General features: G+C 37.3%; 2 long non-coding RNA genes and 1 pseudogene across 3 annotated transcripts; 1 reads left to right on the top strand and 2 right to left on the bottom strand.

Moving 5' to 3' along the window:
• Positions 1-18037: 18037 nt before the first annotated feature.
• LOC111094442 lies at positions 18038-25651 on the bottom strand. 2 transcript variants are annotated; one of them, XR_005385004.1, is made up of 6 exons: positions 25595-25651; positions 24641-24722; positions 22281-22466; positions 19707-19795; positions 19135-19301; positions 18038-18489 (listed from the first exon to the last, which is right to left on the bottom strand). It is a non-coding gene; the product is annotated as an uncharacterized LOC111094442 (long non-coding RNA). The 2 variants fall into 2 exon arrangements; XR_005385005.1 differs by having other exon boundaries at positions 22281-22412.
• Positions 25652-41481: 15830 nt separating this feature from the next.
• On the bottom strand, positions 41482-44527 carry LOC119867909. The gene is made up of 3 exons (XR_005385006.1): positions 44407-44527; positions 43998-44190; positions 41482-41633 (listed from the first exon to the last, which is right to left on the bottom strand). It is a non-coding gene; the product is annotated as an uncharacterized LOC119867909 (long non-coding RNA).
• LOC106558318 lies at positions 42124-42403 on the top strand (annotated as a pseudogene).
• Positions 44528-72089: the final 27562 nt, after the last annotated feature.

Genomic DNA, 72089 nt, shown 5'->3' with positions numbered 1-72089 from the left:
AACGTGGGACTCGATCCAGGGTCTCCAGGATCAGGCCCTGGGCTAAAGGCGGCACTAAACCGCTGAGCCACCCAGGCTGCCCCCATGCTCTTAACCATATACTCTTCTGCCTATAATGGAGTTAAGGGTTATCTGCAGAATGGAGACACATAAAAACATTTTTGTTTTGTAACCAGATTTTTAAGCTCCATAGTTAAACACTATGTTTTACTCATGAGTCTGCTCCACTACTGCTGAAAAGGAAGAAGCTCAGTAATCCTGATGCTGTATGAAGGAGGCAAGAACTCCCCCTCAGATTCCAGAGTTAAGATTTTAATAGGAAAGCACAGTGCAGTATTATTATAGTGTTAGAAAGAAAACCCCAGGTCCCAAATGCCCAGACCAAGTCACCAAACCAGAGCTTACTACCTAACCTAATGGCAGTTTCAACCTCCCCCAGAAATGTAGTCTTACCTGCCAATCAAGAATTTTCTGATAAATACCAGTGAAGTCACTGGTCACAATGGCCCTCTGCATCCCCCAAAGGAAGATGAGGTAATCTACCCAGTAAGGCCCTCTGCCCTTCCACCTAAGAGAAGGTGACCGTGCCTGGCACATCCTTTCTTTTCTTTGCTTATCACTTTCTTGCCCCACTCACCTTCCCGTAAAAACCTTCTGTTTTAGACAACTCCTCAGAGGAACCCTCTAGATGGGTCACTGCCCAATTCATGAATCATTTAAAAGGCCAAGTAGATCTTCAAATTTACTTGGTTGAATTTTGTTTCTTTAGCAATAGATATATAACTAAATAGTCTTCTATCAACTATTGGTTAAATTAAAGTGCTATAGCAGGAGACAAAAATCCATTTATTCTAGTTGGGACAATAGAGATATTGAGCTGCTGATTGTATTGGGGAGTGAATAAATGCAGTCTCCTGTTTTTATCATATAGAAAACTAGTCTCCAAGTCGTGTTTTTCCAGCTACATGGGCTAAGCTGTGTCCTATTCTGGTTCTGCATTCTGGTCAAGATTCCCCAAGTGCTGTGTCTACTAAGCCCTGTATTACTTTAAAACATAAACGCTGAAGATATCAGATCTGCAGATAAACAATTTAAATTCCGCACATCAGGCTGAAAAATTCCTGAAACTTGATGATGATCTTCTTAAATTTTCTTCAGGCTTTCGTTTTCCAGGAGCAGGAAAAATACCAACTCCTTCCTCCTTGACATTCTCACAGCACTTTGTCTTTCATGGGACACTGATTACCTGAAAGCATTATTTGCACTTAACACACCTTAAGTACTTGCCTTATGACGGTGTGGTTGAGTCTACAATCTCCTCGTGTCTTCCAAACCCAGGATATTGGTGTGCGCAGGCTGCTGTAACAGAGTACTCCACACTGGGCAGGTTCATAACAGAAATTCACTTTTTCACAATTCGGGAGATCAGAAGTCTGAGATCAGGGTGTTGGCAGGGTTGGTTTCTTTTGAAGCCTTTCTCCTTGGTTTGTAGATGACCATCTTCTCCCTGTGTCTTCACATGGTTTTTCCCTCTGTCGGTCTGTGTCTTAACTTCCTCTTTCTATAGACACGACTCATATTAGTGACCCCACCCTAATGATCTCATTTTAACTTAATTGGCAATTTAAATACCCCCATCTCCACATATAGTCACATTCTGAGATACTGGGGGTTAGAACTACAACATATAAATTTTGGAGAGACACAGTTCAAACCAAAAAATACAGGAATCACGAGTCTCTGGTTTCCTGCTTGATCCTTCTTCTGAATACAACAGTGGGGACTACTCCACCTCCATCTCCAAGAAGTGGCATCTGTGTTCTGGCTGACCGGGAAGGTGGGACTCATGATATTAGAAATAACAGAAATAAGAACATCTTTACAATTAAGACTTTACAATTACCTGCCAAGATGTGCTTCACTCTGACTACAAGTATTTATGGAGCTTTGTGGCACTAACCTTTAAAGCAGATGGTGTTTGTTTTTTTATTGTTGTTTTAATGTTAAATCTATGTCTTTATTTTTTATTTTTATTTTTTAATTTTAATTCCGTTATAGATGACATGCAGTATTAGATTTCAGGGTACAATGCAGTGATTCAGCCATTCTATACATTGCTCAGTGCTCATCATGATACGTGTCCTCTTAATTCCCTTCAGCTATTTCATCCATTCTCCTACCCACTTCCTCTCTGGTAACCTCAGTTTGCTTGCTATTGTTAAGTGTTTGGTTTTTGGTTTCTCTTTTTCTCTTTGGTCATTTTTGTTGTTGTTGTTCCTTAAATTCTACATATGAGTGAAATCATATGGTATTTGTCTTTCTCTGACTTATTTCACTTAGCATTATACTCCTTAGATCCATCCTTGTTGTTGCAAACGGCAAAATTTATTCTTTTTTATGGCTCAGTATTATTCTACTCCCTCTCTCTTTATATATATATAAATAACTTCTTTATCCATTCATCTAATGAGAGACGCTTGGACTGATTCCATAATTTGACTATTGTAAATAATGCCGCAATAAACAGAGAGGTGCAAGCCTCCCTCTGAATTTATGTTTTCACATTTTGGGGTAAATACCCAGTAGTGGAATTCCTGGATCATCTGGTAATTCTATTTTTAATTTTTGAGGAAACTCCGTACTGCTTTCCACAGTGACAGCACCCGTTTGCGTTCCCACCAAGAGTGCACGACACTTTCCCCCACATCCTCACCAATACTTGTTGTTTCTTGTGTTTTTGATTTTAGCCATTCTGACAGGTGTGAGGGTGATATCTCATTGTCTCATTGTGGTTTGACTTGTATTTCCCTGATGACGGGTGATGCGGAGCATCTGTTCAGGTGCCTGTTGGCCATCTGGATGTCTTCTTTGGAGAAATGTCTGTTCATGTCTTCTGCCCATTTAATAAGGTCTTTACACCTCTTGGATACTAACCCTTTATCAGATATGCCATTTGGAAATATGTTCTCCCATTCAGTAGGTTTTCTCTTAGTTGTGTTGATTATTTCCTTTGCCATGCAGAAGCTTTGTATTTTGATGTAGTCCCAGTGGCTTATTTTTGCTTCTGTTTCCCTTGCCTCAGGGGAGATATCCAGAAAAATGTTTATGGCCAATGTCAGAAATCACTGCCTGGGCTCTCTTTTAAGATTTTTATGGCTTCAGGGCTCTCATTTAGGTCCTTATTCCATTTTGAGTTTGTTTTTGTGTACGGGGTAACAAAGTGGTTCAGTTCCATTCTTTGGCATGTTGCTGTCCTGTTTTCCCAACACCATTTGTTGAAGAGACCTTCTTTTTCCCATTGGATATTCTTTCCTGCTTTGTCAAAGGTTAATTGACCATTTAATTGTGGGTTTATTTCTGGATTTTCTCTTCTGTTCCATTGATCTCTGTGTCCATTTTGTGTCAGTACCCTACTGTTTTGATGACCACAGCTTTGTAGCATATCTTGAAATCTGAGATTGTGATGCCTCCAGTTTTGTTCTTCCTTTTCAGGATTGCTTTGGCTATTCGGGATTGTTTGTGGTTCTGTACAAATTTTAGAATTGTTTGTTCTAGTTCTGTGAAAAATGCTGTTGGTATTTTGATAGGGATTGCGCTGAATATGGAAATTGCATTGGGTAGTATGGACATTTTAAGATTTCTTCTTCCAGTCCATGAGCATAGAGTATCTTTCCATTCATTTGTATTGTTTTCTACTTCTTTCCTCAGCGCTTCATAGTTTTCAGAGTACGCTGAAGTTTCACTTCCTTGGTTAAGTTCATTTCTAGTTATTTTGTTATTTTTGGTGCAACTGTAAATGGGACTGTTTTCTTAATTTCTCTTTCTGCTACCTCATTATTAGTGTATGGAGATGCGACACATTTTTGCATATTGATTTTGTATCCTGTGACCTTACTGAATTCAGGTATCAGTTTTAATAGGTTTTGGTAGAGTCTTTAGGGTTTTCTGCAGATAGTATCATGTCATCTGAAAATGTAACAGTTTTACTTCTTCCATACCAATCTGGCTGCCTTTTATTTCTTGTTCTTGTTTGATTGCTGTGGCTAGGACTTCCAGTACTATGTTGGATAAAAGTGGTGAGAGTGGACATCCTTGTTTTTTTCCTGGTCTTAGAGAAAAAGCAGATGGTGTGTTTTTGATGAGAGAAATCATGATCTGTCTTAGGACACCATTTTACCCTGAATGGGGTTCTGCTACTTTGAAAGCACAGCATTTTCTTTGCTTTTTTGGAAGTGCATAACCATATCATTCACCGGATGCTAAAAGGTAAATGAATAAGAATGTATGGTTCTTTTCATATCTGGTGAAAGCCAGATCATTCGGCATGGTTTTACTTTCTGAAAACCATGATAAAGAAGGTAGCATATATTGCCTTAAAAACTGTTTCCCTGGGGCATCCTGTGTGGCTCAGTGGTTTAGCGCTGAGTCCAGGGTGTGATCCTGGAGACCTGGGATCGAGTCCCACATCAGGCTCCCTGCATGGAGCTTGCTTCTCCCTCTGCCTGTGTCTCTGCCTCTCTCTCTCTCTCTTTCTGTCTCTCATGAATAAATAAATAAAATCTTAAAAAAAAAAACAACTGTTTCCCTGAAAAATCAATTTTAATCCTCCCACCTGAAATTCTCCAAACCATTTTGGAGATTCTTAGAGAATTTTAAGCCAGAGGAAACTGCTAAGAAAAGGACTTCCATATTTTGAATGAAGATGTTATTTGAATGGAATTCGGGGACACCAAATGAATGTAGTGTATTTGTGTTTCAATTTAGGCTCTATTCTTCGATCCAGGAGATTAGAGCTTACATCACAGGTAGGCTCAGAGCTTAGCAAATTAGCTCAAAAACTTTTGAGTCCTAATTCCTGAAATCAGAAATTACCATAATCATTTCTGCCGTTCCTACCTCTTGGACGGTGTGAATCACAAAATAACAGAATTTGTTATTATTTATGAGTTGGCTGGTCAGCAGATCTCATATAAGCTTGCTCACATATCTGTGGTCAGCTGCTGTTACAAGTGTAGGAGAGAATTCGGCTCTGTTCTTTTTTTTTTTTTTTAAGATTTTATTTATTTATTCATAAGAGAATTCGGCTCTGTTCTTTTTTTTTTTTTAAGATTTTATTTATTTATTCATAAGAGACACAGAGAGAGGCAGAGACATAGGCAGAGGGAGAAGCAGACTCCATGCAGAGAGCCCTATGTGGGACTCGATCCCAGGATCCTGGGGTCATGACCTAAGCCGAAAGTAGACACTCAGCCGCTGAGCCACCCAGGTATCCCTAATTCAGCTCTGTTCTACGTGTTATTTCATTCTCTTTTCTCAGACAATTGTAGAGAAGCAAGAGGGAGAGGAGAGAATGTAAGGTCTTTGGAAGCCTTGGCTCAAAACTGACACCTCCTCACTTCTTCCACATTCATTTGATCAAATAAAGTTAAAAGCCAGCCCAGATTCTCCAGCTCTGTTACATTGATGATCTGAACCATAATCATCACTCTAACTCTATCCCTTTCCAGCTATGATCACTTCTGCGTCTGTTTGTATCCTTTGTCACTTCCACCTGCCAAAATTCAAACCCAAATGTGACTCCTTGGGACGCTTGGTGGCTCAGCGGCTAAGCGTCTGCCTTCAGGTCAGCAAGTGATCCTGGAGTCCCAGGATCAAGTCCCACATCGGGCTCCTTGCTGGGAGCCTGCTTCTCCCTCTGCCTGTGTCTCTGCGCCTCTCTGTGTGTCTCTCATGGAAAAATAAATAAAATATTAAAAAACAAACAAACAGCAACAACAACCAAAATGGCTCCTCCCCTCTACTACATTACTTTCTTTTCCTCACCCTTCCCCTGTCTCCACAGTCACCTGCTCTTTCCCGTACCCCTTCCATTCATTCTTCAGTAGAGGAAAAGGAGTGAGCTCTTGATGGAGGAACTTCAGAGTCATCTAGCAATGAGCATGGAAACAGGGAGGACTGAATTGGAGCCATTTTTTTTTTTCCAAACAATCTACTACAGAGAATAATTGAACAGTAAAGTCTATTTTGCCTAATGATTTATGACCAATATTTTTCTTATGATCTCTATGTATTTAGAAAAGACACTTCCCATGATTTGATTCTAATTTTTTGCTCTTTCTACATTTGGAAATCAAGCAGAAAAGACTTTTACTCTATAAAGCTAGTATTTGGTGCTTTCTGGCACTTCTAATTGAAATGATGCTGCATTTTTAAAAATTGTGAAGTGTGAGATGACATGGGAAAATTTTCAAGTTCCATTGGGACTTATATTGGACTTACTTCACAGTTGCAATATAAACACAGTGAAAAGCGTACAATTTATTCTTTTCTTTCTTGGAAAGACCATTATCATTTCCATTTCATTGTTTTCAAAGTAATTGAAAATGGTCAGTTTCATATTCCTTTATAGTAAACATACTGAGTGGAAAATTTCAAACTTAGCCATTTCTCCTGTTTGATAAAATGATTTGTACTGTAAGTCATTGATAGTAAATGAACTGTTGGACTATTAAGTCAGAGGATCACAGAATATATGTATCTGTCACATAAGATTTAAATCCCAACTTTTTCTTTAAAAAAGAGTCTCTAGTTATTTATAATGAAAAAAGTATATATTAAGTCCTTTAAATAACTATAAAAATATAAAGAGGAAACAAAAATGAAAATAGAAAAAATCTGAACCAATGAAATTACTGTTAAGTTAGCATTAAATTAGGTTTTATGTTTCATAATTAGAAAGAAATAATTGAAAGTTCAATTTATTTTCTAGAGCGGTGATCTTATCTAAAGGTTAATAACACAATAGTATCACAAGTAATTTGCTGTTAATAACTGTTAAAGTTGTTGAATTATTTCTTTTTAAAAATATAGATAAAAAGGATTTACTTTTACCTACTTCCTTTTCTGAGTGGAAGAGGAAGGTATGTGTGTACAACCAGGTTGTTGTTTGTAGAAGTTTGGCTATATGCAAAATATAAAAGTCACCTAATGAAATATCAAAATGGTAGAAAGACTGAAAGCCTGCAACTCCAAATGGTGGGGATTCTTTTCCCATGACTAATTAATGCATATTAGATCTTTGCATTAACTTGAGATTTGGGGAGAGCAGGAACTTTCAGAATGTCACAGTTGTGCAGGGATTACCTATAAAGGGATGACATAATGGCCAGTAACAGCAGATAGATGGCTACTAATGATAGCAACACCATCTGGAACAAAATATTTTTAAAAAGAAACTTTATTTTCTAGAGTAGTTTTAGGCTCACAGCAAAATTAAGAAGAAGGTGTAGAGGTTTCTCATATCTCCTGTGCCTCTTCCCCCACATGTATAGCCTAGTTCATTTTCAGGGTACCCGGGCTGAGCAGCACATGGTTAAACTGATAAAACGACATTGACACAAATTACCCATTGTTTACATTAGGGTTCACATTCTGTGTTGTATATACTATGGGTTTGGACAAATTTATAATGGCATGAACTACCATTATAGTGTCATACAGAGTAGTTCCACTGTACTAAAAATCCTCTGTGAGCCATCTATTCATCTCTCTCTACCTCCCAACCTCTGGCAACCCCTGATATTTTTTTTTTCTGTTTCCGTAGTTTTGGCTTTTTCAGATTGTGATATAATTGGGATTATACAGGGTGTGGCCTTTTCAGATTGGCTTCTTTCACTTAGTAATATGCACATAAGTTTCCTCCATTTTTTTAATGATTTGATAGCTCATTTCTTTTTAGCACTGAATAATATTCCATTATCTAGATGTACCACAGTTTATTTATCCGCCACCTACTGAACACTATCATAGTTGCTTCCAAGTTTTCCAATTATGAATAAGAATTCTATAAATATCTATGTGCGTATTTTCGTATGGACATAAGTTTTCTTTACCCAACTCCTTTGGGTAAAGAACAAAGAGCACAATTTTTGGATTGTATGGTAAGAGTATGTTTAGTTTTGTGATAAACCACCCAACTATTGTCCCAAGTGACTACACCATTTTGCATTCTCGCCAGCAGTGAATGAGAGTTCTTGTTGCTCCAAATCCTTGCCGGCGTTTGGGTTATTTGGGATTTTGGCCATTCCAGTAGGTGTGTATTGATATCTCACATTTTCCTGAGGAAATATGATATGGAGCATCTGTTTATAGGCTTGTTTGCTATCCGTGTGTCTTCTTTGGTGAAGTGTCTTTTAAAGTCATTGGCCCATTTTTGAATTGCATTGTTTGTTTTCTTATCATTGAGTTTTAAGAGTTCTTTGTAGATTTTGGATGAGCTCTTATCAAATGTGTCTTTTGCAAATATTTTCTCCTAGCCAATGGCTTGATTTTTCATTCTCGTGACAGTGTCTTTTACAGAGCAGAAATTTTTAATTTTAATGAAGTCCAGTTTCTTAATTCTTACTTCCATGGCTTATGCCTTTGGCATTGTATCCCCAAAAGCTATTGCTAAACCCAAGGTCATCTAGATGTTCTTCCATCTTACCTTCTTGGAGTTCTATACTTTTTGCATTTTACATTTAGGTCTTTTGCCCATTTTGAGTTAATTTTTATGAAGGATGTAAGATTTGTGCCTAAATTTATTTTATTTTATTGCATATAACTGCCCAGTGTTCTAGCACCATTTATGGAAAAAGCTCTTTGTTTCATGGTATTATCTTCACTCTCTGGTCAAAGATCAATTGTCTATCCTTATTGGGCTTATTTCTGGGCTCTCTATTCTATCTTATTAATATCTCTTTTTGATGGATTGACTATTTTTTTGCTAATACCACAATGTCTTGGTTACCATAGCTTTAGAGTAAATCTTGAAGCCATGTAGTGTCAGTCCTCAGACTTTGTTCTCCTCCAGTACTGTGTTGATTATTCTGGGTCTCTGCCTCGCCATATAAACTTTAGAATCAGTTTTATATCTACAAAATAGCTTTCTGAGATTTTGATTAGGACTGCATTGAGTTTATAGATCAAGTTGGGAAACACTAATATTGTGACAATATAGATTTTTCCTACCCATGAACATGGAATATCTATTTATTTACTTCTTTGATTTTTGTCATTATGATTTTACAGTTTTCCTCATATAGATCTCATACATATTTTGTTAGATATGTATCCAAGTACTTCATTTTGGGGGTAATAATGTAAATGGTATTGTGTTTTTAATTTTAAATTCCATTTATTCATATAGGAAAGTGGCTTTTGTATATTAACATTATATTCTCCAACTTTGCTGTACTTGCTTATTAATTCCAGGAAGTTTTTTAAAAATATTTTATTTATTTATTTATTTATTTATTTGAGAGAGAGAGAGAGAGCATGCGAGTGAGAGAGCACAAGTGTGAGTGAAGGAGAGAATCTCAAGCAGACTTGAGATTCAGAGAGTCAGACAGAGGCTGACTCAGGGCTCCACCTGAGAACCCTGAGGTCATTACCTCAGCTGAAACCAAGAGTCAGACACTTAACTGACCAAACCACCTAGGAGCCCGCAGGATGTTTTATTGATGATTCAGGTTTTCTACATAGATGATCATGTCATCTGTGAACAGAGTCCATTTTATTTCTTCCTTCCCAATCTATTACTTGTTATTTCCTTTTCTTGTCTTATTACATTAGCTAGGACTTTCATTACAATGTTGAAAAGCAGTGATTTCTAATGTTAGTGGGAAAGGCTGAGTTTCTCATCAGTAAGTATGATGTTCACCATAGTTTTAAAGATATTCATATGAGAAATTCCTCTCATGAATAGTATTCAAATTTGTTAAATATTTTCTCTGCATCTATTGATATAATCATGTGATTTTTCTTCTCATCACATTGCAACAGGTTAGTTAATATGATGAATTACATTAATTTACTTTTGAATTTTCAACCTGAAATAAATCTTACTTGGTCATGGTTTGTAATTCTTTTACCACATTGCTGGATTTGATTTGCTAAACTTTTGTTGAGGATTTTTGCATCTATGTTAATGAGAAATATTGGCCTGTACATTTTAAATAGTATTTTTATCTGGTTTTGGTATTAGGGTCAGCTAGTAGGGTCAGAAAGTTAGAGGTTTTTCTTTCCTCAAGTCAGTTAGGTTCTGATAAAACCCCAGTTGTTTAGGCTCTGGTTTAATAGTTTCTCCTGAAGGCAGACCTTGTTAGACGAACAGAGTGCTCTAGTATATGTCAAAATTATTCCTTTTCCCCTCTCCTTGCTGGAAGCATAAATGGATTTTTCTCCAGTCTTCACTGTGAGAACATGGTGGAACTCCAGAAAGCAAATTTCACAAAAAGAAGATCCTCCCAATGGCTGGACCCCCCTGGAGTTTTTATCTATTGGACTTATCCACACTGAGCCCCCACAATTCATCATTCACAGTTTAGGTTTTTCTACCCCAGCGCTGATTCCTTTTTTTTTTTTTTTTTCCAGCGCTGGTTCCTGTGGAGGTTTCAGCTAATTGGTTTCTGCTCCAGTAAGTTGGGATCCTTTGTATTTGACTGTGAGTCACTGCAGTTTTGGAGGCAATGTTTTGCCCTGTGAACCAATTCTCTTACAGGTCTAAGAAGAGTTGTTGATTCTTCAGTTTGTTCGGCTTTTTACTTGATGTCAAAGAGAGTGGCTACTTCCAAGCTTTTAATATGTCAGATTAGAAACCAGCATATATAAGACACCTTTCAAAAGAATTTCCTGCTCATTATTTGATCTGAACCTCACAAATCCATAAGCATTTTAGGGAGGTATTTTTTTTGCTAATGAAGAATAAGGACCCAAAGAGATAGAATATCTTGCAGAAGTTAATGCTGTCTTAGGAACCCAAAATTTGGGTTTTTCAGAGCAGTCCAGAAATTTCCTGAGCCATAATAGTCAGACTGGTTTTCTTTCCTAGGACAACATTAACTTCTGCCAGTAGAGATGTCCTGAGGATATGCTAGAACTGGACTGAGAGAGATGAGATCTTTCCCCAGAATCCTCACGTCTTGCCAAAGTAACTGACTCTAAGAGCTGACTAATAATTAAAAGGGACACTTGTGTCACGATGTATCTAGACCTCATTACTGAGATGTCATTAGCCGAAAGAAACTGGAGTACAAAGAATTATGGTTTCTCTATCTTGTTTTTCTAATAATTCACTGGTCAGAAAATTATTGAATTCAATGTATTTTTAAAGTTTAAAATGCAAAACTTCATTTAAAGAGATAGAAAGCAGATGATCATGTACAAGAGAATGAGCTCAGAGTTTCACACACATATATTCCTTTCTGTACAGATTAGAAATTTGATTATGTCTGTGATTTATTTTTAAAATGACACATCCTTAACAGCACAGTGTTAACACCAAGCTTTTGGAGTCAATAAAGCTACTTTCTGTCCTGGAAACAATGCCACCTTCTACTTACTGAGGAAATTAAATGACAAACTAAAATGCAATGTTCTTAACTGACATCAAGATTTTCCTAACTGAAAATAATAAATAAATAAATAAATAAATAAATAAATAAATAAATAAATAAATAAAATGATTTTCCTAACTGGGGAAAAGCAATGAAATTAGTAAGTGTCTGTACAGGTAATCAGTGATGCCACAATGCATTAATTCTAAGATTATATCAATGATCAGATCTGTTTTTGGATAGAGGTATAGTGTACTGGTTTAAAGGATAGCCTCTGGGGCCAGCCACATTTGATTTTAAATTCTTAAGTACTTTGTGAGATCAGAAAACTATTTAACCTTTTCTTTTTCAAATATTTATATTAATGTGTATCTTAAAGGAATGTTGTGGGGATTGAGATTTTATAGAGATTATAGAAGTAAATGTGTCACCACAATACTAGGCATGTAGTAAACTCTTAACAACTTATAGTTAGAAAAATGTAATCAAATGCTGTGAAGAATATAGATATCTTATTGGCCTATTCTGGTTATCACTTGCATAAATTTGAATACGTTAATTGAAGTACAAGATATTCAGGGCTATCATCAAAAAAACAAGACATAAATGTTGGCAAGGATTAGAGAAAAATAAACCCTTATGAACTGCTGCTAGGATTGTAAATTGGTACAACCACTATGGAAAACAGTATGGAGGGTCACTTTAAAAATTAAAAATAGAAGAACCATATGATCCAGCAATTCCACTTCTCCGTGTGAAACTGAAGGAAATTAATACACTATGTTGAGGAGTAATCTGCACTTCCATGTTCATTGCAGCATTATTTACAATAGCTATGACATGGAAACAACGTAAGAATCTATCAACAGATGAATGAATACAGTTGCGATACACACACACACACACACACACAGAAATATTATTTAGCCATAAAAAAGAAGGAAATCCTGCCATTTGTGACAATAGGAAAAGATCTTCAGGGCATTATGTTAAGTGAAATAAGTCAGACAGAGAAAGACAAATACTGTATGATCTCATATATGGGATCTAAAAAAAATTCCTCACCTAAAGCTAATATTACACTGTATGTTAACTAACTGAAATTTAAATAAAAACTTAGAAAAAAAGTTCCCCCAAAACAAAAATCTTAAAAAAAAACAAGAGAATGAGAGAGTTCAAACTCAGAACAAGAGATCAGATTTGTGGCTGGTTATGAAACGTGGGTTAGGGAAAATTGGAGAAAGGTGGTCAAAAGATAGAAAGTTTCAGTTATAAGATAAATAATAGGTATGTGATGTACAACATGATAACTATAGTTAGCATTGCTATATGGGGGACGTGTGGGTGGCTCAGTGGTTTAGCACCTGCCTTCAGCGCAGGGCATGATCCTGGAGTCCCATGATTGAGTCCCACATCAGGCTCCCTAGGTGGAGCCTGCTTCTCCCTCTGCCCATGTCTCTGCCTCTCTCTCTCTCTGTGTCTCTCATGAATAAATAAATAAAATCTTTTTTTAAAAAAACATTGCTATATGGTATATCTGAAAGTTGTAAAGATAATAGATCCTATGAGTTTTCAATACAAGGAAAAAACATTTTCATTTTTTTTGTATCTGTATGAGATGATGCATGTTAACTAAACTTTCTGTGATAATCATTTCATAGTATATGTAAGTGGAATCATTATATATTATACCTTAAACTTATATAAAGCTATATGTCAAATATGTCTCAATAAACTGAAAAAAACAAAATAAAATAAAAATAAGAGTAGCTCCAAACAAACAAAAAGGAAATACAAGATATTCAGAAATATTTTGGTATTTAAATTTAGAAATTATATGACACTCTTAACATCAGTATATGTTTCACTTTTTGGTACCTTCCATGGTGCCTTCTTGATAGGAAATATAAATTAAAAGTTCAGGCATGGCAATTACTTTTCTCTCAATCTCTTTCTCTCTCTCTCAATCTCTACCTGATGACGAATGGCATCCAATCCACTAGGTCTGCTTGAACAAAATGCACTATGTCCATGATTTCAGTAGGTTAAAATCTAAATCTAAGAGGTGATTAAGCAGCTGGGCTTAGAATTTCAAGCATGAACAGGAATTTCTAAAACTTGGCAATTATGCATGCCTCAGTATTATGAGTTTTTTGTTTTGTTTTGTTTTGTTTTGTTTTTGAGCCTGTTTCTTTTATAGGAATGAAAGGCTGGTATTTCAGTCTACTAGTCCATACCAAGATTTTGTCCTTCAGTCCTTCCACTGTGGGAGATTATTCTCCCCTCTGTCCTATGGTGTTTTAAGTGATGACCAGGCAGTTAAGGACAATGCAGGCATCTGATGTCTGCCCGATTTCATGCTCTGTAAGCGGTAAGTGTTCAGAAATGAGAGAGCTAGTAAAATTTTTTGGGAAAAGCAAGCTTAGATATGGATGTCAGGAGTCGAGGTTTATGTACCGACTTTGCCACTCATGATTTCTAGCTTTGTAATTTCCCATCTTTGAATAATAACAACTGGAGTTTTCTTCCTAAAGAACATTTCTTATCACACATTAGCAGCCATGCACGTGTTTACTAGCCATGCATCAGTAAAATTAGGACTCCTGATAGGAAAGCTGGAGTTGAAGAACCCCTGTATCTTGGGTGGGGTAAGATGTCTTCAGATCTCTCTCCATCTTATGACAGACAAAAAAGTCAGGGGGTAGAAATCTCATATCCCAAGACTTCAGGGTTAAGCAGATTTCACTGAGAGATAGGGCCAGTTATGATCCTCTGAGCTGTCCAAGAAAGTCAGGTGGATGGACCAATGGGTGCACCTTCTCCACAGGGCTTCCTCCTTGCACAGCTCTGTCATTCCAAGAGTGTGCTAGCATTTTAAGTCTGGTTGTTGCTTGCTGTTGGATACCATCTAATCGCACTCTTGGATAGTGTTGGCTGTCAAACTAACTTTCTGAAAAATCCCAGAGCAGGTGACAGCTGCACACTAAAGGATTTTTAGGATAGACAAGGTAAGCAATTTGTACTTCATTAACTGTCTATACAGACAAGAGGTAACCATGTAGTACACTGAATCAGCTATTGGCTGGTGGCCTGCAATTGATTGTCATTTTATTTTTTAAAATTCTCCACTCATAACATATGTAAACTCTTGGAAAGTATTAACTAAATCTCACATAGATGAACTGTGTATGTTTCAACTATGTAGATTCACCACAATCTATTCCCCAATGTCTTCATACTTCCTAAAACAACGCAATTCTTCCCATAAGTGTTGAGATGGATTATCAGATCCAATGCTCATGAATCTACTTTGCCAAGATATTACCCTCTTAATCATTTTTTAACACATAAAGAAATCCCCGTGTTGAACATTAGTAGTAAAAAATACCAGTCTTATAAGCCAAATGCAATATATCATAACTTTTCTGTATGCATTTGCTAGGATTCAAGGGATTCAATTTTAGCTGTTATATTTCAAGATACTGGCTATAGCTAATAGAATTATGCATTAGGTTCTAGAATTGTTCCTTTATGTGAATAGAATCAGTGAACCATTCTAAAATTCAAAAGTTACACAGATTTTTAGAAACTAGCCGCATTGAAAAAAAAAAAAAAAAGAAACTAGCCGCATTGACAATATACTCTTGGGATTGAGGTGGGCTGAGATTTAGAGCAAATTTGTAATTACCTATAAGTTATCAAACATTGTGGTTATTTAATACTTTTATAAATTTTCACTTATTTTGTTTTTAATTATGTTGCTTACCATTAATTAGCTGGTATTTGCTAGTGTCTGTTTAAGTCTCACATTTCCAATGAACCCTACAGATAGGATACTTCAGAATAATGAGTCATCATGTGTTATACAGCACTGATGAAATTTTTAGGATAGTCTTTCTGGATTGAACTGAATGAATGAATAGACATCTTCAGCCAAAATGAAGGTGGGATTCCTTCATTCTTAGGTACTCATCCTTTAGCAGATAAGCTGTCACATCTTTCATGAGACACTCTTGTTTCACGGTTTATATTCTTTCTGTCACTTTATCTGCCTGTGCTAGACCAAAAGAAAGATCAATTCAGCCAGATATTTGCAGATGGATTTGAAGGACCACTTCCCATTTCTGATGATAAGACCTCCTGTGTAATCTGGAAAGAATATCTTTTCATCTCCATCATCTGGACATCTTTATTCTAAGACAATGAACTAAGTATATCTGACCATTATGGGCCAAGGGAAATCAGACACCAGTGTACAATCTAGGTAGGCTCAGAATATTCTGAGAAGGGAAAGAACCAAATTTTTAACCCAGAGAGAAATCTTAATCATAATCTAAATCATAATCTTAATCATCTTAATCTTAGAGAGAAATCTTAATCATAATCTACTTAACTTCCTTACACTGAGTCCCAGAGAATCTGATGATTTGCCTAAGGCTTAAGGTGAATTAGTGTGCCAGTCATGATTGGAATCTACATTCTCATTTCCTTAGCTATGAAATACGGATAACAATAACCTATCTCACTGATGGGTGATGATAAGTGTGTATTATCTGCAGAGCTTTCACCTGTGAGATAGATTTTTTAAAAATATTCCAACATAACTTTTGGGTTCTCCTGGTAAGAGATTATACTTAAGTGCATAACATGTACATTCCTATCTATGATTATCTGAGCCTCAAACCTCTCATTTGTAAAAGATGGCTAATTTAAATAATCTTATGTGATTCAAGAGTATGAAGTAGCATAGTATACGTGAAAACCACTGTAGACTATGCAGTAAACCACTGTAGACTATGCAGTAAATTTTCGGATTCTAGTTGGTATTATTATCTCTGCAAGTTCTTGTTTTAGTGTAACCTCAGATGTCTTCAAGAGAGCATCACCTATATGAGTTTAAATTTGGTATACAATCAAGGAATTTAGTTAGCAGAAATAATTAACCTAAAAATATACCTTTTTTGAATAGGGAAACACAGGTTGCTGGGGAGAGAGTACAGTTGGAACAAAACAATATCAGGGTTAAGCCATTTTGTAGCTAATGCCTTCCCTGGGCAATCCTATTGATGTATTTGGACATATCCTCTTTTCATTGGCCACCATGACATAAAATCTGATTGCCATAGATCCCCTGGAAATTACTCTCAGAAACAGAGCCAGATACCTGAGTAAAGTAAGGTAGGCAAAACTAAAGTTAAAATATAAAGTGATTGTTCAAAAATTCATTTTAAAATGATTTCATATATAAATAGAGTTGGATAATTGATTGCTAATGTACATATCTCGAGATTCAAAATATTTTTATATTTGTAAGATAACAAAACTCAGATAATGCCTACTTAAGCTAGTGATTGGAAAATGTGCTTTGAGAAAGCTGAACATGGTTTGGTTTGCTTGTTTCTTGCAAAGAGGCAGAAGGGAAGGAGCCTGACAGTAGTAAAGCTTTGGGTACTTATCCAGGTCTAAGGCAATAGCCTTTTAAGTATTTACTTCAATATGGAATTAATTGGCTCTGATGGATATTTTTAATCCTTGTTTCCAAAGACAATATGAACGGTTCTAGTCACGCTTACTGTATAAGGATTCTGATTGTTAGTTATAGCCACAGAGGCACCATACATAAATGCTTTCTGAAATGAAGACAGATATAAACAAACCAAAAGAACAAGGAGTATATAATTTTCTTGATCATTGCACTCACTCTACATATAGTTTCCATTACTTCCTTCAAAATTATATTCACTGAAATTACAAATGCCTTCTGTTATGAATACATTTATTGAATTCCTATTAGTTCACGATAGCAAGCTAAATGAAAAAGTAGCATTGTGGAGGCTATTGATAATTAATCAAATTTGGCCCCAATAGTAACTCCTTACAAAGTTAAATAGTAATTTAACCAATGGAAATAATGAGCCATCTTCCTCTTATTAGTAGTTGTCAAGGAAAGAAAAGAGAGCTGACAAAAACAGTGATTATATTGGCCTTAGTTGGTTGGTGCTCTAATCCTCTACCTAAATGGAATCTATTAACCAACCTGTACTTTCTTCAAAAATCACAGCATGAAATAAAGACAAGAGATGAGTCACAGTCCTGTGTGGTGCTGAGCAAACTGGCTTAAGTCATGATTCATGAGACTTCAGCTTTGGAAATTGCAAAGCCTTTTCTTCTTATTCAAAAGTTAAAGGGAAAAAAATGAATTCTTAATTGTGATTCTAAGGAACAATAAAAAAGTGATTTTATGTTATGTTGATCCTTTATATTCTGAATTATATTAAATAAATGATTAAACTTTATATCCTATTTACTTTGAACTGAAAGGAGATAATTTTCTAATAGTTCTAGCCCTGAGCTAGAAATTAAAAGTTCAGAAAGACTTACTTATTCAATTTTTAAAATAACTGCCTTTCTTGAAAAGCCTAGGGATACAAGAGCTAAGGCATCATTAAGTATAAAAAATATTTAGGCCAAGAGATGACAGTAGTAATACAAAGGAGAAACCAGGACAGTTGAAAAACAGCACTCAGATAATGATGCCTCATTAGTACATTGAAGCAGTCAGATTTTTAAATAATGGTCTAAAACAGAAACTAGGTCACTTGGTTCACACTGGGGCAAGGGTTGTAAAGACAAAGCTCTTCCACAGACATTTTCAGGGCAAAAACCTTGGCTTTATTTCTTTGTATTGTAAACAAACAAACAAAAATGGGTGGCACAGTGCCTCAATAAGAGAAATTTTGATTTCTGAGGCTGCCAGGATTAAAATTAAAGTAGGCTTTAAATAAAATCAACAACTGCATTGCTTGTATGGAGAGAGTATTTGACTTTCTTTGACTGACTGCCCAACATCAAAATCTGATAGTATCCCGATTTCTCCTTGGAGAGTTACCTCTCCCTTACTCTGTGTCTTTTGGTAGGAGAATGATTCCTTCTTCATGCCTTCAACTATGGAGCTGGGAGGACTGTGGCAGTCTTCTCCTCCTCCTTGTGTTTCAATGAGGTAGGTATATGACTTAATCTTGACTGACAGGGTGTTTTCTTCCAGGACTTCAAATCTTGATAGTGTGAACCAAGGGCAGGAACAATGGTTGGATAGAATTATTTATGGTGGCAACTATGGAGAAATCGTCAGATAGATTTTTCTGTGAGATATTATATGTTTCCAGTTTCTAGCCCTTTTGTGCTCCATTTACAATCTGGTCCTTTGATTTTTATCAATTTTGTGGGACTCTGAATTTCCCAATCACCTTCCTTTGCTTAAGAGTCCATTTCTGTTTTTTGCACTGTGAAACCACAACTGTTCCACATGGTGGAAGTTAAATATAGCCAAATTGTAAGGTTAAGCCAATGTTTCCTTGCAGAGTAGGGGTTATTGCATTTTGGAAATTCATGGATATATTTTAAGAATGAAAGCACTTTGAAAGGGGAAGCATAGTATTAGTATTCTTTTGCCTTTGATGCCTGATAATGCTTCTTATCAGGGGATGAATTGCTCCTGAAAAATTTAAGATGTCCTGACATACTATAGCCTAGTCTGTACAGGATTGAGAATAGAAACCTACTTTTGTACTCCAAAAAGTTAGAGGAGAGCATTGTGGTCTTGATTTTATTGTGAGATAGCTCTTACCCATCCTTTCCACATCTCTCTGTTTAAACATCTACATAAAAGTAGCCAAAGATGGGCAGAATGAATCAATAGTATACATCTAAAATTGGCAAAAATCTAGGAATCATGCAGGTCAGCCAATTTTGACATTACCTTCCTTCTGTAACACCTGATCAGTTGCACTGTTGGTTGAACACCATTGGTTATTGAATGCTCACTATCTCACAAGGACAGCTATACTTATTAGAATCTTTCTTTTTACTTTCAGTCCAAATATATTTTCCTTTACATTGTATGTATTTGTTGATTATAAAATTGATCTATAAAGAGACAAAAAATAGTTTATTTCAAATATTTGCTCATGATCCCTTAAATCTTTTTTCTTTCTATATGTGTACCACTAATTAAAGATTAAAAATGGTCAATATATGCTATAAAAAACTCCTAAGAAAGCCACTAAAACATGATTAAAATAAATAAGCAAGTTCAACAAGGTGGTAAGATATAAGATCAATATGCAAAAAAATCTGTTGTATTTCTATTTAGTACCAGTGAACATTCTAAAAATTAAAAAAAGAAAACATTACTATTTATAATATCTTTCTTTTTTTTACCATTTATAATATCTTAAAAAAATTTTAAATACTGAAGATAAGTGTAGAAAAGAAGGGAAAATTTTGTACACTGAAAATTACAAGAGATAGTTGAAATAAATGAAAGAATACCTAAATATGACTATGTAGTCTTTTGACATCTCAGTTTCATGGATCAGAAGGCTTAATGCTGTTGAGATGACACTATACCCCAAACTGACCTACAGATTCAACACAATCACAATCAAATTGTTAGCTGGCTTTTTACAGAAATTGACAAGCTGATCCCAAAATTTATTTAGAAATGCAAGGGAATATAGTCAAAACAATAATGAAAAAGAAGAACAAAATTGGAAGACTCATACTTTCTGATTTAAAAATGTACACTATTGGGATCCCTGGGTGGCGCAGTGGTTTGGCGCCTGCCTTTGGCCCAGGGCGCGATCCTGGAGACCCGGGATCAGATCCCACGTCGGGCTCCCGGTGCATGGAGCCTGCATCTCCCTCTGCCTCTCTCTCTCTCTCTCTCTCTCTCTGTGACTAACATAAATAAATAAATAAATAAATAAATAAATAAATAAATAAATAAATAAAAATGTACACTATATGCTGCAGTAATCAAGATAGTGTGGTATTGGCATAAGGATAGACCTATAAATCAATAGAATAAAATTGGGAGCCCATAAATAACCCTTTCCATTTATGGTCAATTGATTTTCAACAAGAGTGCCAAGACAATTGAATGGGGGAAAAGAATACTCTTTTTAACAAACAGTGTTGTTATAAATGGTTATCCACAGGCAAAAGAATGAAGTTACATTCCCACCTTATACTGCACACACAAAAAAATTCACTCAAAATGGACCATAGACCTACACATAAAATTTTAAAGTATAAAAGTTTTAGAAGAAAATATATAATCAAATCTTTGTCATCTTATATTAGGCAATGGTTTCTTAAATGTGAGACCAAAAGTATGTGTAAAACAAGCAAAAATAGGTTTACTGGACATCATCAAAATTATAACCTTTTGTGCTACAAGTGATATCATCAAGAGAAGGAAAAGACACCTATTCAATGGAAGAAAATATTTACAAATCATATAGCTAATAATAAACTTATAACCAGAGTACTTAAAGAACTCTTACAATTTAGTCCTAAAAGCACAAATAATCTGATTTCAAAAATGGGAAAAGGATATGAATGCCCATTTCTCCAAAGAAGTTATATAAATGGCCAAAAAGCACATGAAACATGTTTATAAGCCATTAGGGAAATGTAAATCAAAACCAGAGTGAGATACCACTTCACATCCACTAAAATGGCTATTGCCAAAAATATGGATAACAACAAACATTAGAGAGAATGAAGAGTAATTAGAACCCTCATATATTGCTTATGGGAGTGTATATTGGTGCACCTGCTTTGAAGAACAGTTTAGCAAATCCTTCAAATCTTAACCATGAAATTAAAATATGATTTATAATTCTGTTCCTAGATGGATATCCAAGAAATACAAACATATGTCTACACAAAAACTTGTCCATGAATGATGATAGTGGCATTATTTGTAATAGCTAAAAAGTAAAACAACTCAATGTCCAAAAACTGACAAATAGATAAATAAAATGTAATATAGCCATATGATGACGTATTGCATGGCCATAAGAAGGAATGGAGATATTTGTACATCAACATTCAAAGTAGTGATATTCATTATAGACAAAAGGGTGGAAACAACACAAATGTTCATCAAGAGAAGAATGGATAAAAAAATATGGTATATATATATATATCCAATGGAATATTTTCAGTCTTAAAAAGGAATAAAATCCTGACACATACTGCAACACGGATGGATCTTGAAAACATTATGCTAAGTGAAATAAGCCAGACACAAATGACCACATAGTGTATGATTCCATTTATGTGAATTGTTCAGAATAGCTAACTCTATGGAGACAGAAGTAGATTAATGTTTTTCTGGAGAAATTGAGAGGGAAATGGGGAGTGGCTAATGATGGGTATGGATTTTCTTTTTTTTTTTTTTAATTTTTATTTATTTATTTATGATAGTCACAGAGAGAGAGAGAGGCAGAGACACAGGCAGAGGGAGAAGCAGGCTCCATGCACCGGGAGCCCGATGTGGGATTCGATCTTGGGTCTCCAGGATCGCGCCTTGGGCCAAAGGCAGGCGCTAAACCGCTGCGCCACCCAGGGATCCCCTGGATTTTCTTTTTGTAGCGATGCAAATATTCCCAGGTTTGACACTGGAGATGTACAACTCTGAATATATCAAAAATCATTGAGTTTATACTTTGAACGTGTGAATTTTATAGAATGTGAATTATATCTCCATAAAGCTATTTAAAAATTTATTAAAAACAAACAATGTGGCAAGACCAAGAACAGATCTTTGGGTAGGCTAAATATAGAAAAGGAGTATCTCCATTACCCTGCATGATTCCTTTGCAGCATATACCATATTTTATAACTATTGTGCTTCTTTTCATGTAATTGCCTGTCTTTTTAACTAGCCTCCGAATTTCTTGAGAGTAACGGTTACTCCTATCCTGTTTAGCATTATATTCTTAGCACAAAATACAGTGCCTGGCACTCACAGATATCTAATAAAGATTTGTTATTGCTGGTAAGCCAACTGAAACTTACTTCTAAGCTGAGAGTAATCCATTGAATAAGTCATACCGTAACGTTTTCCAAATGGTTAAGAATCCAATTTACCAATCCAAATTTTTCTGTGTTGCTCATGAAAATATCTTGAGAGGCCACATCAACAGCCATGCAGAAATCTAATTATTTCCTATCTTCAGTATTGCACTGCAACATTAATAAAGTGGAATGAGCTGAGTTGGCATCACATTCTCAATGAGCCTGAAACAACATAAGAGTTTCACATAATGGGAAGGAATTTATTAAGAGTTCAATAGACTAAGAGTGCGTCAGAAAAAAAATGTTCACATAATTCCTATGTCAATAATTCCCATAGCATCCTATGCCAATAATTCCCATAGCACTGGCATCTTAATAATGATAGTATTATCATTTTTAAAAAGATTATTTATTTATTTATTTATTGGAGAGAGCATGTGTGAGCAGGGGCAGGGCAGAGGGAGAGAGAGAATTTAAAGCTACTGAGTGTAGAGCCTGATGTGGAGCTTCATCTGAGGACCCTGAGACATGACCTGAGCTGAAACCAAGAGTCAGACACTTAACTAACTGAGCCACCCAGGTGCTGCAATGATAATATTCTCTTAAATGTATATAGTATTCTTCTGTTTACAAGGACCTTTCACATGTATGTTCATTTGGTCAATAGTCAAGTGAATATAAGTCCAACTAGAAATCTAGACAACAGCCTTTGGCTCTCCTGCTAATAAAGATTCTAAAGATTCTTATCATTGTGTATAAAAAAAGGGACAATGCTATCTAATGTCAGTAAAAGAACCTGTAATAACTGCCTATTTTTAAAACTTCTCAGGGATACTATAGACTCTGGAGGGAAATTCCATGCTTTGTTCATCCAGAAACATCCTCTTTGTTGTCTTATACTTAAATGGCTTCTGTGTATGGAATCCTTTGTGTATAGATCATTTAAGCTTGATAATCCTCTCTCAAAGTATTTTTTAGGACCCATGTCCTACTCACCATCCTCTGCTGCAAGGATATCTCCAGGTGGTTCCCCCGTTACATCCTGTATCCCATGTTTGTTTGACTCACCATTATGGTGGCTCCAGCCTCATGGAAGCAGAACTTCTGATCTTGTGTGGCCCTTCTCTGAAGCCATTTAGCCATCCATGGAATGGTGTCAAATGATTTATCTTTAGCCAAGTCAGTCATTTAAATTTTCTCCTTATACTAAATATTAATATTGAGAGAGAATTGGAGCATATTTTTGTCTCTTAATGAGAAGAAATTTTTGTTTTCTGCTTTAGAGACTTCTTGATAACTCCATTTTCAGGCATGTCATTGCTTTTACAATTGGTACAAATATTGCAATATTGCTACTTGGAATAAATAAGTTCATGAAATAAAGAAGTTCGTTAATTGACCTCAACTCTTAAGGGTGACAGACAAAATGTTGCTTATTCTCAGCATCACTTGATTGACTTGGTAAATGTTTCTTATGCCTTAACAGGTATAGATGTATTTGTAAGATTCCACAGAAACCTCCACATTGTCTTAAACCAATAGGGTTTAGTAAATTATTCACTTCTATATAAATAAACGTTCAAGATCTATAGTTGAAACAGACTTCATACTGGTTCCCTCATAATTATTTCAGAAACAAATACTGAATTAAACAAGTGCTTTGAATTTCTTGGGAAGTAAAGGTAGGGGTCAGAATCAAATCTCTTCTCCAGTGTGATGTTTAGATGGTCATGACATGACTCGTGTTTGGGTCAAAAGAGATAAGAAGAGTTAGAAAGATTTCTTCTCGATCTTTATACTGCTTAAAAGCACTATAAAAGCCTTTATACTGCCTAAGCACTATAAAAAATACAGCTTTAATTTAACCTAGATCTTCTCCACACAACAGTCAAGTTTCCCCTCATTCCTCTTGCTGAATGACTATGGTATGAACAGGAATTAAAGAAAGTTCTTGCTGAACAGAATTATTGGTTGGATAACATTTGTTGCTAAAAAATTCAACAAAGCAATGTTCTTTGCATCATTTTTACAGATTTAAAAATTGCTTCATTTACAGAGTGTTTCTTTCTTTACATGGTATCTGAATATACTAGCCTTCTAATATTCTATTTCTGTGTCATGGTATTAATATCTCTTTATTTCTAGAGAGAATGTTACCAAGGATAAAATTATTTTAAATTGTTCTGTGACCTCCAAGTATTAAAAGGGATCTGGCGATTTTAGTGTTTGCTTTTGGTATATTGCTATTTTTTCCCACTGAATTGGTTATTATATAGTACTTGGGACATTTTTCACTATTTTCTTTCATAATAAATAAAATAATAGCATAATCTGTAGGAATGAACCCTAGATTTGCATCAGAAAGGCAGACCTTGAATTGTACCTCTGGCACTTACTAATTATGTGGAATTGAAAGATCCACTTCAATTCTCTGTGTTCTGGTTTCTTTATCCAGAGAATGGAAATAGTCCACAGGCCCTGTATAAAAGAGAGGGATGTTATTGGAACTCAAATGCAGTAATGAAAATTGAAAGTCTGGAAACTAGAAAATACAAACAAATGTTATAAGACTTCATTATTGTGAACAGGTTACCTTTCAAAGATTCATTTTTCAGTTAGTTATTTGGAACTCAGAAGATATTATTTGCTATGCAGGGAGATTTTCAAATTTCCTCAGGTGGGGAGCATCTAGAAGGCATGGTAATTTTGCAAAACATCATGACATACTGACATTTATCTCCATCATAGGATTTAGTGACATTCAACTAGTGAGAAATATAGTTAAGTATATGTATGTAATTTCAAATCACAAGCAAGAGCACATGTATCCATGAAAATAATTTTTCCATTTAAATATCATGTGTCCTTTGTCCAATCATCACTGATGTCTTGTCATTTGCTACATTTAATTATAGATAAGAATGGTTGGCAAAGATTTAAGACAAATTTTAAAATTTTTTAAATTTAAAATGAAGAAGTATTAATGGAAAAATTTTAAATAGAGAATATATTCCAAGAATATGGATTCTACCTTGCCTCCCCTCCCTCTCCACCCCCCGCCCCATCTCTTCACACCACTATACCTGAGAGAGAACTAAATCGTGAACCATCAGTATGTGGGAGAACAGAATGAAAATTATCATAAAGGGTGATTCTGAACGCAGGTCAGCTAGTCTATTTAATCCATAACACAGTTGTTCTAACAGTAGTAACAGTACAGGTCATTTATAAACCTAGTGTTTTTAGATTTGAAAATGCTGTTTTTTGAAATGATGAAGAAGGTAAATTCTAATCATCTTTATGGGGGCTTTTAGGATTAAAGAAAAGCAGCTTATAAAGTTTTTCCTTACATAATAATGACAAACACTGAGACTGAAGGCCCCAGGAAAGCTTCTATTGTTGCTCCTGTTAAAAAAGAAGTATTTTTATTATTTCAGTGAAGACTTGGTGAATGTGAAAACTACAGTTTCTCTTCCCTTTTTGCCTACTACCTCATCTAACTGTTAAAAAATGTGTAGTATTGCCTGAAACCTGTTGACCATTTGGGTAAATAATTCACTGAAATAGAAGAATCAGACTCAAAAACATGGCCAAGAGTTAGAACAATTTAATAATCTAGCTTCTATGCTCTATTGACACCTACCAATTAATTACTAAATCATGAAAGTAAGAAGTCAAAACGGTTTCCCTGGAACTGTTTCAGTTTCCACGGCTTAGGCATGAGTTTTTCATCAAGCTCCACTTTTTCCTTATGATGCACACATCCATCGTGGCACAGACCATTTAATGTAAAGTTTATAAAACTTGGTGTCAGTAGACTGAATTCTGATCCCAGGACTGCCCACCAGATAAGTAAGTCCACTTCTGTGAACATTGATTTCCTTGTTTTTAGAATAAAAGGATGAGATTTAGGGACTCTATCATACTGAGCCAGACCTATGCTCCATCTTAGATAAGTACTGGGGCCCTGAGCATGAGACAGTTTAGCTCTCCTTCTATCTATTGTTCTTAAAGGCTAGGCACATTGAAACATCCCGTCTTCCCTAAATAATCTGCAATCCATGTGTCATTCATGAATTTCTCTAATCATAGAGGATACTAGGCATCTGTGTCTCTAGTGTGAAATCATCAATTACGCTGGTAATGTTGAATGTGCCAAAAAAAAAAAAAAAAAAAAAAAAAACAACCTGCTCTCATCAGATGGTGCTGAAAAGAGGGAGAACAAAGGTGGTAACCTAATCATGGGCAAATGTAGTCATGGGAACCCGTGCAGGTGTAGTATAGGGGGTGTTGTGTATTGTCCTCTCCCCCATAAATTTATTTAGGAGCTGTCAGGAGAGAGACTGGCTCCTGTAATTTTCTGCAGATGGAAACAGAAGGAAATGAAGAAAGATAGATTTTACAATGTGAATGATATGGTGAGAAGCTAAGTGTTAAAGCAAAGTGTTAAAGTGGTGAATTATTGCTTGGAATTCCTTATGCACTCTCTGTATTAGAATTATATATCCGTGCCCTTTGCCATGCAATGACCCGCTACTATGGTTGGAATCTATTTTCCCACCCAGTGATGTTGGGTTGGATTTTGTGGCTGACTTTAGCTAACAGGGTGTGAGTGGAAGTGACAGTGCCAGCTCCAGGTTGAGTCTGTGATTTGTCACAAGAATATACCCCTCATTGTCACTGGTCCAAGGAGAATGGAGAGTGGTGTGTAGATGTGAACCCCACCTCTAGTTTTTGATCAAACCCAAATGGCTTAAAAGGCCAATGCAAAGCTGTATCAACCATCTCACGGATTACTGAGCAAGGAAAATAAATTCTTAAGGTCTGTAAGCACTGTATTTTAGGGTGGCTCACTATTTAGCCTTATTGTGGCCAGAGCTGACCAAAGCACTTAGAAAATGTTTAATTGTGTTAGAAGATGAAATTTGTAATCAATAAATTAATAAGTCTACTCACCCTCCCTTTCTTTCTCCCTGTCTCCCTGAGCTCTTTCCTTTTCTGTTCATTCCTCCTTTCTCTCTCCTTTCTTTTCTTCTGCAAATATTTATTAAAAGTCAACTAAAGGTTCAAAATTGTGCTGGAATGAGGAAGAAGGCTGATACAACCTCTGCCCTTGTGAAACCTGACAGATATGATATGCGTTATGAAGGAAAGCGATGTGATAGGTAGGTATGGAACTCAGAAGCCTGCATGAAGATTCTGAAACAGGGGGAACTAGGTTTTAAAAACCAAATGAGGGCAGCTCGGGTGGCTCAGCAGTTTAGCACCTGCCTTCAGTCCAGGGCGTGATCCTGGAGACCCAGGATCAAGTCCCACGTCAGGCTCCCTGCATGGAGCCTGCTTCTCCCTCTGCCTGGGTCTCTGCCTCTCTCTGTGTCTCTCATGAATAAATAAATAAAATCTTAAAAAAAAAAATCGGGGCGCCTGGGTGGCTCAGGTGTTTAGGCATCTGCCTTCAGCTTAGGTCATGATCGCAGGATCCAGCTAGGACTTGACATGCTGCACCCTGCTCAGTGGGGGGAGGAGGGGGTCTGCTCCTTCCTCTCCTCTGCCCCTCCCCCAGTGTGTGCTCTCTCCTCTCTCACTCTCTCACTCTCTCTCTTTTAAATGAATAAATAAAAAAATTTTTTTAAGATTTTATTTAACTATTCATGAGAGACACAGAGAGAGAGAGGCAGAGAAGCAGGCTCCCTGAGGTGAGGCCAATATGGGACTCAATTCCAAGACCCGGGATCACACACTGAGCCAAAGGCAGACACTCAACCACCAAGCCACCCAGGTGTCCCGTGAATAAACAAAATCTTAAAAAAAAAAAAAAAAAAGAACTTTATCATAATTCGCAACAATAAAAGTAGTGCATGGCAAAAGGCAGAGATTTAGAAGGAATGTGTAGTGACACATAGAAGTAGGCAGCTTTGTGGGTGGAGGTAGGCATTTTGGACTGTTTCCATAGAAGATTTGGAATCCACTGGAGAATTTGAAGCCCAATGTGCTTCAGTTTAGAAAGATCCTCTGGCCTCAGAGCACAGAACCGATTTGAAGAAGGAGAGAATGGGCTCAGAGGGTTGTAGGCTTTTAGTGAAGTGAGTGAAGTGTCCTTGGCTTAATACAACTTAAATAGTTATAATTACATAAACAGTGAGATTGATTGATTTAATCCAAAAGGGTAGTATAACTCTCGGGAGGATCGAAGATGGTAGGAGGATTTGTAGAAGAATTAAAATCTCATTAAAAGTTTAATTTCAATACAATTAACATACATTGTTATATTAGTTTCAGGTGTAAAACATAATGATTCAATAATTCTTTACCTAATCATCATCATAAGTGTACTCTTTAATTCCCATCACCTATTTCACCTGTAACCCCACCCATTTCTCCTCTAGTAACCATCAGTTTTCTTGCTATTGTTAAGAGTTTGGCTATGGTTTCCTTTTTTCTTTGCTCATTTGTTTTGTTTATTAAATTCCACATATGAGTGAAATCACACGGCATCTGTCTTTCTCTGACTGACTTATTTCACTGAGCATAATAGCCTCATATTATGAGAGGTTAGACGAGATAGATGAGATTCATCTATGTTGTTGCAAATGGCAAAATTTCACCCTTCTTTATGGCTAAGTAATATATATCACTTCTTTATCCATTCATCTAATGAGAGACGCTTGGACTGATTCCATAATTTGACTATTGTAAATAATGCCGCAATAAACAGAGAGGTGCAAGCCTCCCTCTGAATTTATGTTTTCACATTTTGGGGTAAATACCCAGTAGTGGAATTCCTGGATCATCTGGTAATTCTATTTTTAATTTTTGAGGAAACTCCGTACTGCTTTCCACAGTGACAGCACCCGTTTGCGTTCCCACCAAGAGTGCACGACACTTTACCCCACATCCTCACCAATACTTGTTGTTTCTTGTGTTTTTGATTTTAGCCATTCTGACAGGTGTGAGGGTGATATCTCATTGTCTCATTGTGGTTTGACTTGTATTTCCCTGATGACGGGTGATGCGAAGCATCTGTTCAGGTGCCTGTTGGCCATCTGGATGTCTTCTTTGGAGAAATGTCTGTTCATGTCTTCTGCCCATTTAATAAGGTCTTTACACCTCTTGGATACTAACCCTTTATCAGATATGCCATTTGGAAATATGTTCTCCCATTCAGTAGGTTTTCTCTTAGTTGTGTTGATTATTTCCTTTGCCATGCAGAAGCTTTGTATTTTGATGTAGTCCCAATGGCTTATTTTTGCTTCTGTTTCCCTTGCCTCAGGGGAGATATCCAGAAAAATGTTTATGGCCAATGTCAGAAATCACTGCCTGGGCTCTCTTTTAAGATTTTTATGGCTTCAGGGCTCTCATTTAGGTCCTTATTCCATTTTGAGTTTGTTTTTGTGTATGGGGTAACAAAGTGGTTCAGTTCCATTCTTTGGCATGTTGCTGTCCTGTTTTCCCAACACCATTTGTTGAAGAGACCTTCTTTTTCCCATTGGATATTCTTTCCTGCTTTGTCAAAGGTTAATTGACCATTTAATTGTGGGTTTATTTCTGGATTTTCTCTTCTGTTCCATTGATCTCTGTGTCCATTTTGTGTCAGTACCCTACTGTTTTGATGACCACAGCTTTGTAGCATATCTTGAAATCTGAGATTGTGATGCCTCCAGTTTTGTTCTTCCTTTTCAGGATTGCTTTGGCTATTCGGGATTGTTTGTGGTTCTGTACAAATTTTAGAATTGTTTGTTCTAGTTCTGTGAAAAATGCTGTTGGTATTTTGATAGGGATTGCGCTGAATATGGAAATTGCATTGGGTAGTATGGACATTTTAAGATTTCTTCTTCCAGTCCATGAGCATAGAGTATCTTTCCATTCATTTGTATTGTTTTCTACTTCTTTCCTCAGCGCTTCATAGTTTTCAGAGTACGCTGAAGTTTCACTTCCTTGGTTAAGTTCATTTCTAGTTATTTTGTTATTTTTGGTGCAACTGTAAATGGGACTGTTTTCTTAATTTCTCTTTCTGCTACCTCATTATTAGTGTATGGAGATGTGACACATTTTTGCATATTGAGTTTGTATCCTGTGACCTTACTGAATTCAGGTATCAGTTTTAATAGGTTTTGGTAGAGTCTTTAGGGTTTTCTGCAGATAGTATCATGTCATCTGAAAATGTAACAGTTTTACTTCTTCCATACCAATCTGGCTGCCTTTTATTTCTTGTTCTTGTTTGATTGCTGTGGCTAGGACTTCCAGTACTACGTTGGATAAAAGTGGTGAGAGTGGACATCCTTGTTTTATTCCTGGTCTTAAAGAAAAGCTTTCATTTTTTCACCAGTGAGTATGATGTTAGCTATAGGTTTTACTTTTTTTAAAAGATTGAAAAAAATTTATTTGAGATAGGGGAGAGAGAGTGAGTACATGCAGAGGAGGAGCAGAGGGAGAGGAAAAGTAAGTTGTGCACTGAGCAGAGAACCTGATGTGGGGCTTAATCCCAGGACCCTGGGATCATGACTTGAGCCAAGGGCAGACACTTAATGACTAAGCCACCTAGGTGACCCAGGTTTTTGATATAAGGCCTTTATTATCTTAGAACCTGTTCCCTTTATACCTATTTTGTTGAGTGTTTTTTTTTTCTTAAGATTTTATTTATTTATTTATTCATGAGAGACACAGAGAGAGAATGGCAGAGACACAGGCAGAGGGAGAAGCAGCTCCATGCAGGGAGCCGGATGTGGGACTCGATCCCGGGACTCCAGGATCACGCCCTGAGCCAAAGGCAGGCGCTAAATCACTGAGCCACCCAGGGATCCCCTTGTTGAGTGTTTTTATCATGAATAAAGGTTGTACTTTTTCAAATGCTCTTCCTGCATCTATTGAAATGATCATATGGTGTTTATGGTTTTTATCCTTCTTGGTTTTTTGTTTGTTTATTTGCTTGTTTATGAAGGATACTTTTTTTTTAGTCATAAACCTGGCAATATTTGACTTCTGAAATTATGTGCATGTATTACTTTTGTTTTAAAACATACATTAAAAAAGACAAAAGCAATTATCTGATAGGCACAACATCCTTTTAATGAAATATTCTGGTTAAGCACAAATTTGTAACTGAAATACTCTGACAACAGTGTGTTTTAACTATTAATTACTTCGGTAAAGGAATCAGTTTCTATTGCAGAAGGTAACCAGGGTCACCAATGTAATAGGAATCTCCCTTAAAAGCTAGAAACCAGTTGCTGTTAGCCAAATATTGGAGCTCACACATCTCCTTTGGCCAGATCCAATTTCCTCTTCCTTTACCCACATACTTGGGAGTGTAGTCCAACTGTTCCCTCACTGCCACAATCACGTCTCTACATGGGTCCCACCACTGCCCCACTGTTGCTATGACACATGGAAAGCTTCCCCAGCTTCCTGTCTCCCTGCTGTCTCTGAATTTAAAAAGCAAACTCTTTTTGGGAAAAGCTATTGGTGTTTTGGGCTCTTTATATCTTCCTTCTACAGGGAGTCAGGGAAATGACTGAGGTATAAGCTTCTCACAAGGGTACTTCTCACCCAACTTGTCTTGCTGTTCATTAAACAGTAACAGAACTAGGCTTGTTCTTCTACCATTTCCTAGGTTCAATTCTGGGAAAGTCCTAATCTGTGTGCCCTGCAAACCCTTGAGCAAACCTACATCATTCTCTGTTTCATTGTGAAACAAATGAACTCTTATCATTCAACACACCCTCTTATTCATGTGGTTCCAAGTGCACTAGTCTTCTGACTGTCACTAGAACGCATCAAATACTCTCACATCTTAGGGTCCTTTCTACCTGGATTGCTCCTCTCATGAGTAGCCATATGATGCAATGCCTCACTTACTTCAGATCTTTCCTGAAGAAAGACCACCATCACCTTGTCAACGAAGTCTTTTTTGACCAGTCTATTAAAAACTACAGCCTTCTCTGAACGCTTCCTCTACTGCACCCTGCCTAACATGTCTCCATACCACTTACTGACATTTAAAATACTTTACATATTTGTTTATTGCCTGTGTTTCCCTTCCAGAAGGAAAAATCATAATAACAGGAAATTCTGCCTGTTTTGTATCCCAGGTATCTAGAGCAGCTTCTAGCATGTGTCCTTAGTAAATATTTTTGAATAATAAAGTATTAGTTAATAATACATATTAGGGGCACCTGGGTGGCTCAGTGGTTGAACATCTGCCTTTGGCCCAGGGCGTGATCCTGGAGTCCCGGGATCGAGTCCCGCGTCAGGCTCCCTGCATGGAGCCTGCTTCTCCCTCTGCCTGTGTCTCTGCCTCTCTCTCTGTTGTCTCTCATGAATAAATAAATATAATTTTTAAAAACATATCTTAAACCCTGTCCAGTGAATAGTACAGCTTTTTAAGTACTTTCCAGTAACCAAATACTTTAGGTAAATTCAAAATATTAGTATTTTTAATCCTAGGTCCAAATATTGGATACCGTAAGAGGAAAAATGCTTATACTTATTTTCTAATATAGTAGTGGGTGCTCAATAAATATTTATTGGATGACACTATAAAAGGCAAATAACATATTTCAATATAAAAATATAATCTTAAGTTGTCCCCAAAAGATTCATATACTTCATTATAACCAATGATTTTTAGAAGAGGAACAGGAAGATGTGTGAGGATTGATAGGAAGGAGTAACTTAGTCAGTTTTGTGTTTTACAAAGAACCGTTCTTTGTGGAAGTGGGAAAGATGGATAGGGAAGGCTGTCTACACTAACCAAACCAATTAGGTGATTGTCATGGTCCAGGTGGGAGATGATGGGGATCTGAACTGAGACATTGATAGTGAGGTAGAGAAGAGGGTGTAGAGACCTAAATATTCATCATGTCAAATCCTTGTTTGACATTCCTGGTGGGATTGTAAAATGATACAGCAACTTTGGAAAACTTTGACAGTTCCTTAAAATTGTTAAGCATAGAGTTAGTATATGATCCAGAAATTCCACTCTGAGGCATCTACCCAACAGAATTGAAAGCACATGTTCATACAAAAACTGGTACATGAATGTTATTCATAGTAGCTCCAAAGCAGAAACAACTCAAATGTCCATCAACAGATGAACAAATAAACAGACTGTGGAATATTCAAACAATGGAATATTATTTGGCATAAAAAGGAATGAAGTACTGATACATACTACAATGTGGATGAACTTTGAATACATTACGTTAACTAGAAGAAGCCAACCACCAAAGACCACTCATTGCGTGATTCCATTTATATTGAATATACAGAACAGGCAAATCCAGAGAGAGAGAAAATGGATTAAAGGCACTCGGGAGAGGATGCAGGGAGAGTAACTGCTAATGGGTATGGAGTTTCCTTTTGGGGTAATAAAAATGTTCTGGAATTAGAGTGTGGAAATGGTTGTGCAATTCTATGAATATATTTTTTAAATTACTGACTTGTACACTTTAAAAGGATAGTTTTTATGCTATGTAAATTATATCTCAATAAAGCTGTTATTTAAAAAAATATTCAGCAAGTAAAATGGATAGTCTTTGGTGACATATCGAATGTGGAGGATGAAGGTAAAGGTTAGAGCAGAAGGACTTGGAGCCTCTCAGTTTGTATAAGCGATGAGAAGCAATGAGGATATTTTTCCCAAAGTAACTTAAGAATAAAAAAGAGGGCTGGTGGGGGGAGATGCCAAGAAACAGATATGGAGCTGGACAAAGAATGCCCAGCAAAAATAAATCTATGAATGGAATGAGCAGTGAATTCTTTGTTTTATTAAAATAATTTAAAAAATCATCTTAGAAGACATGATGGAAAGTGTACACTGCTCTTTAAAAATATGATCAAATGAAGTCAAATTTGATTAACACGGCAAGTATAAATCGACTGTCCAAGAAATATAAAGACAGAAGTGTCAAACAAAAATGTCATTTGGAAGGAATAGGTTTGAAATGACACAACTTCGGTATGAAGAATTATTTTGTTCCATGAAACTCAGTTTATATTGTACCACATTCCACTGAATAAATAGTATGGCCAAAATTGAAAAAGAAGTTAAAATAGAATCTGATCTTTAAGGATTCTATGGGTTAGAGGACTAGAAGAAATATTCTCAGACACAAACATGCAGATCTTATATATTTGGTGCCAATGCTATCCACTTTAAAAGCTGACCAGAGCATGAATTTTTCAAGTAAACCTAACTTCAAGCTGCATAGTTGCCATTATTGGCTGTTCCTGAGTCAGCTCACTGCTGTTTGCATCTGTGCAGGGATGGGGCAAATGGATTGGAGCTTGGCCTGTCCCCAGTCCCAGACTCTGAGGCTGAGCTGTACTTTCCAGGACTCTTCCATGTTCACATAGTGTCTTTTAGCTACTAGTACCACTCCTCGATTCCTTGTAGTATACGGACAGTTCAGGTTAGATGACGCTGGAGCTGATATTCCTATTTTTATGGAAAATACTGTGCCCCTTGCAATCAAATGCGTTCCTCCATGCACTACAATCCAATCCAAAAGCATTATGGAAGAACCACATGACCTCAAACCATCACTCTGCACTGAAGATCTATCTTAAAGGAGAACACAGGCAGAAGCCCCTTTAACCTCAGCCGTAGCAACTTCTTACTAGACATGTCACTACAGGCAAGGGAAACAAGCAAAAATTGGAGGACCTCATCAAGATAAAAACCTACATAGCAAAGGAAATAACCAACAAAATTAAAAGGCAGCCTACTGAGTGAGAGAAGATGTTTACAAATGACTTATCTGATAAAAGGTTAGTATCCAAAATCTACAAAGAACTTATCAAATTCAATACCCAAAAAATAAGTAACCCAGTTAAGAAATGGGCAGAAGACATGAGAAGACATTTTTCCAAAAAAGACATCCAGATGGCTAACAGATACATGAAAAGATGCTCAATATCACTCGTCGGCAGAGAAATACAAACCCAAACCACAATGAGATACATCTTACATCTGTCAAGATGGCTATAATTAACAAAAGAAACAACAGGTGTCAGCGAAGATGTGGAGAAAGGGGAACCCGCCTGCACTGCTGGTGGGAATCCTTCTGGAGAACAGTAGGGAGGTTCCTCAGAATGTTAAGAATAGAACTATGTTCCAACATAGTTCATATGTTGCACTACTAGGTATTTCCCCAAAGAATAAAATACAGATTCAAGGGGGAACATGCATCCCAATGTTTACAGCAGCATTATCAACAGTAGCCAAACTATGGAGAGAACTCAGATGTCCATCCACTGATGAATGGATAAAGAAGATGTGGTATGTGCACACACACACACACACACAAACACACACACACAGAGGAATACTACTCAGCCATCGAAAAGAATGAAATCTTGCTGTTTGCAACGACATGGAACTAGAGTGTTTCATGTTAAGTGAAATAAGTTAGTTGGAGAAAGACAAATACCATGTGATCTCACTCGTGTAGAATTTAAAAAAGAAAACAGATGAACGTAGGGAAAGGAGAAAAGAAAAAAAAAGGGAGAGGGAAACAAGCCATAAAAGACTCTTAACGATAGAGCATAAACTGAGGGGTGATGGAGGGATGTGGATGGGGGATGGGGGATGGGAATTAAGGAGGGCACTTGTTATGATGAGCACGGGGTACTGCATGTAAGTGATCAATCACTGAATTCTATTCCAGAAACCAATATAGCCCTGTATGCTAACTACCTAAAATTTAAATAAAAAAACAATATTAACAGTTATCATTGCTTACATATCTACCACATGCCAAATAGTATATAAACTGAAGCTCAGTCACTCAACTTGTGCAAGCCACATGGCTGGTGAGAAGTAGAATCAGAATTGAACGCAGGGGTACCCATGCCAAAATCATACTCATAAGTGCATCATGATATTGCTCCACTGGAAATCCCCTTCAGTAATAACAAACATCTTGGTTTCCCCAGTACATTTTTGCTGGACCAACATCCCAAAACAGGGCTGTTGTTCTACTCAAAAACCTGTGTTCTACACTTCCCAGAAATACAGCATTTGTCCCACCACCCATTAATACTGTTGCCTTTAAGCACCGTAGCATCTGAACCAGTTAAGCAGAATCCCATCCTCAGATAGATTGCATTCACCTTTTGAGAAATAGTCTCTTTTCTTTCCAAATTGTCCTTTGGCAACCCAGCCTTGCATTTCTAACACCCTTGATGTCTGGTAAACTGTTGGTAGAGCCAAGTTGACATTTCATTTAGGGCTGATTTTATTCAGAAGCGTTTGAACTCGACTTTGAGACTTTGGAGACATGAAACACAAAAAAGATAACTTGAAGCAATACCTGATTAACGCTGAATAATTCAGAATTAATCAAAGTGTATTTTAAGCAGGATGCCTAAGCTAACACATTCTGAATATGAGCCATATGATTACTCAGAGAAAATGAGAAGAGGAGTTTTTAAGTTCAAACAGATTTAGAATCAGCATTTTAATTGCAGCAGCACTTCACAGTCTTCTCGTTTCCTTTGTCTGCCACAGATGTATTTCCTCCCAAATCCTTATATTTTAATTTTTTTCTGTGGTAGTACTTATTTTAAGCTGTACTATCATGCAGTTGCTTCTCATTTCTCTACACCAACAGAGAGGTATGAAGCAGCACCGCCCTACTGAGTTAAGGGTGGGACCAGAGGCACAGTGAGTAGCCACTTCTAAGAACAGGAGGTTGTGCAGAGCAAATGCAGCTCCAGAAATGAGAGTTGGAGACTGGGAAAGCAACAAGTGATATAACCTCGTAAAAGCTGGGGCTCAGTGTCTGAAAGATATTACATACAAAGAAGTGACATCCAGCAAGCAATAGTCATAAAATAATTATTTATTTATCAATTTTAATAAAATAATGACCAAGGGAACTAATTCATAATCCATAATCATACTACATAATTTTCCTTTTCTCACATTACTCCTCATTCTGGAATCTTCTTACTGCCTCCTCCTATTCATTCTCAATTCCTTCCCAATCCCCAAAGTGCTTGTCAAGTCATCCTTGTTCTTTATTTTTGTCCCTTGTCCTAGCAGTTCTCCAATCTTCTCCTTCTCCCCCCTCTTTTATTTTCCCTGGTTGGCACCGCATGTCTACTGCAGGGAAGAGCCATACTTTTGTGGGGTATGGGGGAGAAGTCCTTCCATCATGGGAGGTGCCCGGGTTTGAGATGCCTGGTATCATAATCAGTCAACTTTTCCCTTCATTGGGCAAGGCTTTGTCCTTGCAGAATCAACAACTCAAGGGCTTCCAATAAAACTTTGAGTGTCCACTGTCCTGTAAACAAATGAGAAGTTCAAGGCCCCTTCACTCACGTGATTGCTTGAATCTGTTGCCCATTCATCTAGTCTGAAGCCAAGTGGGACCTCAAGTGGAAGAGAGATGTAGCTGACCATGTTTAGGGACACCAAAGCCTTTCTGCATTTTCAAGTGACCCAAGTTTGCCAAATCACATCTGCAAAAACTTAGTTATGAGGTGAGGTGAATTGAGATTTAAACCAGAAGTTCCAGTTATGAGCCCATAATCCTCTGATCTTTCAAAATATTAAGAAATCCACTTAAAATATTTTATATATGTTAAAATAACATCATAAAATCTGGATGAGCAGGACTGGGAACTTACTATGCAGTTATGATCATGCCTCAAGGCAAGTACAGAAAAACCAGTTGTTAAGGAATAGATTAAGTACCCATCTGCTGTGCAATCTTGGGCAGGCAACTTCTCTGAGTTTCAGTTTTTTAACTTTAAGGGATTAGATAGTCTGTTCTCTGCAAATCTTTTCAGCTATTACATTTTATGATTTTAATATACCTGGGTTGTTTTCACCTCTTGTTTTCATCTCATTTCAGGCAAACTTCTAAAGATTTTCTACTTGCTCCTCTGTACATTTTGATCATAAGAGACAAAGAGAATCTAATCTACATGTATTATGGCAGAGAGAAGACCCAGAGGCTACAGTAAGATTAATATTATTATCTCTAGTTACTTTAACAAATGTTGTTGATTTCCCCTACTCTTTTCCTGGACTACCTCAAGCTTTTTATACTTTCAATACAATTTCATTTTAAAGAACCTGACATTTTCTAAACCTTTGAAGGTCATATTTTCTGTCTGTGTGTGTGACTTGAAGAATTATTTGTGTTTTCATTAGGAGTTCATGCTATTTCGCTGGAAGCATTAATAACCACCTTAACTTTGTATGTGTATGAAGCCTCTTTCCAAGGGTCTTGACCCTGTAGTCTGCAGACTGATAGATGGACTGGCTAGGAGGCGAAATTCTAAGAATAAATCTTAGTTAGATTTACAATACAATTATGTAAAACTCAAAAGAGAGAGTTCCAAAGGTACCCACCACAGAGGTCTCCTTACCCTATCTAATTATACCATATTAATGGATTAATACACTGAGTACTGAAGCTGCTCTCCTGTCACCTCTTTCCTCCTTCCTTTTTTAAAAAAATATTTCATTTATTCATGAAAGACACACACACACAGAGGCAGAGATGCAGGCAGAGGGAGAAGCAGGCTCCATGCAGGGAGCCAGACGCGGGACTCGATCTCGGGTCTCCAAGATCAGGCCCTGGGCTGAAGGCGGCGCTAAACCACTGAGCCACCTGGGCTGCCCCTTGAGGATGTTTTAAAAGCAGCAAGTTATAACAGACATCCTGCCCAAGTGCCACCCAAGGATAGTCCCCCATAGTTTATTTTCACTTAAAACTTCTTACTTTGCAAACTTATACTTTGCATTTTTTGACAACCTGAACTCTCTGAATGAGTTTGTTAAAACAAGCTAAATGGGTAAAGTAAGTTCCTGTAAGACAGGCAAGTTGCGTTTAAAATGGAACTCACCCAAATTAATCTTAATTGTTAGAACTTGGAACTGATACCTAGATAATTTTTTCTTCCCTGAAACATGTGCAGGGTAGATGGTGACAAGTGGGAAATGGAAGATATTGGCTTCTCTGCCATCTTGTTTTTCACTTCCTTAACATATGGTCTCTAGTAGGGAAGATAGACTATATTTATTCTTAACCTCCTACTATCTCTTTCACACCTTTTGAAACTAAAGGATCCTCTTGAATTAGTGCATTATTTTAAATTAAATGTCTTAATTTTTTATTGAAAAAGTAATGCATGCTTACCCAAGAAAAATAACATTTATTCCTTCTTCTTTTTTCTTTTTCTTTTTAAAGATTTCATTCATTTATTCATGGGAGACATACAGAGAGAGAGAGGTGGAAACACAGGCAGAGGGGGAAGCAGGCTCCATGCAGGGAGCCCGACGTGGGCCTTGATCCCGGGTCTCTAGGATCAGACCCTGGGCTGAAGGCGGCGCTAAACCGCTGAGCCCCCCGGGCTGCCTTTATTCCTTTTTCACATGTTCATCAAGTACTTATTTTAGGACAGATACTATTCTAAACTCATATATTTGATTCCATTTATTTCTACAGCTACATTGAATTACTATTATCTTATTATCTGTAATTATCATAAAAGTATTATTATTTCCATATTTGCAGATGAGGATATGGAGTTACAGAGAAGCTAGGTGACTTATCAAAGGTTACAGAGGCCCCAGAACACAAGTGTCAACTCCAGAGTTCTGTTGTGTACTCTGAAGGGATATCTAGCATCCTACCAAGCAAATGTCACACTGTCAGCAGTGCATATTCGCTCATTTTTCATATGGCTTGAGTTTTTCTAATTCCAAACCATCATAGATGAAGTTTGATCCTAACTCCAATCCACCACGTTATAGACAATGGATGAGAACCTTGTGATTCAGCAGGATCATAAGATCTGCTTGAAGATTGTAGGGACTTGTGTGGACAAGAATGCTGTCTGGCTCCCTGGTGAGATTACTTGAGGCTTGTGAGATAAGCACTGGAGCCCCCTACTTTATTTGGCTTTTTTCTAGGAGGTGTGACTGTCATACTTCCAGTGTGTCCAAAGGCCCAGTCTGGGTGCTGTAGGGGAGGCAAGGAAGGTTCCTCATCCCTGGAAGACATATGGCTCTTCTTGTGGTATTGCAGTTTCTCCTAGAGTTTTAACTCTATGTTCTAATCATAAAAAGTCTTTGATTCTCAAAACAAACACATACCCACCCACCGTTTTAGACAAACACAATAAAATTATTGCAGTATTTGGTACATGACCTTATTTTTTACACATCCCCTTTAATAATACAGTTTTGGTGACCTCGATAGTTTCTGGAGCTATTCTCTATCTACCTTAAAGCTTGACTATACCTTTAATTGATTGTGGAATAATAACTCTTTGCTGTGTAAATGTTGGAGGACTGATGGAATGATTTTTCCCAGAGTGCTTCTGAAGAACAGAAAAAATACTGTGTTCTATTTCAACACATCTTCTTTGTACTATTTTTATCGCTGAGATTGAGCAGCAGGCAGATAATGAACTCACTCTTAAAATGATGAAATTCAATCATATATTTTAGATAACGAATTGGTCAGTCTGTAATGTTCAATGGATAACTTAAATGCAGTTTTCTGCAGAAGGAAACCTCTGCTTTTATGAAAGGAGAAAAAATTACTAGTAAAATAGACCTTTTATGCAAGAGCTAAGAAGGCAAAGATATTCATCATTGTTGTGGCATCGTAATATTTCTTGTGAGAAAAAGTAAATTCAGCTAATTGATTGCACTGACAGCACATGCAACATCTACATTTAAATTATTAAACATCACTAATGTTCTAGAATCTTCCCTCACCATCACAAAAGTCAGGACCAGGCTGCTTTGCAAGGTCTCAGTGATGATTCATCTTAGACCTAATGACAGAGACACAGAAGCAAAAATTTGGTCTCACCGTACTGCTCTAGGTCCTGCTGCTGGAGTGATCCGTCTGGGTTAAAAGTGATACCCGCCATAACAATTCACAGACACTAAAGGCAAATGCCATCCACATTTCCTAGTTGGCAAGAATTTGTGGGAATTTGAAACATTTCAGGTTTAAAACAAGACTCGATGTAATGTCAATATTTAGAATGGGCCACATTACATGGCTGTTGTATAATGCCATACCAGAACAGCCCAACTTGTAGGACTGGCCCTGGATGGCACTGGTCAAGTTCTGTTTTGACACATTTAAATTCATTTTATTGACCCTTTGGTTAGGATGAGTCAATGCAATTGATTTCACTTTTCATTTGACCCCTTGGCTTCCAGGGCCAGAGGTTCTCACACATGGGATCTCCAAATACTTCCCTTGACTTTGATAAGCATCAGGTACTTCAGTGACAGCAGTGGTTAACAGCAAGGGCTCTGGAGTTAGAGGTCCTCAGTTGAATCTCAGCTTTGCCGCTCACTAGCTGTAAGGGCGTGGGGATGAAAAGTAAGCTCAGTGTCTGTTTCCTCACCTGTAAAATGAGAATAATAATAAAACCTACCTCAGAAACCTACATACCTTATTCAGTGCATGTGAAATTCTTGGAATAGTACTGAGCACGTAGAAATTGACCATTTTTTAAACTATCATAATGATTATTATGCACAGAATGACAGTGGTAATGCCTGCATTGCAATGTCTTTTTGAGCATTAAATGAGATAAAATATGTGAATGTTTAACACTGATGCTGAACATGAGCTATGTATCCAATGGGAGTGATTAATAATAGTTGCCATTGGCTGGGAGTTTACAGCACAGCTGGCCTGTGGAAGTACTTTACACATATTCTACCAACAACTCTTTGAGATACTTATGAGTAATATTCCTATTTTATTGAGGAAATAATTGAGGCATAGTGAAGTTAAGTAATTTGATTAAGGTCAGGGAAAAACTGGACATATTCATTAAGATAATGTGAGCTACTTCTTCCTCTCTGGGCTCAGACCTGGTTGGCGGCAAGATGGCCAAATGCACCAAGAAGGTCAGAATCGTGGGTAAATATGGGACCCGTTATGAGGCCTCCCTCAGGAAGATGGTGAAGAAGATTGAGATTAGCTAGCATGCCAAGTACACCTGCTCCTTCTGTGGCAAGACCAAGATGAAAAGGCAAGCAGTGGGCATCTGGCACTGTGGCTCCTTGCATGAAGACTGTGGCTGGTGGCGCCTGGACCTACAACACCACTTCTGCTGTCACAGCAAAGTCAGCCATCAGAAGATTGAAGGAATTGAAAGACCAGTAGAAGCTCTGTCATTTGAAACATTGCTAGGCTATAATGAATGGGTTAATATATATATATATATATATATATATATATATATATATATATGAATGATAATGTGAGCTACTATGAAGAATAAACTCATAGCTCTTAGTGACTGAAAATAGAGTATTTCCCACATAAAATCCAAATGAATGATTGGTGGGAAGTCCTTCTCCACATAGTGCTCCCAAGATCCAGGTCCTTCTATGTTGTGGTTCTAGAATCTTTCACAAGTGGCCTCCAAGGTCACTATGATTTCCATCTTGGGAAGGCAGAAGGGGAAAGAATGTGAAGAATTCCACAGGTTTTATGGGCAAGACCAGTGTGCATAGTATTTATGTTAATATTCATTATCAAACCTGAGTTATGGCCATACCAGAATGCAAGGGGGGCCAGGATGTAGAATCAAGTTGTGTGTCCTATTTTTAGCCCAGTTTCCATGGAACTGAATCTTTTGACCAACACTACTATCATTTAATTTGAATTAAAAATGCAGTTGATCTGGGCACCTGGATGACTCAGTCTGTTAAGCTTGATTTCTGCTCAGGTCATGATCTCAGGGTCCCGAGGTTGAGACCTGAAGTGGGCTCCAAGCCCAGCGTGCTTAAGATTCTCTCTCTCCCTCTGCTCTTCCTCTCTCCCTCTCTAAAAATAATAACATTACAGTTAATCCCTGGACAATGTGAGGGGTAGGGGCTCCGACTCTCTACACAGTCAAAAATCCACCTATAACTTTTGACTACGAACAGCCTACTGCTAACCGGAAACCTTACCGATAACATAAACAGTTGTTTAACACATATTTTGCGTGTGTATGTATCATATACTATACACAATACTTAAAATAACATAAGCTAGAGGAAAGAAAATGTTAATGAGAAAATCACAAGAAAGAGACAATTCATTTAGAATACTGTAATGGATTTGTCTAAAAAAAAAATCCACACATAAGTAGACCCATGCAATTCAAATTCATGTGGCTCAAGAGTCAGCTATACTTTCCTGTAGCTGGCATCTTTAATGATCTGTTTCATAAATACTTTATTTATTTGGCTCCTAAAACTACTTAGTATTAGATCAATGTCTTCCATTCACCAAAATTCGCTTTTTGGATCTGCCATCTACCGGGCATTACTATATTTCTCGATTTATATCTACCAAATATTAAGTCAACTAAGTAGACTGCATCCAAAATTTCATTTAAAAAAAAAAAACATTTAACTGAAAAATAGCAAACAGCCAATAGCGACTGAATTTTTTTATTACATATTTTAGAAGCTTGTAAATCCAGCCTATGACATTTAGATTTGCCCAGAATTAGATTGTCCTTCAACTGAAATCACTTCTTTAAAATTGTTTTGGCCCCAGGCTGCCTTAGCTTGTTTGAACATGCAAAAATGTCTCAAATATCATGGGCAAACCATGTCAGAAATCAAATTAAGAACATAATACCCAGCTGCATCTGGTGCCAAATCTTCCCAAATGAGTTTTACTTAACAAGGCTCTGCAAGATTATCTGGAGCCTTGTGGGTGAACTTTCAGTCATCTGATTCCTCTAGCTCTTCTATATTACCTTGTAGGAAGAATCAGGACTATCAGGTTGATATTTTGTTCTTGGTAGAAGGTCCTTTGGTTACCATTCCACATTAAAAGAAGGGCTTGAGAATATTGAAAATTTCAAGTGGGTGACATTTTGGAAAAGATCACTCCATATGTCGCAATACAGTGTCACGTTCTCCCCAGGAAGAACAGGCTCAAAACTCCATCTAAATAATGAATAAAAGTGAAAACTAAGAAGAACAGTTCTTCAAGGTTAATCATACTGTGTTTGATGGATGATTTTTTAGAAAAAGAAATACTGCTCAGGCAGCATTTAGTCCCATCGAGGAAAGAGAAGGTATCACATGAGGTCACAGAGACTCGTCTGTGTAGACCAGCTGTTCACCCTCAGAGTTTGGGCCCAGCTGCTACAGGATATTCACCTTCCTCTAGATGGGAGGAGAAGAAGCCATATCAGCTATGCTGGGGCTGTTTCCTCCCTGTAGTAGGAGATGAGACCAACAGACACCTGTCCATACATAGATCATTGCCTTTAGGAACACTGAGAGAGAAAAGAATCACTGTGAGAATCAAAGATAATTTTCAGATGTGCTATTTTTTTTATCTTCAATTGTTGTTACTTGTTAGAAATAGTCAAAAGTGAGATTGGTTGAGATCTGGAAAGAGAGCTATATCACACTGCCATCTATCCTAGAGCTTTTGACATGCTGTCCTGGATTGGGCTCTCTGCCCGCCCTCATCAGTGTCATTGCACACTCTTTAACAAGGACACGGTTACTGTCTCAGGAAAATAGGAAAGAGTCACCATTATATAGTGGTGACTCTTATTCACATTGCTAATTCAGAATTTTTCATTGTTTCCCATTTGAATAATAAGAAATTTGTAATAGCTAACGTTAGCAGGCAATATACTGTGTATTCTCAGCCACAGCTCATCCTTAGCAAAAACAGGGAGAGTGAAAGGATGAGTGTTAATCACCTCTTATTCATCTTCCCAATTCTCGGCCTGGTGTGTCAGACAGACAACAGGTCTATTTCCAGTGCTGGCTACCGTAGCTTGTGACCTAAATGCCGTAAAAGCTTAGTGAAGGGTGATACTGATTGAGGCACAAATACTTGTGGAAAATATCAGACAGGAGGGCTTGAGGCTGAGGTGTTCGAGGGTTAGAGTTGAGCAGGAGGATACCTCAAATTCACTTTTCAAAATCATCTCCAATTCATTTGTTCTTCATGGCCAAGGCCGTAATCTTAAATGGGTATTCAATAGCTGAATCTCAGGTAAAAGCTTTATAATGATATCTGAAACTAATATTTAGTGATTAAGGACATAAGACCATATCACAATCTCATTTTTATATTCCATCAAGTGTCGTTCTTGTCATTATGAAAAAGAAGCAATTCCTGTCACTAAGCAAATAATGTCTGGTAAAGACAACTGAGCCAAGCTCTGATTTCTTTTACCCCCTGTTTTTATAGAATCAAGGAAATTCAAATAAGAGTTCTAAATGGCCTGATACTTTAATATCTTTTTATTAAGATTTAATGATCATTTTTTGATTGTACAACGAAGATAGAGATCATTGGTTTCCCTATTAGAAATGATCATTTGTAATAGATTCTATGGTCATCGGCCCTGATCCTTTCTTCAGGGCTATGTAGTCATGTCTCAGTTATTGGGAATATGGTTCCTCATAGCTGAAAGTTTTGCCCCTTGCTAGAAATTTTTCCCAGGTGGCCATTGCCTTCTCAAAGTAACATTCCCTTCTGGGGGTAGCCCCAGTCAATGTCTGGTTGATGCAGTTATACAAAATTCTGGCTCCATTGCCTAAATTTAGAATAACTCTGAGGGTCTTTCCAGTTTCAGGACACCTTCTGAGGTCTTTAGAAGCACCCATGCCACCACAGTCAGCTTCTCTATCTAATCTTGCTTCCGTCACTTCCATGCAGATATACCTGAGAGCACTCCCCAATAAACTTTGTGCAGGCAAAATCTGTCTCTAGAAATTCGATCTAAGAAAACATTCTTTAACATTTTGATATATTTTCCCAGGGTATGTTTTACAGAATTGGGATCACACTAAATATACAGTTTTGTATTGTTTCTTTTTAATTTAATGATATATTTTGAGCATTTTTATTTTATTGATTCTTTCTTAAGTATGTTACTTAGTAATTTCATCACATTTCAATAAATGATATGCCATAATTTATTTAACCACTCTTTATTCAAAATTGTCTCCAATTTTTCCATATTATAAATAATACTATGATGACATCAAATAGTTTTATACATAAAGTCTTTGACCATTTCAGATTATTTTATGAAAATACATTCTTAGCAGAAGAATTACTGAGTCCAAGAATATGAACTCTGTTAAGAATTTTCAAATACGTTGCTAAATTGCTTTCCTGAAGTATTTTTGACATTGTATTTTTTCGTGGATTTACATTTCCACTATCACTTAGGATTGTATTGGTCTCACCATGTTCTTGCCAGAGTTGAATACTTATTATTATACTTAATTCAATTTCTGGCAGAGTTCTTTAGCACCAACTTGCTATTCTTGGATTGAAGTCTAAAACTGACCTTTTCATCCAACTGTATATGGATGGTCTCCTCTCAGATTCCTATACACTTGGTCCTCGCTACTTCAGTACCCTGTTGGGGGCCCTGTCATAAAGTCTGCATATTGATGTCATGCTGAGCATTTCCCTTTAACCTTAGATGAGTTATTTGTGGTGACTTTGATTATTAATTTCCTGTTCTTATTAATCTATCTTCCCTAACATGTAGTATGGATCCCCATACGTGACACATGTGCAATAAAAATGCTTTTTAAAATAATTTATTGTCAGTGGCCATTCATCAGTTTGTCAATTCTATAATTTGCCCACTTTGTGTTTCAAAGAACCAGTGTAAGATGCCAAAGTAGCCAATTTGCTAACTATAGGTCTTCCTGCCTTACGGATGCAACAGAGGCGACTATAAACTATTGTGATGGGCAAGTCCTTTGTTGCTAATGTATCTTGTTTTCTATTTTTTGCCTTGAGACCAGTTGATTGCTGGTGCTTGAAGAGTTCAAAACAGAAGCCCCGAATAATATGATTTTCTCATTTATTTACTTATCTTAGTATATTAATTTCTATAAATTTATGATCCTAAAGCCATGCTCTTGGACTTATATATTAGTAATAATGAATGCATTTTTAATTTAGTTGGGTAAATATCTAGTGATACTTGTTTGGCAACTAAGTAAAATCTATTTTGAGTGACTCAAGTATGCTGGTTTATACCTGAATAAGATTAATGAGCTAACTAAATTATGGTGGCTGTGTTCTCCAGACCACATGGAATTGTATTTTAAGTAGCTCAGACTAGATTCTCCTCATATGTGTTTCTCATTCATGGGGAAAATCCAAAAATCTGCTCTGTTTACAAGAACATCAATTGTAATTTCCCAACCTGATTCAGATCTCCAGTTTCTAGACACTTATTGAGCTTTTTGTAGAAAATTCATATTGGCTAAAATCAATGAAGCAATTCTAAAACCCCTTCACAATACCTTTTGGTACAAAATAATTAACTCGGGGGCCCTAATGTTTCAGTGAGTAAGCAGACCAATTTTCTCATGCAACAGTCAAATCTCTGAAAGTGCTGGGTAGTAGAAATTCATTTTTGAAAGCCAATGTTGGATCTAGGGTATTTTTTTTTTTATTTATTTATGATAGTCACACACAGAGAGAGAGAGAGGCAGAGACACAGGGAGAGGGAGAAGCAGGCTCCATGCACCGGGAGCCCGATGTGGGATTCGATTCCGGGTTCCCAGGATCGCGCCCTGGGCCAAAGGCAGGCGCCAAACTGCTGCGCCACCCAGGGATCCCCTAGGGTATTTTTATTTACAAATTTAGCAGTGGTTTATATGACAGTAAAATGAATTTATAGAGCAAGAATTTCCACTCCCTTCAATCCGTGAGGAATAGAAACTCCTGTGGGTCATTTTGTGATAAATTTAAGATAGGTAGAAGTTTAAGAGCAAAGAGAAAGTGAGGAAACTCAAGGAGAGGAATTATAATCATTTTCTCAAAGTGACTCCTGTGAGTCTGCAAGCACCAAGATTAAATGCCTTTACTGTAAACCCCTCAAGGCTCTCTTTCTTGATTTCCATGCAAATAGAAACAGAAGCAAGAGAGAAATGAGTTGCCTTCAATAATCAAAACAAATCAAAGTGCTGGTGAAAGTGAGGGTAGAAAATATAGACAGCATCTCCATCCCAGAAGTGTATATGGTTAGAATCATAAAATCAAGAAACAATTACACTTTATTAATGTAGGCCCATCTAGAAAATCTTTCAAGGGCAGATGACTGCAATTTAATAAGATAAGGCTTCATACTTCAAACTCTTGCAAGGAGAGGTGTGAGGCAAATCCAAGATTGTATTACAAATGTTTATATATTTCCCCATATTGGTAAAATTTTAGAAAGATGCTTAAAACAAGAATGTGATATGATTATAGAATGTAAGTTCACTGTTAGAATCAGGTAAAAACTGTGTAGACACCAGTATAAACCAATATAGTATTCTGTGGGGGATACACCTAAATATGAAATAGTAGTTAAAAGATTGAGTTATTTCTTAAAGCTTTGGCAATTAAGAAATAACTGCTTGTTCACTTGAAGAATTTATGATATTACTCAATGCATGATAAATATTATGATTCATTTAAACAGTACCCTAAAACATGACCAAATTTATTCATGGCATACTGTGTCAGAACACACAAATAAAATTTTGTTTGGTGGAAATGAGTGGTTAATCATGGTGAACTCACTAGAACCTGCTAACCTTGGTTCCAATTGACTATCACCCATCTGAACCTAACGCATTCTGAATTTGCAAACTTTTACAAGTCATTCTTTAATATCATTACTGTCTTTTTAAAGTCCATATAAACCTATTGGCTTTTAAGTGTTTCTTATAGGGTAAAATAAAAAAGAAATAGGGATATTTTAGGAAAAAAATATTCCTTTTCTCTTAACTTATCAAATTACTGTAAGTTGTCAAGTTGACAATATTTATCCCACTATTCCCCAAGGAAGAGTTGAAAGCAGTTATATTGACAAAGAAAAATCTAAGCATACCAAACTATCTTTAGAGAGAAAGAATTTGGAAGATTATAAAAATAATTTAGATTCTTAGATGTTATCTGAGATGCAGCATTCTCCTAGGATTGACCTTTCAAGAAACCCAGTAAGTGTGTTTCTCCAAAGAATCAGGTTATATGTTCCAGGAAATCAGAATGAAGATTAGAGGGGAGATTTAAATGTGGGGAATTTGGGATGCCTGGGTGGCTCAGAGGTTGAGCACCTGCCCCTGGCTCAGGGCGTGATCCGTGGTCTTGGGATCAAGTCCCACATCGGGCTCCCTGTCTGGAACCTGCTTCTCCCTCTGCCTATGTCTCTGCCTTTCTCTCTCTGTGTCTTTCATGAATAAATAAATAAAATCTTTTTTAAAAATTAAAAAAAATAAATGGAATTTGTTTGGAGCCCTCAACTGTCAATTGAAAACACTCTACTGTATCTCTAGATAGACCTAGAAAGTTGGGTCTTGGTAAACTTGCTTTGTCAACCCCATCTTACTTAGTTCTCCACTCAGAATAGAACATGTCAGCCATCAGGAATTAAATTATTTGGGAAGATTAATTATAAGGCATTAATAACTTGGAATTTAACAGAATAGGAGTGGTGGTAGGCAAAATAATGACCTCCAAAAGATGTTCATATCCTAATCCCTGGAGCCTGTGAATGTATTAGATCATATAGCAAAGGGAAAATAAGGTTGCAGATGAAATTATGATTGCTACTCAGCTGACCCAAAATAGTGAGATTATCCTGGATGATCCAGTTGGGCCCAAAGAAGGCACAAAGTTTCTTAAAGGCAGAAGGATGCAGAAGAGTCAGGGTGAGAAAAGGATGACATAAGCAAGGTAAGAGTGATGCCATGTGAGAGGTACTCAACCTCCATTGCTGGAGGTGAAGATAGAAGGAAGGAGCCATGAGCCAAGGAATGAAAGCAGCCTTGAGAAGCTAGAGCAGATAAGAAACAGATTCTCCAATAGAGTCAACAAAAGAACACATCCTTTCCAATGCATTGTTTTTAGACCAACGAGACTGCCAGTCTTCTGACATATAAAACTGTGAGACATTAAATCTGTATTGTGAAGTCACTAAGTTTGTGGTGCTTTGTTACAGAAGGAATAGGAAATTAATATGAAGAGTTTTTGGTATTGAATGCAGGATGCCGCTGTAACAAACACCTAAACATGTGGAAGAAGCTTTGGCATTGGGCAGGGGGAAGAGATCAAAAGAAAAGAAGGATAGAAAAATGCCAAGGATGCTGTAGACTGTAAACTGAAACACGAACGCTCATGGTTCTGCTAGTGAATGTGTAGAAGAAAATAAGAAATATATTCCCAGCAATGAAAGGAAAGAGAACCCTTGTTCTATGGTGGCAGGACACCTACAGTCCTGTCCTGCAGTCCTGTGGAAAGCAGAACTTATAAATGATGAAATTCAGGAGACTTCCAATCATTGCATTGAAGGTATGGCCTCTGTCTCCTCATTGTTTGCAGTAAAATTTGAAAGGAAAGACAAAAATGAAGGAAGAACTGTTAAAAAAATAAGTAAAAATTGATGTGTGGAAAATTCTGAGCCAATTCTTCCTGCAAAAAGTCAGCGTCCAGCCACACAAAAGGCTATTTGAAGAAATTGAAATTAGATCCCCTCAGCCATCTCAGCAGAAGCTAAAGACAGGAAGGATCACCCAGGAAAGATCTGTTGAGAAATCTCTTGTCTGATAGCATGAATCCCTGTGACATACATGGAAAATCCACAAGTTTCCTCCCAAGTTTTTATCAGCAGAAACATTACCACCTTGAATTGAGAGGCAGAGAGAATTCAGTTGTGTCTGCAGGAACAGGCCAGACAAACATTGGAGTTGACGTTTGTTTTAAGTAGAATTCACCTGGAAATGTCATAGCTTAGTTCTTTCTGCAGGAGAAGGAGCTAGTAGATAATAGGAGTTCAATTGCCTTCAAGAAACAATAACAAAAACAAAAAAAAACAAGACATTGGTAGGGAAAGGGAAGTGAGTTTATAAAAGTTTGTCTGATTATAGATTAGTGCTATTTCAGATAATAATGATCATGTGAGAATTCTGTGAAATATCTATGAAAGTTTTTGCTTTAACCAATATTAATAATTTCTTATGTTAGAACAGACTATCCAGGATGGGACTCTTCTATAATAGGTCCAATATGCAAGAATCTAAGATGAAAGAATATTTGTATACATATCAAAGATGTGTATACAAAGACTTTATATTGCTAGATTTTTCAAGTGATGGACAATCATTGTTTAAAGGCCATTTAAGTAGAAGGCAATTCTTTGAAATAGTTCCACTTGTTTAAACTTCTCTCCTTCCAGTAATTGGATTCCTAACTAAAAACTAACCAGACTAACATTTGTGGTGGATCTATTATATCCCAGGTCCCATGCTTTACACAACTTGAATAAATTATCTCATACATTTTCACAAGACATAGAAAGATATGTACGTTATCATCCCTATTTTTCAGATGAGGAAATTGAAGCACGAGGGAGTAAGGTAACTTGCCCATGTGGTGAATGGCAAAGCAGAGATTTCAATTCAGTTCTTTGAAATTCCAGAAACACAGTCTTTAGCTACACAATTATCCTTCTTTGTAAGCATTTGAACATTAACTGCTCATATTCACAGTTTCCGATAGACCTGGAGCATAGCATGTTTCCTCTAAAGCACAAGTTTCTCAATATGGTAGATATATATAGTATCTTCTCTCTAATATTCCTGCCTGAGTTTAGGAAAACAAACAGAATTAAATAGAGACTGCTCTAAATTAAGATCCATTATCTATGTGCCTCCAGAAGGGAATAGTAGGAACAGTAAGTATTGATGTCCATATATATTTTGACCTAACCTAAATACTAGGCCAAGGACTTTCTGTACTTTATCTTGTTTAACCTTCATTCACAAGGGAACCTATTTTATAAGAGGGAGAAATTGCTGCATGAAAGCTTATCAATCAGCCTGGTCATACAGCTGGTTAAAACTGTGAGTCAAGGTTCCAGATCCATACTGAGACCACTAGATTTCCTGCCTTAGGTATAGCTACATGTATATATTTTTGCAAAGGAAAAAAAAAAAAACATGGTGAGTTAAATAATCTGCTCCTTTTGGTAATATTTAGATGCTGGGTAGGATTCAAGAAAGGAAAAATGTAATTTCTCAGCACATGGAGGGCATGAATGTTTTGTGCCTGAAATATCGTTTGGTAGCTCAAGGCAAAATCCAGATGGTTCCTGACTGGGCTATCACCTCATAATGTTTCAATGTTAAATAAGTTTTCCTCGCCTCATTTGCCTGAACCACCTCAAATCCTGGGACAATTTCCTCTCATCTATTTTCAACAGGTTGGTGTTGCGTCTCCCCAATCTGCTATATTGAAGTACAGCTGGTGTCTCAGATCTATGTGGGCCCCTGAGTCATAAAGAGTGGGTACTTAGCAACCAGATCAGATAAGCACAGGATGTTCCATCTTTAATTGTATGATTTATAGTTCAATATGGCCTTCCATATCACTTATTAACATTTTAGACTATAAACTGATCTCAAAATAGTTTAGATTAGGAAAGACAGGGAAATCATTTCTAATCATAGGTCTGAAATTTACCCTAACATTTTAATGGTTTTTGTTGTTGTTGTTGTTGTTTGTTTTTTTATCCTTCCTGGTACTAGAAGTGACTTTGGCTGCATAATAACACATTTCAAAGGTTGACTGAATATTTATTTCCCTGTTCTTATTTTTCTCTTCATGTTGAGGGAAACAAAAAATGAGTTGTTGCTAGGAAAATACTAATAGTCACCAACTGGTTTCCTGACATTTGAGTGAGCTTAGAAGCCCATCAATAGTACATTATGAATCAAAGCTGGTTCAGATAATTTCATAGCCACATCAATCATTGACTATTCTTGACAAACTACAAAGCAGAAAAGACTTATAATATATTCTATAGTGTATGTCCCACTTTCCCACCTTGAGAAACAGACTTTCTATTAGCTTAAATGCTACTAATGTGCACTCATTAGAAGAGAAACCTTGAGAAAATGTCAATATACATCAAAACTGACTCGTTGAAAAGAAGGTTATGTTTTATAACCAATAGGTAGACTGGGCAATTTCCTATGTAGTATAATGTGAATGACACCATCAAAGATTCTTGTCCTAAATTCTTTTCCATAATTTTGACCACAAAGTGTATAATTTCCACACTTCTTATTGAATTAAGATATAGAAGGTATTTGTTAAAATGTGGCTATCTGATAGGAGTAATACCTGAAGTCATATTATGACAAATACCCACGGAGAGCAAGTTTTAAAGAGAAGGAGATTCAAGACTGGTAAGAGAATCAGGAGAGATATCTTATGGGGAAGTGGGAAGGGAGGAGGAACCAGAGGTTGGCCTGAGATCAGTGGGCAAGCGTGGGAAAGGTCAGGGGTGGTGTCAGAGTAGGAAATGGAGAGAGAAGGGACAATGGAGGAAGAGACAGGTAGAGGGTAGAAGTTTTAGAAGAAACATTGGACAAACAAGTAAATTCAAAATTTACCAAGAATTGAGCTTGATTATGTACAAATAGAGTTGTCAAGTTGACAATATTTATCAAGAAGTTTATACTTATTTATGCCTCTGGTTTAGTAATTCTGTTTTGAAGATTTGAATCTGATAAAATAATCCCAAATACGGAAAATTCATATCATTATTTATAGTACAAAAAACGTGGCAGCCACCAAAATGTCCAACCATAGATTAATTGTTGAGTAAGCCATGTCTATCTACTCAATTAGATCTTGCAAATACTTTGAAAGTTATGTTTAAAAGAATATATTTAAAAATGTTTATGATCTAAAGTTGAGTTAAATAAGAAAAATACAAAATTGAATGCATAATTATTGAAATGCATTAATATATTGATTGGGGCATATCAGACTGTTCTAAGTGAATGTATTTTTGTGAAGGGGATTATAGGTGATTAATCTCCCATCCCCATTCCATCAATTATTTCTTTTGGAAATCTATATCTTCCAAATACACTTTAATGAGTATTATTTTGCAATGGAAATTATTTAAGTATCAATATCAGTATGATCATCCCAAGGCAAGACTCTAAAGCTATCGAGGCATATATTCCTTTCTTCTGAAAGTCTTAGCTTTAATCAATGACAGCAGCCCAGAAAAAAGATAGATCCCTTGCATCAAAGATATAGGATTAATGCTAATTCCCTAGCAGAATCTCTAAAGAAGATTAAAAATTTACCACCAATGTATGGAAAAAGAACATATTAAGATTGTTGTATCAGATCAACTAGTTGTGTTCTGTCTGTTGGATGAAAAATGTAAATGTAGATTGCAATATCTTCAGAATGGTTATTCAAAGTTTGCCTAAAAGTTAGCCAGAAAGATTAGGCTCTTTTCTAAGGGTAATGTGGGGACACTTGAATCATCTGTTATCTTGAATGGTCCAATACTGGCTGATCTTGATAGTAAGCAGATGAGCAGTTATTGCCTCCATAATTGGATTTTGTTAGGATAGGAGACAGAAATAGAGATGGATCTATTTTCTTTCCTTAGAGATTTGACATTTTAAAAGATATCCCTGCCAGTGGAGAATTTGGTGAAGGCTGCTCTTTTATAGTGGAAATCTTAAAGAAAAACATGTTGCATGATGATTCATGGGAAGGGTGCCAGCCTATTTAAATGAGGACAAGGTATTATTTTAATGCTGAAAGGAGCCTGGGAGTGTATCTGATATTTCAGAGGAGATGTGTCTACATTTGTAAATTAATTATTCTTTTGAATACTCAATGATGGGTTGGGCTGTCATGAAAACAGAGGCAGTATATAGAGGGTGGTAGACTTTGGAATTAAGCAGAGCTGGGTTTCGGTCCCTTACCCAATGCCTTGAAAAATGTATTCCATATCATTGAGCCTCACTTTATTTATCTATAAAAAGCACATAATAGAAATATTAACTAGCCACTATGCCAAACACCTTATGTTCATTAACTCATTTAATTCTTACACTGACTCCATGAAGAAAGTACCATTAGGAATACATAAGACTATGTATAGGACACAGCTGGCAGATTTTATAGAACATATGGAGGGGGACAATAAATTTCATCCTTTTCCCTTAACAATAAGATTCATGATCCTGGCCCACAATCTACTGACATAAATATGGAGTGGTTTGTTAGAGCGGATAGCTTTTGTTGTTTCTATCCGATTGGATAAATTTGAATAATTTTGATTGTACTAAAAGCAGATCATGAGACAAAGACTTGGGTACAAGAAGTTTATTTGGGGAGTGGAGAATTAATAAAGGGAAAGTGGAATTAATAAGTGATTCATTGTTTCGGGCATTTGGGATTCAATCCTACTAGGGCCCTTTTACGAAAATGTTTAAAAATAACTTGAAATCTATTTTCAGGGGGAAAAGTAGTTAGAGAATTTATGTCACTGCTTGGCAGTCACCCCTGGGCCAATACCCACACCCCCTTCTGGTCTTCTGCATGCTTACTTTGAGCAAGGTCCCACACCCAGAAGGGGGTCAGGCCAGTGACCTAAGGGGGGAACAACGGGAATATTCACATCTTCTGCTATAGTTACATAAGGACCTAACGTAAGAGCAAAACATCAGTTTACTCTGGAAGGAAAGGGTTATCAGATTTCAGTAATTTCTACATTTCTTTCATTTGAGTAGCTCAGATTTCTAAAAGTGTATGCCTTGCACAGACTCAGCAGAAATCACACCACGTCTTTGGATTTACATGAGACTTAGACACGCAGAGGGACCATTTAACAAATTATTCTAGCTGTTCAGAACAAACAATTAAACAAATAGAACCTGCTGCTGCTTGCACCCAGCTGTGAGCTCCAGCCAAAGACTTGGCTCTGACGTATTAGGCAAGAGAGTCATCAAGAAGAGAACATCAGCAAAGAAATGGTAGAAATGAAAGAGAAAGAAACCTACAGCTTAAGACCCCAAAGGTAAACAGAATTCAGGGACCTAGAAGAACCCCAAAAAACAGGCTCTCTTGTACCAGCATAACCATCAAGAGACAAATTCACTTTCCAAGAAATGCAATGGCCTTAAGGCAGTACATATTTGGAACTAGGCAGGTGCCCATGCTGAAAACAATGGTTCCCGAAATCTAATGTTATGTATGTCTCAGGGCTGATATGGAAAATAATTTACCAGTACTTTTCCCACAGGAGATTCAAAAATAGTATCTGTGACATTAGTCTTCTAGCCAACAGGACATAAAGCATAAATGCAGTGTGGGGATTAAGAAGTAGTTAATAGGACAATTAAGATGATGAGGAGGAGAAATGTAGGTCCTGGGGAATAAACTTACAGTGCAATTCATTCACTGACTCTACAGAAAATAAGAGTATCAGCCCTGCTTTTAATTAAGCCCATGTTCTAGAAGGGAAAGAGTGCTAGTAGAAGATTTGAATCCTTTCTGGTAAATGGCACAATACGTTGAAAAAAGAGGGTTCTTTGGTATGCTAGAGGAACAATTAATTAGTATCACAGATGGTCTGAGAAAGCACCCTCTTGTTGCTAATGCCTTATCAGAGATGAGAAGGAGATTCAGTGTCAATATTTAATCTGGGGATATGGGATGGGTGGAAGCTTGGAAACAGAAAGGGTTATCAAATACATGGTGCTATAGAAAATATTCCAGTCCTACAGGGAAGGCAAGAACAAGGCAAAATAGAGCCCTCTTGGAAGCAGAACAGCACAGTGGCAAATAAAGCTAAATAAGCTGATATGTGCTATCATTTCCTATAGACATAAAATTAGTCTCTTGTTTAATAGAATTTCTTTTTTTTTTTTTAAGACTGTATTTATTTATTTGAGAGACAGACCATGAGCAGAGGGGAGAGTCAGAGGGAGAGGGAGAGGGAGCAGCAGGGAGCTCGGGGTCATGACCTGAGCTGAAGGCAGACAGACTGAGCCACCCAGACACCCTTAAAATTTCTTTATTCATGCATATAATAGTATGATGCAAAAATTTTTTTGAACATTTTTCAGGGAATAGAGTTGTTGGCTTTACTCATTTTTATTATTTTTTATATTTAATGAATTCATGCAGGCTTCAAGTTTTGGGAATACTCTATGGGAACCTCTCTGTGACCTAGGGATGCAGACTCAAGATGGAAAGGGGCATTTGTGAGGAACATCCTTCTCTATTTCATTGAGCCTGGCATGTAAGTGTGTGCATTCAGCATCTGGGGAGACTTCTTATCAATCTCTCTTTCATTGAAAAACTTCTCTCGTCTCCAAAGGACACTCAATTTCCAGGACGACAAACTTATGTTTGTCTAGCCCAATCAGGGAGATATAAGGAAAGCTGCACATACGAGGAGGGATACATTGGTGCACATTTTAATCAAATGCATCATCTAATGGGGATTAGGGTGTATTCCAGCCAGCTGGTTGGAATATCAGGACTCCGTTTCTTTGACAAGGACCAGATTGTATAAAAGAACCAGGAAACAGCCTGGTGCATTCTGTTGCTATCAGCCCATTATATGGAGTGAACACATTTATATCTAAAGTTCTCTGGGTTTCTGGGTGGAGGTGTGAAAGTTTCAGCCCCCACTTTTTCCTTGACATTGGAAAGCAGAGAGGCCCAAGGAATTGGTTGTTCATTAGGAAGAGCTGAGATTGGACTTGAATAGGGAAAGGGCTGACAATATTAACTTAAGAATAGCATAAAACTAATTTGATAAGCTCCATCATATAGTAATTTCTCCTCAGGTCAACTCAGACCTGTATTTTGGCTGTACATTATTATTAGATATTGTGGTCTGGAATGCCCTAACTGTGGATTTGGAGGAAAAAAATGCTTGTAAAAATGTAATTGTTTAAAGTTTGTTTAAACATGAAAAATCAATATTGAGTAAAGCCAACTCCTTCCTTCTCTGGAAAACATTCCAAAAAGTTGAAATGCATTATTAGTGGCTCGAATAAAGGAATTTTATTATTAAAATGATAGAAGATGTATAAAGAGGCACTAAGTTAGCTTGGCAGAAAACACGAACCCAGCTGAACTCATTTGGAGACCCCAAGTAGATGGAGAAGGAGGCCAAAATTCTTAAAATGTGCTTCTCAAATTTCAGGGTGTATATGAACTGCCTGGATGTCTTGGCAAATGCAGGTGATGATTCTGTAGGTCACAGGTAGGGCTCAAGATCCTGTATTTCTAATGTAGTGGATTTCTAACACTTCCAACTAGCTGATGCTGTTGGTAGAGTTGCCACACTTTGAGTAACAAGGATCTAAGGTGAGAGCTGGTTTCTGCCTCTCCACCAGGAGTTTCACTTGCTGTGTCATTCTGAGAATGTGACTTTGTGCAGATTTGTCTGTTAAAGATAAAGAATTTTGACATCATTGCGCTAATAGGAATTTCTGCAAAAAAAAAAAAAAATCAATGGCAGAAAGTGCAAGGGACTTGGCATCTCTAAGTTCTGGGATTGATTCCAAGCTCTACACTATTGTGTGACCCTGAATGAGTCATTTAACCTTGCTGAGACTCATTTTCCTCAGTTGTAAGATCTATTCCTACAACCTCTGCCTTCCTATATCTGGGGATAGATTAAAAGATCAAATGAGAGTAGCTAATATTGTCTCCTTAGTATTTGTCAGTAACTGTGATAAAACCTTTAAATATATTAATTTACTAATTCACACAACCCAAAGTATATACTCTTATTGGAGACTTCCTGAGGATGTGTGGGGCCCCTGTAAAAATCCACAGTTTGATTTTTAAAATATATTACAAAGGTCATAAAGAATGTATTTGAAGATTCAGAAAAAGGAGTAAAGAATAGGAACTTGGGGGAAAAAGAGAGAAAAGGAACTTAGGTACTGTTGATTGCCTAATCAGAGCACATGGAGGTTCTTTGCACTGTCTAGGAACCCTCTCTTCCCTCTCAGCTACAAGAACCCTCACTTTAGGTCCTTTATTGTTAGATGCACCACTCTGCACTTTAATATCTCTCATCACAGGAAAAGATAGCAATGGTATCTGCATTAATTTTTCATGCTGCATAAAAAATTATGTCAAAATTTACCACTTAAAACAACACCCATTTATGAGGTCACAGTTCTTGAGATCAGAGGTTTAGAAAAGGCATGGCTGAGTTCTGTGCTCAGGTCCCACATGCTGAAATCAGAGTGGTAGTTGCACTGTATTCCTTTCTGGAGGATCTAGGGACAATCTGCTTCTAAGCTCCTATTATGAGGGTCACACAAAAAAGAGTAATCCTTATAGCCGCTGGACTGAAGTTCTCACCTCCATGCTGTTGGTTGTCAGTCAGGGGCTGCCTTTGGCAACTAGGGGCCACCCATTCCTCCCCAAGTGGCTCCTTTCATAAGTCCTCTCACATTTTGATTGATTGATTGATTGATTGATTGATTGCTAAGAAAAACCAAGTCACTTTTAAGAATTCACCTATTTAGGTCTGGCTCACAGAGGATAATCTCCCTTCTTAAAAATCAACTCCACCACATAGAACCTCTTTAACATATAAACAAATTAATCATATTTACAGTCCTAGTAATTATGCAGAGTATGTACATCAAGGGGCAAAAATTGGGGCAGGGGCAGTTAAAATTTTGTCTTTATCATCATGGTTCTTTTTTTCTTTGAAGATATTATTTATGTATTCATGAGAGATACACAGAGAGAGGCAGAGACACAGGCAGAGGGAAAAGCAGTCTCCCTGCGGGGAACCTGATGCAGGACTGGATCCCGGGACCCCGGGGTCATGAACTGAGCCAAAGGCAGACACTCAACCACTGAGCCACCCAGGCACCCCTATCATCATGGTTCTTTGGGACTATTTGTATTAAAACAATATAGATCATCTTGCCTTTGTACTTCCAAAATGCCATTTACTTTTAATGTTGGTTGTATCATTATTTATTATATTGCATCATCCATGTGCTACCCAAGAAGAGTTATTTCCAATGGCACTTTAAAAAATTCTTTGCTTGATAACCACAAATACAAGTCTTGCTCATAATATGTCTGAAAAATATGTGAATGACAATTTATCTTCTGATATGTTCAATTTATCATTCCAAATTATGTAGAATAAATGTAGAAGATGAATCTTTTAATATGTCTCCTATTGAACCCTTTATCTTGCAATCAATATACTCCTAGAATGTGAACTCTTAGTGCTGACTCCATCTCTGCTATGTATATACTACAGAGAAAATACTATAGACTGTAACTTAAGACTGACAAGGAGAACATGACACTACCACATTGGTTGAAGGCAAGAAAAACATTAATTAGTAGGATCCATTGACATTACAGAGGACTTGTATTAAAAGTCTCCAAATGAGATAGTTATGGCCACCCCCAAAACTCAGTTTGGTATATGATGTGAAGACTGTATAGAGAATAAAATGATTGCCCTTGTCAGTGGGGATACTAAGAGTTAAAAAATGCCTGCCGCCACCAATGCTACCCTTGGTTGCTATAGACCAAAGATGGTATGATTGAAACACAAATAGGCAAGGGCTGATGAGTGAGTCCCCATACAGAGATTAAAACTAAAGCTTGAGGGGCACCTGGATGGCTCAGTTGGTTGAATGTCCAACTCTTGATTTTGGCTCAGGTCATGATATTTGGGATGTGGGATTGAGCCCCACCTCAGGCTCTGTACTCAGCCAGGAGTCTACTTGAGATTCCTTCTGTCCCCCACTTCATGCACATGATTGCTCAACCTCTCTCTCTCTCTCTCTTTCTCAAATAAATAAGTAAATCTTTTAAAAATCCAAACCAAACCAAATCACAACAAAAAAACAAAGCTTGACAGTGAACCATCCATAGTCTAGTGTCCTTACCTTATTTTTTGTTGGATATGAATAAGAATCACCCCAAATGACCAAGCCAGCCTCATTCTGGTTGTCCTAACAAAAGAAAATACAGCTTTAGTCAGTGAGAATAATCTACATGCCAGGCCTGCCTTCTGGAACTGGAGGCCTAGATGCCCCCACTGGTGAACTCCTAGAGTTTCTCAAGGTATCTGGTCTACCTCATATGCATGGCAGTTCCCTAGTGGGGACAAATGGAGCCTGCTGGGTATATGGATCCTGGTCTAGATTTGGGATTCTCTGCCTGATAGCACTGTCAGCCCTGACCAGTTCTAAGCAATGGAAGTTTACTCTGAAAATTTTAAATAACTCACTGGAAAGTGTTCCTTTCTGTTCCCACACTACATAGTGCAAAGCCCCCAGTATCTATATCTAACTGTTGTCTATATCTAACAGTAGTACTGCTTATTATCATTCTTGTTTTACAGAGGAGAAAATCAATACCTGGAGAAATTAAGTAATTTTCCCAAAGTTAAATTGCTATTAAGTATCAAAGAATCTGATGTCACAGCATGTACTCATAGCCAATTTGCTATGTGACCTCTTAAATACTATATGCATGTGCAGTCATTTTGTGTGAAAGATATATTTCTCTATTCATAAAGTGTTCTGAAAAACGCATTCCAGCTATAAATATAAAATGCTGTGAATGCTAATTATTAAATAATAAAAAATTACAATCATCATAGATCATTTAAGCAATTAAAATATAAGAACTGCAGGAATTATATAAGGAGAAATAGGAAATGGGAAGAGAGTCTTTGCATCAAAAACATGAGGCAAGGCAGGATACTCTGTCTTACTTATGACTGAGTTCCTAATCAAGAGGATTTCAAATAAGACTGAAGTCTGCTTAGTAGATGGTTAATGAAGTGCTTGTTATAAAGCAACTAGGCATTGGTAGTATTCTTCCTGTTCAGAGAGAGAGAGGGAGAGATAGAGAGAATAGGTTAAGAATCCCATCCAGAGAAAACATTGAAGCTGGAGAAGACAGCCTGAACTCATTATCAGACCAACTGTACTCATTGATCAAAGGGCAGTTTCCAGAAAGCTGGTGCATGTATGAAGTTTGAGTAGTAGCAACAGAGTTCTCCTAACATTAGATGCCTCATTTTTATACTTAAAAGAGCTATTGGAGGAGGAGTTACAGTTCTAATAATGGTGGAAAGCTTAAATCAAACTAAATGTCACATGGATAAAAATTATCAGCAAAAAAATATAAAAGAAAATTTTGTAAATGTGCTGGAGAGTAAAAAATATAGGCAAAATTGAAGAGAATATAAGCATTAAAATAAGGTAAATGCATGGGTAAGTGTTATATTTATAACACTTTCCTATGAAGGCTCTGTCCAGTATACATAATATGGGGTAACTAGAATCCATGAAAAAGTATAGTCTTATTGACTTAAGTATCAGGGAACAAAGTCTAAACTATTGAAAGACTATAAATTGGTGAGTCCACAGATATTCATACAAGCTTTCTTCAAATATTTGTCTGCCCCAATAACTATCAATGTGGAGAATTCAAGGAGTACAGCAAAAAGCAAAAATTAGATGACTTAAAAAGCTAAGTAGAAATTTCAGCTCTTGTCCACCAGCCAGATTATCTAGATTATGGTCTGAATGCTCACAGAGAGAAAATCTTAGGAGTAAATATTAGTTCCCAGAACTGAGTTTAAGAGGAAAATTAAAACAGACCTGCACTGGCGAAGTGTAAAATCAAGTCCACAAGTCTAAGGCAGTCCTGGTAAATATAATCAAAACTATACTTAGGCAAATCAAAAGCAAATAGCTGAAAACAAGAGATAAAAATAAATCTTGAAAATATTCATAGAATGAAAAGCACATCACAAACTGGAGAACAATGATAAGAATATGGCTGATATCTCATCATAACAGTAATAGCCAGAAGAACAACAGGTGTAATAAGAAAATGGCATCAACCCAGAGTTGAATATCCAGCAAAGATATCCTTCAGAAATGAATGTCAATAAAGACATTTTAAGATAAACAGAAGCTGAAAGAATTACCAACACATGGATTTATACCACAGGATGATGAAAAAATGATGAAATGATGAAAAAGAAAGTTCTTTAGGCTGAATGTAACACTAAATGGAATCTCAGATTTGCAGAAAGAAATGAGAAGCACAATAAATCAGTTATATGTGGGAAAATCAAAGAATATTTTTTTCTTTTTAAAATTTTCAAGAAGAATTGAAAGTTTATTGCAAGAATTATAACATCATATTTGAGATTTTTTTAAAATGTTGTTATAAAATATATGACAATTATGGCTTAAATTGTAGGAGAGTAAGTGGAATTAATTATACTGCTACATGGCTTTTATATTTTATGGGAGGTACCACAATACTAATTCTAAGTAGAGTGTGATAAATTGTGGACACATGTTTTAATCCCTGGGGCAAATGCTAAATAAACAGAAGTTATTGTGAAAGCCCCAATAAGAAAAATTTAAATGAAAAACTAAAAAATACACAATTAATTAAGGAGAAGGTAGTAAAAGAGTAATAGAAATAAAAAATCAGGTAATACTAATAGAAAACAAAAAGCGACATGTTAGATTTTAATCCAACGTTATCAATACTCTCATTTATAGATGTAGTCTAATTGTTCCACTTAAAATGCAGAGTGTCAGACTAAATAAAAAAAAAACAAGATCCAATATATACTAGCTCCAGAAAATACACTTTAAACATAACACAGGTTAAAACTGAACAGATGAAAATTAATATTTCATGCAAAGAATAGTCATAGAAAAGCTGGAATGGCTATCAAAGTGGACTGGAAAGTAAGAAATTTTGTCAGAAACAGAGAAACATTTCCATCATAAATGGCTCATTTATAAGAACACACAACACAACAATCCTAAATGTGTGTATTCCATGGAGTTTCAAAGAGAAAATGACCAAACTAGGGGGAGAAATAAATCCATGATTGCTGGAGATTTTCAATATTCCCCTTTCTTGTAAATGACGAAGTAGGAAAAAATAAGAGTAAGAATAAAGAACTTTTGTTTTTGACTTTAATGGAGTAAGCGGGACAGAACAGAACTTGCCATCCACCTTAACAACCAGAAAACTGTACACAAAATATCAAACAACCATTTTTAGAAATGGAACAATAGGTAGCACAGGACGGGGATCCCTGAGAGAAGGACAGTCAATGTGGCCAGACTTAGAATCACCTGGCTTTGTGCCTGGAGAGCTTCATGAATTGGCCTGTGAGGTGGGTTAATTGGAACGTTATAATGGTCTCACAGAAGAAATGGGTAGTTCAGGAGTTTAAAGAGGGTAGGAATTTGTGGGACAGAGTCCCAAAGAGAATAAAGCCAGAGAGATATGGCTCTAGAAATCTGTATAGGGCTTCCCTCAAATCTGCTGCTAAATACTAAGCCACTTGGGTAAAGGATGAAATATCCTGAGGACAAGCAAAGAACAAGTGGGGAGCTCTGAGCTGAACAATTCCTAGAACTCTCTCTCACTTAGGAGGCATTGAGCTGTGACTAGCAAGAGCAAGGTGTCCCACTGATCACTTGGGGCACTTGGCGGAGACACTACCAAAGCATCATGCATCAGTACCAGAACCATACTTGCCCTCAAATAAAGGCTTATCAAGAACCCACCTTAACAAAGCTAAAATCAAGGCTTGAAATAATCAAGCTAATAGACAAAAATGTAATTGCTGGAAAGTATAAAGTTCAATAGTCTTTAAAATTTAGTAACCATAGGGGCACCTGGGTGGCTCAGCAATTGAGCGTCTGCCTTTGGCTCAGGTCATGATCCTTGGGTCCTGGGATCAAGTCCCACATCGGGTTCCCTGCAGGGAGCCTGCTTCTCCCTCTGCCTGTGTCTCTGCCTCTCTCTGTGTGTCTCTCATGAATAAATAAATAAAATCTTCCAAATATATATATATATATATATATAGTAACCATAATCCAGACATTCAACAATGTAAAATCACAAAGTCTAGAACTTTGTAAAAAAAGAAAAAAAATCTAAAAATAGCAAAAAGCAAGTCATTATGACCTATAGCCAGGAGAAAAATCTGTCAAAAGCTACAAACCCAGAAATCAGGTATTTAATAGGATTATGACAAAGATTTTTAAATGGCTGTTTAAATATGTTTCGAGTCACAGAGAAACATGATGATAATAAGAAGAGAAATGGAGGGTGAGAAAAATAAATAAAAATTCTAAAGACGAAGAATATATTATCTGAAATATAAAATTCACCATATTAAAAGCTCTGACTAAACTCAACAGACTAAACTCTGATAACATTCCTCAGCAAATTAGCAAAAGCTACCTTCCCCAACCTGTCATATGACACTATGAAACACTTAAGAGCTAACATCAGACTTAATGGTGAAGGACCAAATACTTTCCCCATTAAGGCTGAAACAGGGCAAGGATGTTAATTGTCACCACTTTTATTCAACATTACATTGGACATCATAGCATATGAAGTAAATAAATTTGTGACTTACTCTTGCATTACAGCTCCAACTAGTTCATAGTAAATACCCAAAAGCCATATTATGTTCTGTTTAGACACAGAAGATTGTGAATTCCAATCCTCTCGTATAGATGAGGACTCTAGAATGGGCTTTACAGCCCCAAGGAAACATAGATCATACATGCTAGGAAGATAATATTTTAAACCATATTTCAATGTTCTTTTCTTTTTGTATTGGTGTCAGTGGGACCTTCTCCTGCTCCATCCCCATTCTTTCAGAGGCATTCATTTGTCTTGGGAGGATTAGGATCATTAAAGCAGAGATACAAAGAGAAAGAGGAGGCATTCAGCTCTTGCATACAAAGTAGAATTTTTGAGTCTGCAACAATCAAATTGTCTTATAACCCAGGCTTCATAGAAAGAGGAAGTATTTTTAAATTCCTTTGGATTTCATTAACATATTAGGAGCTAGGCTTGACAGATTGGATCACGAGGTTTCTTCCATAGGGTTGAGAAAAGATTGATTCTGCCATTAAGACTGCACTGTGAGACCTGATGTTCCGGTAAGATGAATGGTGATCGGTGATATACTTAAGTACAGTCCATGACAGAAGAGGAGATGAGATGAAAACCTTCCTTTATGTGGTGGTGAAGTATGGAAGGAAAGGAAAACAGTGAGAGATGAATTTGCTATTGCTACATAACAAGCCACCTCAAAATTTACTGTCTTTAAACAACAATTATTTATTTAGTTCATGATTCCGTAGGTCATCAAATTTGATTGAGTCCAGCTAGGTAGTTCTAATCTTGGGTGGGCTTACTCTTAGGTCTGTGATTGGCTACTAAGTTGATTGGCTGGTCTAAGATGGCCTGAGATGGGCCAGCTTGTCTTTATTTTCCAATGTCCCCCCTCCTCCAGCTAGCTATCCTGGGATTGATCATATGGTGGTGGCAGTGTACCAAGAAAAAGGACAGAGGGGGATCCCTGGGTGGCTTAGTGGTTCAGCGCCTGCCTTTGGCCCAGGGTGTGATCCTGGAGTCCCTGGATCAAGTCTCACATCGGGCTCCCGGCATGGAGCCTGCTTCTCCCTCTATGTCTCTGCCTGTGTCTCTGCCTCCTCTCTCTCTCTCTATGTCTATCATGAATGAATAAATAAATAAAATCTTAAAAAAAAAAAGAAAGAAAAAGGACAGAGACACATAAGGTCTTTTGCAGCCTACAGTTAGAAATGGCATGGCATCATTCTGCTGCATTTCGTTGGTCAAAGCAAATCACAAAGCCAGCCTAGTTTCATGGGGTAGAGAAAGAGACACACCTCTTCATGGGAAAGACTTTAAGTCATATTATCAAATAGCACGAATGGAAATAAGAGTGCCTCATTTTTATAAACAGTTTCCCACGAGGTTCATGTTCCCCTGTACCACCCTGTGCCTCTTCCTCTTGTTGAACCGTGTGCATGAACAAATGAAAGGAAAATAAAAATCATAGAACCTAGTGCTGATTCATGTTTACATCTCTAAAAGGAGACCTCAGTGCCAACTTAGGGACCATACAGGGCAATAAGCAGGCTCCATGCGGGAAGCCCGATGCGGGACTCGATCCCAGGACCCCAGGATCACGTCCTGGGCCCAAGGCAGATGCTCAACCGCTGAGCCACCCAGGTGCCCCCCTTACAGGGCAATAAGATTAGCAGCATTAGCTGCTGAATCATATGGAGGTTCTGGGTCTAACCACTGAAATGGTCTCTCAGTTCCTTGGTGACAGTAGTGGAAGGTATCTAAGAGTGTCAGCCTGCCCTTTGAGGGCTACAAAAGACAGCTGATGGTGCTAGACCATTCCAGACAGTTCATTGTACTGGAGTCAAAGTGAGTTTGTGCCAAAGACTGCAGGATGATTACCAAGACCAGGAATCAAGTGAGCATCACAAGCAGATCTCACCAGCAAGGTTCCAAGTGACCAGAGTACCTGAGAGACTCAGCAGAGAGACCAGAGTACCTGACCATATTGAGGGAGGGTAAACCATGAGCCCTTAGGCTGCAGAATTTGGCAGCCAATTCCAGAAGGATGAGCAGTGTGACCAGTAGACTTGGGAAGTCTCCATTGTTACTGAGGGGCAGTGGTCCATGTCCCATCAAAATTCACATGTTGACATCCTAACCCCTGAGGTAAAGGTATTAGAAGGTAGGGCCTTTGGGAGGTGCTGAGGTCATGAGGATGGAGCCCTTATGAATGAGACTAGTACCTTTATAAAAGTGGCCTAAGAAGCTTCCCTTGCCACTCCTGTCAGCTGAGATTATAGAGGGCTCTATCACAGAAGGACGCAGTTGACTCCTCTTCATACATCTGTAGGGGAGTGGGAAGGAAGATCTACCTTACCTAAAAGTGACTATTTAAACCAGAAAAGATGGAGATTTTGTTAAGTTTAAATTACTTTCTTGCCCCATTCGGAGGAAGCTACAGAGGAAGACTAAATCAGAAAAAAAATTTTAATTATGTTTTCTTTACATAACTAGTTTATCTAACAACCCAAACTGAGTGAGGTACAACTGTGACAAGATTTGATTTGTCTTCACTCACTGACATCAAACACATATAAGTGACTCAACCTTTTAGGTAGAACCCATAGATTTCTTGTCACTTGCAATTAATAACAAATCTAATTAAAATGACTTCAAGACCTGGAGGTGGCAAAGATTTCCTAAATGGGACACAAAAACATATCAACCATGAAAATATTAAAAATTGGAGTCTATTAAGATTAAGAACATCAAGTTCGTGAAAAGACATTATTTTAGAAGGTGAAAAAGTAACTGACGGGGGGGAAGATATTTACTATATATAGTGGGATTGATATGGATTCATATCTGAATATATAAAGAACTCATCTAAATAGATAAGAGCAAGAAAACTGTATTAAAAATGCACAAATATTAAACAGACCCTTCACAAAAGAGGATATGTAATTGGCCAATCAACATACACAAAGTTGCTTAACTTCCTTATTTATCAGGAAAACGCAATTTTTAAAAGAAGTTTTACTGACCCAGTAGAATAGCTAGCATAAAATAGAGACTACCAAGTAGAAAATGAAGATGTGGGGCAGCAGGAATGATCACATACTGCTCTTTAGAAGACTGATGACTTATCCCCAAGCCAAAAATATGACCCAAATATCCTAGTCCTGAGTACAAATCCACCACAAAAGTAAACATATTTTCACCCAAACATATGTACTAGAATATATTATTGAAGCACTATTTAAGATATCTCCGAACTGGAAATTATTCATGTGCCCATAAACAATAGAAGAGATAAACTGTGGCATATTCACACAGCAGAATGCTTCCTAGTAATGACAGTTAATGACCTACCAATATTTGGGAAAATGTGAATGATTCTCACACACATGATACTGAATGAAAAAAAGCCAGACCCTAAATAAGCTGTGGGATTCTATTTGTAGAAGGCACAAAACCAGTAAAGCCCATCTATGTTGTTTGAAGTCAGATATTGGTTACTTTTGGGGGAGCAAGGTTACTTTTGGGGGAGCAAGGCGAGACCGGAAGGGAGCAAGAAAATGTCTTGGAGCTGAGAATATTCTGCTTCTGATCTGGAAATTGGTAACACTGGTATGTTCCGTTTGTGAAAACTCAACAATCTACACACGGAAGTGAACTTTTCAGTATGTTTATTACATGTCAGTAAAAACTTTCAAAACATCTGGTCTAGACTAGTTGAAAACTGCAATCTCACACTTCCGCATCCTTTCTCCATCCCAGCTTCTATCAACCTGAGCTTAGAAGTCCTGAGTAGAAATGGAGACGGTCTAGTTTCTCCAGGTTCTGACGCCTTCCTGTAACTTCTGGAATTAAGGTGAGGGAAGACGAGATGAAAGAGGAACTCTTCTCCCCCTTAGCCGACCGTGTGACTTCCCTATTGTTGACCGCCATAGCTTTTTTGGCCAATATGATATTTCCTGATGCCCTTGGCGCAGCAGGCGAAATACTGGCTCTTATGGACACGTGTATCAGGGTGGAAGTGCAGAGCCTGTGGGGTTTCCCAGAGCTCAAATTCCCTGGCACAGGAGATTGAGCTGTGATGGGCCCCTTCCTCTTCTCTGAGGGTTTCTTGACTTGCAGACAGATTTTTAAAACCTGGTTGCCGTTTCTGTTTAATGCACAGGAAGTAAGCATCCTGTCCATTCCAAATTGTAGAGTGCAGGCTCTTCGCTTTCTTCAGCTTGCCACTCATCTCCAATTATCTCCTCCCCTAGTGGCTCACATTGGATCAGAGCAGTCTCAGCTTATGTCCCATTTGGAACTGTCTCATAGGCACTCCAGATTTTGATGAAAATGAATAACTTCCGGTTTGGAGATATCTAAAATACTGGTTCAGTAATATATTCTAGTTCATATGTCTGGGTGAAAATATGCTCACTTTTGAGGGTTTTCTTGAACCCTCTAGGGTAGACAGAATGGTTCCTCTCAACCCCCAAATTCATCTATGCTCTAATTCGCAGCCCCTGAGAATACTACAAGGGGGATTAAAATTGCAGGTGGATTTATGGTTGTTAATTAGATGACCTTTCAGGGAAGGAGATTGTTCTCAATTTATCAAGGTGGGTCCAATGTAATCACAAGGATCCTTAAATGGGGAAGAGGGAGGCAGGCAGTCACTGTTAAGACTAAGGTCACGTTAGAAAAACTCGATTGGCCATTGCTGGCTGTGAAGCGAGGGGCCCACACACTGGAGAGTGCAGGCAGCCTCCGGAAGCTAGGAAAGGCAAGAAAGCAGATTTTCCCATGCAGCCTCCAGAAAGGAATGCAGGGCTGCCAACAACCTGATTTCAGCCCCGTGAGATCCACAGCAGACTTCTGACTTCCAGACCTGTGAGATAATACGTTTGTGTTGTTTTAAGCCACTAGGTTTGTGGTTTTTTGTTACAGCAGCAACAGGAAAATAATGCACTCGCTCTCTTAGCTCGGAGGGAGGGCGAGGCTCATCCCCTCCACGGTTACAGACCTCTGCCTAAGCAGGCTCAAGGCCTCGGATTCCATAATGCTTTTTTCTTCCTCCATCCCACCCCTAAACGTCCTCTCCTTTTATCTCTTGAAGGGAATAGAGAGAAAGAAGGTATAGGACAGTGGTTGGGGGGCCGCAGAGTCTGTTTGGCTACATTTTGCTTTGGGGAGGATGTCTGGTGCTCATTATTTACAGGTCTTTTTAGGATGCCTTACTTCCAGCCTCTCGAGCCTCCTGTTATCCCTCCATTTCTAATTACAAAGCAACAGGGTAAGTCTGCATACAACATGCTGTCAGATTTGCATCACTGAGTGGTGGGATGCACATGACAATTTCTGACTATATACCATGTGTATAATCTACACTGTGAAGGCACAGATTCAAATAGCTCTGCCCTGACATTAAAAATTTATTTTTATATTTTAGCGAGTGTATATAGTTTAAAAAGTCTAATACTATTATGAAGCTGATCATTTGACGACAGAGCTATACCTTGCCCATTTCCCAGAAAGACTCATTCAATATCCAGGCTGGTTGGTGTGTCCCTGATAGCTGGGAGGGGGCTGGGTGTCTGGCTCTCAGGAATTCAGGTTTTTATTCATTACTCTGTTTTCAAGCCAGTGAACTGTTGCTCCCTCAGCTTGTGCTTCCAGGAGAGTTACCCAACTCAGTGTTGGGGGTGTGAATTGGGGGGTGTGGATGCTCAATCCACCAGCACCACACGTCCTGTTTTCAGCCCCACTCTATATCCTGGACTTCATTTGGAAGATTCTAGCTCCTTCAATCACTGTGCCTTTGAGGATTCTAGCATGAATCAGCCTGCCTATTGTTGTCATTCCCTCCTCCCCCAACAGACAGTTTGATTTTAGCATTTCTGCTCTGCTAAGTCAGTTATGACTCATCTATCTATTTTCCAACCTTCAAAATTCTGTTGACAATCTGGCCTGTTGTCATCCTTCTCCTGCTCTCTTGTCTAGTATGAAAGCTCAAACCTGTCTATCTTACATCCTTTTATTGTTATTGAAGGAGGTTCTGGGGTGGAGCAGAGATAAGCATATGGGATCTACTTTATGTATCTGTTAATTTCCTTCCATTGTTTCTTTAAATCCTTAAGTTGTTTGTGTGAATATTACCTTTAGGAAACAGTACAAAATACCAATTCTGCTTCCTTGGATAAAAAACAAACCATTTCTCCCATTTGAACTCCTCCAAAAATGCCCATAATCTAATGCAATTCGATAGATCTGTAAAGCTTGTGTGCTTCCAGTAGCAATTTAGATAAAGTGGTAAGTGTGGCCTCCATTGGGGTCAGTTTATAGCACCTGGTTGCCATGGTCACAGGTTCTATAAAATGGAGCAAATAATGAAATACTATATCCTTCTCCTCAGCACAAGACATTTATAGTATTCAAATATTTACAGATATAATAGACTTACCAAGTTTTCAAAAATATCAAAATGGGTCTGTTTTCTAAAGGGCAAATTTTTGCTATTGGCAGCGAAGACATAAATAAATGAAATTCTTGCCTTTGAGAAGCTGACACTAAA

This window comes from Canis lupus, chromosome 37 (assembly GCF_011100685.1).
Source record: "Canis lupus familiaris isolate Mischka breed German Shepherd chromosome 37, alternate assembly UU_Cfam_GSD_1.0, whole genome shotgun sequence".
Taxonomy (NCBI): Eukaryota; Metazoa; Chordata; class Mammalia; order Carnivora; family Canidae; genus Canis; species Canis lupus.
The sequence above is the reverse complement of the archived record's forward strand: the minus strand, read 5'-3'. Positions and strand labels throughout refer to the sequence as shown.